Here is a 51553-nt window from a genome sequence, read left to right as displayed (position 1 = left end):
GATGATCAATCTACTTAGTGGGAAACCACCTGCTGTTCTGCCCCAGCTACGGACCCCAAAGAATGCAGCACACACAAAGTCTTTATAACCTTAGTTTTACTAAATTAAATAAGTTTTTTTTTCCAAACAAAGGCTGTTAATTAACTTTCTTAACAGCCTACAAGAATCCAAAGAATAACTAATCTTAATCTTACTTTGGTTGGCAGAAAGCCAGAAGCAATTTGCAAAGAACAATGATCGAGGCACGAAGGAGAGTGAACGAAGTTGTTCCCTGCAAAGTGCTTCAGTTGGTGTTCCTCCTTAAATAGGCTAAGCGAGTGGCCAATTAGTCCCAAGCCTTACTCTCGAGGAGACCTCCTCCTGAGGAGCCACTCCTGCCTTTTGGCAGCTCTGCGGCCCCATGTATTGAAAAGAGGCTCCTCCTCTTCGTCCTCTTCACTTAAGGGAGCTTCTGGAAGTTCTGAAGGCCCAGGCTGAATCCCTGCCTCTGGCACCACATCTTCTCCAGCCTCATTGTCCGACTCGAGTGCCAGCTGCACAGGCTGCTCGCGCAGCACCACACCAGCTTCCTCGCTGTCCGAATCAGCCACCAGCCGCACAGGCCACATACGGGCCACAACACCTGCCCAAGAAATGCTGTAAAACATCAGAGTACATGTAGTCCTCAGGTTACAACCATTGGTTTAGTAAATCAACGCAGCCCTAAGATTTGTAAGAGAGGGTCTCTGAAAGATACTACTTATTTTCAATGGTTCATTTGTTGAGGTGGCCGCACAATTTTTCATACTCCTCGGAGTCTTTTTGGAATTGGAAAGCCTATACAAATCTAATAAAACAAAAAAATACTATGTTAGTCCCATATGCTGATTCATTTGACACACAGGTGAAATTGAAATTTTTTTATTACTGGTTCTGTGGGCGTGGCTTGGTGGGCGTGGTCTGGTTTGGTGGGCGTGGCAGAAAGATACTGCAAAATCTCCATTCCTACCCCACTGCAAGGGAAGGATACGCAAATCTCCATTCCCACCCCACTCCAGGGGAAGGATACTGCAAAATCCCCATTCCCTCCTCACTCCTGGGGGAAGGATATTGCTAAATCTCCATTCCCACCCCACTCCAGGGGAAGGATACTGCAAAATCCCCATTCCCTCCTCACTCCTGGGGGAAGGATATTGCTAAATCTCCATTCCCACCCCACTCCAGGGGAAGGATACTGCAAAATCCCCATTCCCTCCTCACTCCTGGGGGAAGGATATTGCTAAATCTCCATTCCCACCCCACTCTGGGGCCAGCCAGAGGTGGCATTTTCCAGTTCTCCGAACTACTCAAAATTTCCGCTACCGGTTCTCCAGAACCTGTCAGAACCTGCTGGATTTCACCCCTGATTTGACAGATAAATTTGATCTCTCGTTGTCTATGATTTCAGAAATGGTTTAAAAAATACATTTTTCCATGAGAATCTGCAACTGCTTTTAAGAATTTTTTGTTTTGTTTTGTTTTGGATTTCATTTTTTAAAACTTTCACTTTGAGCAGCTAAACACAATGGTAAAATACTGTATGGAAAGTTTAATCAAATTCCTTTCCACAAGAGTAATGTATTTATGGAGCTCCAGAGATAGAATATATAGCAATATATTATCTGAATAGCAACTGTATAGCAAAGAGACAGTTTGATATTTTCGACCACACATTAGAGGGCTCGCCCATTGGGATCCATACTTAGGAAACATATTCCATGTGAGGTCAGAACCCAAATATTACAGATTTTTATCTGAATAAAACAGTACAATTGAGAACTGCTTTGGTCAATCTGGAATAAATTGTAGAGGACATTTAAATATTATATTATTTCTTACAAGGCACTATATTTGATGTGTAAATTACATAAGCTATACAACCATTAAAAATGTATAAAATATACTTTTTATGAGGGAGAAAAGCTAACCTATTGTATAATAATCAATATACTTAGGAAAAAGGAAGGGAAAAACTTTACATAAGCTACCAAAAATAAAATCTGAGAGAAAAAAGAATAAAAAATAATCAAACCTATTATTAGAAAACATTAAAAGGGAAAGAGAAGAAAAACAATTATAAAAATTAACAACTACCCCAAACTAAAAAGAATTACAATTGTGTAATTCTGTTTGTGTATAGGTAATCCTCAATTTACAACACAATTGAGTTGCTGAACAGGGCAGTTCAGGGGTGAAATGCTAACGGTTCACACCAGTTTGGGTGAACCAGTAGTGATAAAAGCTACCGGTACAGGCGAACTGGTAGTAAAAAAAAGCTACCAGTTTGTTGGAACAGGTATTTCTCACGATCAGCTGTGCTGCGTGATATATATTCGCTAGAAAGCAGGAAATTCTGCTTTCTAGCAAATCTAAATCTTGTGGCACAGCTGTTACCCCTCTCGCTGTTCTACTTACCTTCTTAAGCCTCCTTTTTCCGCATAAAGCACACATTTGGTGCTCACTGTGCATGTGTGTGTGCACAGCGTGCGTGTGATGTGCAATGTGCATGCGTGCGCGTGTTTGGTGTACACTGCGCATGCACATGTGCATTTGGCGCGCACCACACAGGCAGCAAACCGGTGGCAAACCAAGGAGCCTTGGTGGCGCAGTGGACTAATGTGCTGTTAAAGTAGCATTTAGTTGCCAGCTGCCTGCAATTACTGCGAGTTCAAATCTCACCAGGCTCAAGATTGACTCAGCCTTCCATCCTTCCGAGGGAGGTAAAATGAGGACCCGGATTGTGGGGGCAATAAGCTGACTTTGTATAAAAAAAGAACACCGCTTGGGGGGGCCCAAAAGCCCTACTAAGCAGGTATATACAAAAGTATGAAGGCTATTGCTTAACGCATTGTAAGCCGCCCTGAGTCTCCGGAGAAGGGCGGCATATAAATCGAAGCAATAAATAAATAAATAAATAAATTTCACCACTGGGGCACTTGTTAAGTGAGTTCCACTAGATTTTACAACCATTTCTGCCACAGCTGGTAAGCAAATCACTGCAATTAAGTGAATCATGAGGTTATTAAGCAAATTCAGCTTCCCCATTGACTTCGCTTGTCGGAAACTGGTTGGGAAGGTCACAAATGGTGATCATATGACCCTGGGACGCTGCAACCATTATAAATACATGCCAGTTGCCAAGTGCTTGGGTTTTGATCACGTGACATGGGGATTCTGGGATGGTCGTAAGTGCAAGGACCTGTCGTAAATCCCTTTTTTCAGTGCTGTTGTAGCTTTGAACAGTGGCTGAGCAAACGGTTGTCGGTCGAGGTCTTCTGACTAGCGAAGTCAATAGGGAAGCCAGATTCACTTTAACAACCATCTTACTAACTTAATAACTGCAGTGTTTCCCTTAACAACTGTGGCAAAGAAAGGTTGTAAAATGGAGCAAAAACTTACATAACATCCGTCTTGCCTAGCAAATTCTGGACTCAATTGTGGTCATAAATCAAGGACTACCTATGTCTGATCTGTTAGTACCCTAGTAACAGTGGCCCCCAACCTTTTGGGCACCAGGGACTGGTTCCGTGGAGAAAGTTTTTTTCGTGGACTGGAGTGGGCGTGGTTTCATGTACCACTTCTATCCCACGGATGGGGCTTCGCTTCTTTGTGTGCCCCAGTTTCTGGCATGCCTCGGCCTGATGCTGGTCCAGGGACTGGGGGTTGGGGACCCCTGCCCTAATATCTTCTAGTAATGGAGCCACTCCTCCAGTGGTGAAATCCAAATTTTTTTACTACCGGTTCTGTGGGCGTGGCTTGGTGGGCGTGGCAGGGGAAGGATACTGCAAAATCTCCATTCCCACCCCACTCCAAGGGAAGGATACTGCAAAATCTCCATTCCCACCCCACTCTGGGGCTAGCCAGAGGAGGTATTTGCCGGTTCTCCGAACTACTCAAAATTTCCGTTACCGGTTCTCCAGAACCTGCTGGATTTCACCCCTGCACCCCTACCTTTTTCTTTCATTTTCTATTAATTGAATAAATTGATTTTAGCTTCTCTTGCAAAAACCTAAGTTTCTGACTTGGTTTTTTGCAGAAAACAACCACTCGCTGGTAAACCAACTCAGGGATCATAGCCATCTGCCATTTCCGCTACCCCTTCCTTGTTTCAACATGTAGTTCAATTGAAATCTACCTGCGCACGGGACATTTCAAACCTTTCTGTGCTCCGTTTGACTTCATGATTTCCGTCCAGGTAATCCCGTCTAACACTGCTTTGAACGTGTTGAAATTAACTTTGCTGAATTCCTGCAAGCATCATCTAGAACTTTCCTTGTTTAATTGTTGGGAAACATGTCTGAATCCTGTCCTGTTCCTGAATCGTTAAGACATCCCTGGCTGTGGAAAACATTTGCAGAACACCAAGGTAAGGAAATACATTCATTTCTTAAGAATTCAGAAGCTGCGTAAAAACTTTTTCCCTCAGGCAACAGTGAGCGGTGTAAGAAGGCAACTCACCAGACAGCCCCCTCCATGCTGCACCCCATTACCTCATCCCATCAACCATGAGGCTTTGAATTCCTGACCCACATGATGTCACTGTTGTGGCATCTAAAGCAGGCAAATCACACAGGAGAAGAAGAAAGGTCTCGCAAAAGTGACTCAAATTAGGAATCGGCTCCCAGAGATTTCCCATGGAAGGACAAAGATACTGTAACCCAGCCTAAAAAATTGAGGAACGCATAATCATCTACACATACATGCGTATTCTTTCAAATATAATCTTTTATCTTTAAGTTGCAGGAATTTCCAAAAGGTGTTCACTTCTTGCAAGATTTATTTATAATAAAGGCGGGATATAAATAAATACATGTATTGTATTTGTACAGCCCGTCCATCTCGCATAGTGACTCTGGGTGGTGCACATAAAAAAAAAAACAAAATACAAAAAAGTAAACTACATAAAACCACAATTTAAGTTTAAAATACAATATTGTTTCCTCAAGAATTTTGCGAGCCGCACACTTCCCCGAAGAGATAAGGGCTATGTTTCCAAGCCAAGACCTGAAATAAATACAATTACATTAAATAGTTCACAGTACAAAGTTTTTAAAAAGGGTGTGTACAGTATGGGTGTATTTTATCTGACTTCCACTAACATTACTATTTAATCTTTACTAATATTAAGAATTATAATTATTTGATTGGTAGCTCTATATTGTTTTAAACTATAATGTGGTTTACTTAATTTTGGTTTATCAGATTGTAGAAATCTATAAATTGTGATTTGTAACTTATGGCTTATGTTTTAGCATACTGTATATATTTACAGTATATATATTTATATTTAAGCTTATTTGGTGTAGTACAGGTAGTCCTTGACTTATAACTATTCGTTCAAAGTTACAACAGTTCTGAAAAAAGTTACTTATTGAAGCATCCCCATGGTCACATGATCAAAATTCAGAAGCTTGGCAACTGGCATGTATTTATGACGGTTGCAGTGTCCCTGGGTCATGTGAACCCTTTTTACGACCTTTTGACAAGCAAAGTCAGTGCGGAAGCCAGAGTCACTCAACACCCCTGTTAGTAACTGCAGTAGTTTGTTTAACAACTGTGCAAAGAAGGTCATAACACTCATTTAAAAAGTGCCTTGCTTAGCAATGGAAAGTTTGGGTTCAATTGTGGTCATAAGTCAAGGACTACCTATAGTTAAAGGCACTGAGTTATAAACTAGAAGATCTTGGGTTTGAATCCTGGTTTAAGCAGGAACTCAGTTAAGCAGCTTTGGGCCATTTTTTTTCAGCCCTAGAAAGCAAGCAATGCAAACCACTTCTGTAATTTTGACCAAGAAAACCGCATGGCCATGTCCTTGTAGTCACTGGGAATCAATATTAATTTAAAGTGGTACATGGCGTGGGACTGGTTTAATTGAGGTCTACCTTTCTCTAGTTGCTTTTACCTGTCTCATCAGATCTGGCAGGAGGGTCAGGCTATGGGTCTCATTAATTAGAAAAGGCCATCTTGCAGGATCCAGGAAGTTTCTTGTCACAATATTTGTGTTTTGGAACACCATCCCGCCCGAGATGAATGAGCACAGTTCTGTTTTTAGAAAACATTTAGGACCTGGATATTTTCGTAGGCATATTGGTCAAATACTAGATGAGAGTTCTGGTGGTTGGTACCTTTCTCAGTGGCCACATTATGTTGGTTTTGTTTTTGGTTATTGCTTTCTTTGTTGGTCTGTAAATCTGCTTCAAATCTGTTGCCTTCCAGAGTTATGTTTGTGAGACAGTTGTGGTGAGATAAATTCATTTAAATAAATACAAGCCCAAACATTGGAAGATAGGTTCATGGGCACATCAACAGAAGAACAAGTGCAAACTTAAAAGTGTGATCTATGAGTTGTGGCTTAGTAGCTGGGTTTACATGGGAATCTTAACCATAACCCTTAGCCCTTTATGGTAGGGGTCTCCAACCTGGGTGGGTTCTACTTACCTTTACTACCCGTTTGCAATGGGAGCACGATCGCGAGCATGCGCTTCTGTGCATGCGCAGATTGTCAATTATGACGTCCAGGCGGGTGGGCGAAGCCTCCCACCACTTTTACTACTGGTTCCAAAGAACTGGACAGAACCGGGAGCAACCCACCACTGGTCTCCAAATTTGGCAACTTTAAAACTTGTGGACTTCAACTCCCAGAATTCCTCAGCCAGTCATGATTACCTGAGGAATCGCCTTTCTTCCATAGTCCCCTCTCTTAAAGATTGTCAACTGTGGCATAAGAAAGGAAAGATTGTACGGATAGTAATGTAAGAAGTTAGCACCCACCCCTTTCCTAGCGGAATGAAATATTTTGGGAAATATTAAAAAAGCAGAATATTATGTTTCCCTGGATGAGAAATGGAGAAGCATGTTTTAAAGAAGCAGCAGCTCCCATCTTCCTGCCCCCACCCTTTGTTAATGGGCTAGAGGCAGAAACTCAATCCTTTGTCAAAGGATCATCATCTGCAACACAATAGGGCCCATCTAGCAACAGAAACTCACCACATCGCACCTGGGAAGATTACATCAGCCAGCAAAGCTAGCTAAGACCCCCCACCCCCTGGAAATCTGACAACCAATCAGGATACTCTTTCGGGGCCCCAGGAAGTTCAAAACTTTCGGGGCCCCAGGAAGTTCAAAGTTCAAAGGGCATAAAACCCGGGGACTTGCTGTATCTCCCCCTTTTTCTCTTCAGGAACTCAAACCATGTAATCCTGTCCACCATTAAACCATCTTTCCAAGCAGTCTCCATGTTTCCAGTGTCTTTTTCCCCACTTGGAGCTGAACCCAGAAGGATATTTCTTCCTACAGTGCAATGACAAAAATCTTCTCGAGCACCACTTAAACACCATCAGCCTTGACAAAATCCCCATCCGTCAATTGCCAAGGGCAACTTTACTTGGAACAGCCTTCATCATGCAAGGATGTAACTTTTAACATTAGAAACAGCTGCTTATCACAGGTCCTTGAGAAAGACTCCACAGATGGATTAAAAATGACAAATGTAGCCTAAACATCTGGCTGGTTGTGCAACCAATGATAATACAATCACGTCTATTCAACACATTAAAGTTTCTGGATTTGCATAACCCACAGAACCACGCACTACTAGACCCAAGGGCTGGGTGTGCGCAACACACCCGATTAAAATGTAGATGCCAGCTGTAATGTCAGCGCATTGTGCAAATACAGCTAGTGCGCTGTGTTTGAGCCATTATACTTAGTTTCTGGTCCTCGGGGTTGGGTGAAGCCAGTCAATTGGACAGATTGAATAAATGATGTTTCAGTTACTCTTGCAATAACTTGTGTCAAGAGAGTTGCTTGTAGGGATGCAGGACAAGGAGATCGGGGGGAGGGGGGCGAAACGGGGAACGAGCTGCCCAAATCCTGCGTTTAGGATCCCAAAGAGCGCGGTTTTACTGAAAGAAACCTGTTGAATCTCTGCCTGTCGTCCCATCTGTTGAAAAAGCGGCCAAACCGGGGAACCGACGGGAGGGGAAGGAGAACTGCCTTGACCACTTGGATTTAATTGAGATTGGGAAGGGGGGATGCCCAGGACACTTGGGGTTTCTGGAAAAAAGACCCACACAGGAAACTCCCCATCCTTCAGGAATTCGGCTCTTTGTGCCCTTATAAGGCTATTTCAACTCCTGGCCAATCAGTAAGAGGGAGGCGGCGCTCTCTTGGCCCCAAAACTTCGGGTAAGAAGAAGGAGGCGCTGAAAGTGGCGGCCCGCTGAGACGGTCTTGAGCGCGTCTCGCCTTCGTTGGAGATTCCGTCCTGTTCCGGAAGAGGATGAGCAGCAACCAATTCAACAAGGGCCCCAGCTACGGCTTGTCTGCGGAAGTCAGAAATCGGGTGAGGAACTGGTGGCAGGGAGGGTGCCGCCGCGGCCAGGTGCGCCTTTTGAGCGCACGGCGACGGCTTTGGAGAGGCGCTTCTCCGTGCGCCCTGGCGGAGGTGTGGCGCCGCGCCCTGAGAGAAGGCGGGGGGGGGCGCGCTTCCCAGGAAAAAGGGGAAAAGGGGGGCTCAGGGGAATTAAGAAGCTGCCTCTGAGTTGAGCCGCCTCAGCCCTAAAGGAGCAAAAAAAAAAAAGGGGGGGTCCCTGGAATTCCCCTGGTGGTGCTTGAACGTACATTTTGGGGGCGTCGGCTACGGTTCAAAGTGAGCTAAAAGAGGCGCCTTCTTTCCACTTTCTAATTTGGAATCTTGAACGTGGGAACGTTCCGTCGGGGAACTTGGGAACGTTCTGTTTCAGAATGTTGGGACTCTTGTTCTTGGGTGGCTTCTGCCGACAACGAAAGCGGAGCGAAGTAGGGAGTGGAAAAGGAGGGGTAGCCACAAAATCGCTATCAGATGGACAGCCTTGAATTATTCTCGGTCAAACGACCTCACTGGGTTGTGGGGAGCCCCGAAAAACAACAACAACCCGGAATAAGAGCCTGGTTGGCAACCTTGTATTCTTCGAAGGATGGGTGGTGATTTCAGAAATCTGTGATTGAAGGGTAAAGGAGGCGACCTTCTGAGCTTTCTTTTGCTGGTGGAATGGAGATGATCGTGCAACAATTTATATCCTGTTTTTCTAGTGACTAAAACAGTATACTGGTATTATTGTTGCTATGCTGGTTTATTAGTTGGCTTCAAGGCCAAAATCATCATCTACAAAGCCTTACATTGTGTGTCACCTGGCTGGCAGCATCAGGACCACCTGTCCAGCATAAGGCTGCCCATCCAATTTGAACAGTGAATAGGACTTTTTCTAAATGCCTCCCAGCATCAGGTCTAGGAAGCTTGGAATGGCAGACAAACCTTTTTATACCTTTCCACTTATGCAACATGCTCTTCGCCCACCCCCACCATGATTGACCGTGTACTTTCCTTTCATTCAGGAAAGCCCTCCCCCCCAAAAAATTATTTCAGCATGCCTAAGAGAATAAATAAAGATACAAATCTGTTTCCTCTTGTTTTCTTCTATTATTTTGTTGCGATTGCATCCTTTATTGTTTGAGGCTTTTTAAATTGCTGAGATATTTGCTATTATTAATTTCTTTTTGCAAGCCGCACAGAGAAAATTTGTGAGGTGGCTATGAATCAAAAATGACTTGATGGCACATAATCAATTTTTGCATGCCTCCCAAAGTTGCTGGTTAGATTGGTTCTATAAGGACAGATGACTGACTGACTGACTGACTGACAGACAGACAGACAGATTTATATAGATACCGTAGATATATAGATGCCCCAAAATCCCAGGTTTTGTAATTTTCCCGAATTTTTCATCCTGAAATGTTTTGATCACATCTGACTTGGGATAATCCTTATTGAAAAGAACAATTTCTTTACAAAATTCAAGATGCTTAAGATCTGTTGATCTGCCAAAATTCAGCATTTAAACTAGTACTGGAGCCACATTACTTTCCCAAAGTACCTTCTCTTTTGTTGGTTTTTTTAATAGTACAGTATTATTTCATCTGTGCAAAAACCACAATATTCAGTGGGTTCAGCCACATTATTATTGTTGTAATTATAGTTATATTGCTGAAAGTCCCAAATAACAAAGTACATATATTATTAAAAAGTTTGATGTAAGATAACACAGTTTAACAAATAAAATACATAGAGAGATATTACATAAATCATTTCAAATATGCTAATTTATTAGCAAAGGTTTTTTATAGCTGTAGTTAAACATTTGGCTGTTATCCTTTTAATTTTAGGTTTTTTAACTCAGAGTAAAACATTCTTCAGCAATATCTTTCCTGGCCTTGAGTTTAAAATTAGGCCAGATAATACTCTGCCAAAAACTTTTGTAAACTTATGCAATAAAATATGATCCACAGTTTCAAGGTCAATGCCATTAGAGGGACAATATATTTGAGAAATGGAAATGTTTTGACATTTACTAATTAGCACATCTGATGGCAACGTATTTAATCTGGCTTTTGCAAAGGATAGATTTATGTACAGTAAACGGAAAATGCTAAGATAAATAGGAACCCACAATATTGAGGGAGTTCAAATTATTCTTGGAAGTAGCACCATTAGTTTGGTGGGTCATAACAAAGCCTTAATAGTTTTTGTGTGCTAGATTCAGAGTGTCTTTGTTCTTAGAGAGGTGATGGAAAGAGCCGAGCCTGAGACATAAGAGAGTATCAATTTGTAGAAATATCATTAACCAGGCAGCCTTAGCTAGGAGACTGAAACAGTAAATTCTCACAAATGAATAAGTTTCATCATCTTGAAACGATGAAAGTTATCACTGCATGAGCAAGATTTTACTACAAGTAGTCCTTGACTTAAAACAATTTGTTTAGTGACCGTTCGAAGTTACAACGGCACTGAAAAAAGCAATTTACGACCGGTTTTTACACTTACGACCGTTGTAACATCTCCATGGTCACGTGATCAAAATTCTTGGCGGTTGGCAACTGGCTCGTATTTATGAGGGTTTGCAGTGTCCTAATGCCGTGTTTTGCAACCTCCTGACAAGCAAAGTCAATGGGGAAGCCAGATTCAACTGACAACCGGGTTACTAATTTAACAGCTGCAGCGATTCACTTAACAAATGTGGCAAAGAAAGGTTGTACAATGGGGCACAGCTCACTTAACAACCATCTCACTTAGCAACAGAAATTTTGGGCTAAACCGTAAGTTGAAGACTACCTGTACTTTTAGTGATTTGGTAAGCACCTAAAAAGTATTTCCCAATTTATGTAGAGTAACTTTCTGGTGAGTTTCTTCTGTGAGGTTGGATGCAATCTCATGAGCATCCAAAAACTGGTCATTAGAATGTTAATGGCTGTATCTCTCGACTTATTTTTTTTTTCTCCTAGGGCTATGCCGAAAAGTTCTGCCTTTTTTCCCCAATAAAAGTTCTGAGTTAAGATCAACTCTTAGTGACTTCATGCCCATCCCTGTGCTGTTGTCTTGGCAGTAATATGGATGTGGCTCCCCATTTTTGCCTTCTGTGTTGTTTTTTTTCCACCTTTCCAGTCTAGCCTGCTGGACCTGGGATTTCATAGTGGACGGGGGGGGGGGGGAAGGGAAGAGTTTTTGCAGTTACTTATTTATTTGATAGCAAGAGATGTGTAGGCTTATGCTGTCTTCCCATACACATACAATGACTTTTACAGCGTCTCCCAATTTCTCATGCCTCAATTAAACCCCAGAAGAAGGAATATTTACCACTGTTGTTGTTGTTTTTTTAATGTGGGGAAGGGTCAATGAAATTTCAGGCTGTAAAAGACAGAAAACAAGGTCAGCCACAGGGATTCTAAATCTACAATTTGGAAGATGCCACCAAGAATGAATGCCACCTTTGCAGAGGGGAAAAATATCCAAATCAAATTTCAGCACAACATTTTTCTCTCTTGTGAATAGCACCTATCTTAAAAGGAATTACTGTAAATAGGCCAAGATCTTAGTAAAGTGTGGCATGACCAGGGGTGAAATACAGCAGGTTCTGACAGGTTATGGAGAACCAGTAGCAGAACGTTTGAGCAGTTTGGAGAACGGGTAGCGGAAATTTTGAGTAGTTTGGAGAACCAGCAAATACCACCTCTGGCTGGCCCCAGAGTGGAGTGGGGATGGAGATTTAGCAATATCCTTCCCCTGGAGTGGGGTGGGAATGGAGATTTTGCAGTATCCTTCCCCTGCCATGCCTACCAAGCTATGCCCACAGAACTGGTAGTAAAAAAATTTGGATTTCACCACTGGGCATGACCTTAGTCTCTGAAAAGAGGTGAGAAGGTTCTGAAATTTGAATCAACTTCACTTCTGGCTTATTTCTGAAATTTGCTCTGCATTTGTTGTGTTTCCTGTTCCTTCTCACCCACTGGATGCTTCCACTTGTTTTCCTCTGTTGATTCTTGGCATTAAACCAGGAGCAGCCACTCCTGGGAACATTCTGTAACCACCACTTCTTGGGTCTGTGAGATGTTGGGAGTTTTCCTCTGCTTGACCTCTAAGGGCAAGGAGCACATTTTTGATCCCCTCCTGGGATCACTAATCTTTTTTTCCCCCTCAGCTGTTGGAAGGCTTGAATGTGAAAGGAAAAGCCCAAATCATAAAAGAAGTTTTCAACTGGGTAAAAAGACATTTTGGCTGAGACCGAAGCAAGAATCTGATCCAAAAACTCTGTTTAATCCAGATAGCTCCAGTTTCTGCTAAGAGGTGATGCAAAGGAGGGAAGGAGAACAATTACCAATCCCACTTCCATCCTTTTATCCAAATGATACGGTAGCATCTCAAAGGAAGGTAGATCCCCGCAGGTTTAATTTTCTGTGCCTCAGCTCATTTGTATGGACATTGTGTTCCACTTGGTTAAACAGTTAACTGGGGAACTGTTAAAGATAGATGGGTAGAGCTGGTGACTTCTACCATAGGAGAAGCTAGAAGTTGTGAGCTGGAGACTCCATCATAATAATTTGTACATACCGTACTTTTCGGAGTATAAAACACACTTCATTTCATTTCATTTCATTTATTGGATTTGTATACCGCCCTACTCCCGAAGGACTCAGGGCGGTGAACAGCCACAGAATAAAACACATAAATACAAAATTTAAAAACAGAATAAAACCGAATTAAACAATTTGGCCGAGACAAATTAAAAACACCCAATAATTTTAAAAACAAATTAAAATTTACATTTTAAAGGGGAAAGATTTAAGCCAGGCCGGCTTGATGGAATAAAAAAGTCTTGAGAGCGCGACGGAAGGTGCGCAGATCCGGGATCCTCCGTATCTCCGGGGGAAGCTCATTCCAGATAGTAGGTGCCCCCACAGAGAAGGCTCTCCCCTTGGGGGCCGCCAGTCGACATTGTTTGGCCGACGGCACCCGGAGGAGCCCCTCTCTTCTTCCATCGCCCTCAAAAAGAGGGTGGAAATGTTGGTGCGTATTATACACCGAATACAGCCATTTTTGGCCTCCCGAAACCCCACCCTGAGCATCCTATTTTCACCAAAAACAGGTCCGTTTTTCGCAAAAACGGGATGCGCAGAGGGTTTGGGAGGCCTGCAGAGTGCTCCTGGGAGCTGGGGAGGGCAAAAATGTGACGCGTGGAGGGTTTGGGAGGCCAAAAACGGGCCTGTTTTTCCCAAAAACGGGATGCGCAGAGGGTTTGGGAGGCCTGTAGTGCTTCTGGGGGCCGGGAAGGACAAAAACCGGATGCATTTTTTTTTTTTCCTCTTTGAAATATTGGGGCGCCTTATAGTCCGAAAAATACTGTATATACAGATAGAACTTGCCTTACAGCATTTCGTTTAGTGACCGTTCAAAGTTACAACAGCATTCAAAATTTGGATGCTTGGCAACTGGCTTATATTTATGCAGTGTCATGTAATCACCTTTTGCGACCTTCTGACAAGCAAAGTCATTGGGGAAGCCAGACTCATTTAACCAACCGTGTTACTAATTGAACAACTGTAGTGGTTCACTTAACAACGGTGGCAAAGAAAAGTCTCAAAAATGGGGCAAAATTCACTTAACAACAGAAATTTTGGGCTCCGTGGTGGTCATAAGTCGAGGCCTACCTGTATACAAAACACACTTATTAGTGGTGTGTGTCTTCCTGAGTTTTGGGTCGTCTGCCAAAGGTTCAGTGAAAGATTTTAGCGGTTTGTAGCATTGCTATTTTCTGGAGAGAGAGCTCAGATGCCATTTTGGGGGTCTATTGGAGCCATTCTCCCAGCTTAGGGGTGAGAGCCCCAAGTACTCCTACCACCCCTGTGATCACTTTGGCCTATACTTTCCACTTCTTCTCGAGTTCCTCCGAATCTGTATGGATTGGCTTGCTGGGATAGGACAAAAAATATGGAATTACACAGTCAGAAGGAGCCCATACAGCAGTGTTTCTCAACCTTGGAAGCTTGAAGATGGGTGGACTTGAACTCCCAGAATCCCCCAGCCAGCGCTGCTGGCTGGGGGATTCTGGGAGTTCAAGTCCACCCATCTTCAAGCTACCAAGGTTGAGAAACACTGCCATACAGTCAATGTACACCAGAATCCAAACTAAATTGCCTTCTGTTTGAATGCATGCCAGTTGCCAAGCGTCCGAATTTTGATCACGTGACCATGGGAATGCTGCAATGTTTGCATGAAAAACGGTCATCAGTCATTTTTTTCCAATATCATTATACCTTCAAAGACTTACTAAATGAATGGTTATATGTTGAGATCTACCTGTATGGGAGCTAGAATTCAAAACATGGAGCATAAACTAAATTATTCTTCTCTATGTTTTGGTATATTCTATCTCTGTAAAAGACCAAAATCTTTTGGTTTCCTGTAATAGAAATTTGCTGTGCTCAAAATCTGTATTTTGTTTTAAAAAGTAGTAGCAAATCTATATATATAAAAGCGAAAACCACGTACGCATTAATCACGAAATCTCCAGAACCATAAAGCCTACAAACTTGAAATTTGGCACGTATGTTCCTCTTGGCTTCTAGGTGCTCGCTAAAAAAGGATTTTTCAAAATGACCATCAGATCATTAGTATTTCCTATATTATTATTAACATGCTCTGTAGTTAGATGTTCTACTCACCCTCCCAACCTGAAAATAACTCTGGAGAGAAGGGGATAGGATAGGGGAGGCTTCTGTGGGGCAAGCCTGAGAGAGAGAAGGGGATAGGACAGGAGAGGCTTCTGTGGGGCAAGACTGAGGGAGAGTAGGGGATAGGAGAGGAGAGGCTTCTGTGGGTCAAGACTGAGGGAGAGAAGGGAATAGGATAGGGGAGGCTTCTGTGGGGCAAGCCTGAGAGAGAGAAGGGGATAGGACAGGAGAGGCTTCTGTGGGGCAAGCCTGAGAGAGAGAAGGGGATAGGACAGGAGAGGCTTCTGTGGGGCAAGCCTGAGGGAGAGTAGGGGATAGGAGAGGAGAGGCTTCTGTGGGTCAAGACTGAGGGAGAGAAGGGAATAAAATAGGGGAGGCTTCTGTGGGGCAAGCCTGAGGGAGAGAAGGGGATAGGATAGGGGAGGCTTCTGTGGGGCAAGCCTGAGGGAGAGAAGGGAATAGGATAGGGGAGGCTTCTGTGGGGCAAGACTGAGGGAGAGAAGGGAATAGGATAGGGGAGGCTTCTGTGGGGCAAGCCTGAGAGAGAGAAGGGGATAGGACAGGAGAGGCTTCTGTGGGGCAAGCCTGAGGGAGAGAAGGGGATAGGATAGGGGAGGCTTCTGTGGGGCAAGCCTGAGGGAGAGAAGGGGATAGGATAGGGGAGGCTTCTGTGGGGCAAGCCCGAGAGAGAAGGGGATAGGAGAGGAGAGGCTTCTGTGGGTCAAGACTGAGGGAGAGAAGGGAATAGGATAGGGGAGGCTTCTGTGGGGCAAGCCTGAGAGAGAGAAGGGGATAGGACAGGAGAGGCTTCTGTGGGGCAAGCCTGAGAGAGAGAAGGGGATAGGACAGGAGAGGCTTCTGTGGGGCAAGCCTGAGAGAGAGAAGGGGATAGGATAGGGGAGGCTTCTGTGGGGCAAGCCTGAGAGAGAGAAGGGGATAGGACAGGAGAGGCTTCTGTGGGGCAAAACTGAGGGAGAGTAGGGGATAGGAGAGGAGAGGCTTCTGTGGGTCAAGACTGAGGGAGAGAAGGGAATAGGATAGGGGAGGCTTCTGTGGGGCAAGCCTGAGAGAGAGAAGGGGATAGGACAGGAGAGGCTTCTGTGGGGCAAGCCTGAGGGAGAGAAGGGGATAGGATAGGGGAGGCTTCTGTGGGGCAAGCCTGAGAGAGAGAAGGGAATAGGATAGGGGAGGCTTCTGTGGGGCAAGCCCGAGAGAGAAGGGGATAGGAGAGGAGAGGCTTCTGTGGGTCAAGACTGAGGGAGAGAAGGGAATAGGATAGGGGAGGCTTCTGTGGGGCAAGCCTGAGAGAGAGAAGGGGATAGGATAGGGGAGGCTTCTGTGGGGCAAGCCTGAGAGAGAGAAGGGGATAGGACAGGAGAGGCTTCTGTGGGTCAAGCCTGAGGGAGAGAAGGGGATAGGAGAGGAGGCTTCTGTGGGGCAAGCCTGAGGAAGAGAAGGAGATAGGACAGGAGAGGCTTCTGTGGGGCAAGCCTGAGGGAGAGAAGGGGAGAGGAGAGGCTTCTGTGAGTCAAGGCTGAGGGAGAGAAGGGGATAGGCTAGGGGAGGCTTCTGTGGGTCAAGACTGAGGGAGAGAAGGGAATAGGATAGGGGAGGCTTCTGTGGGGCAAGCCTGAGAGAGAGAAGGGGATAGGACAGGAGAGGCTTCTGTGGGGCAAGCCTGAGAGAGAGAAGGGGATAGGACAGGAGAGGCTTCTGTGGGGCAAGCCTGAGAGAGAGAAGGGGATAGGATAGGGGAGGCTTCTGTGGGGCAAGCCTGAGAGAGAGAAGGGGATAGGACAGGAGAGGCTTCTGTGGGGCAAAACTGAGGGAGAGTAGGGGATAGGAGAGGAGAGGCTTCTGTGGGTCAAGACTGAGGGAGAGAAGGGAATAGGATAGGGGAGGCTTCTGTGGGGCAAGCCTGAGAGAGAGAAGGGGATAGGACAGGAGAGGCTTCTGTGGGGCAAGCCTGAGGGAGAGAAGGGGATAGGATAGGGGAGGCTTCTGTGGGGCAAGCCTGAGGGAGAGAAGGGAATAGGATAGGGGAGGCTTCTGTGGGGCAAGCCCGAGAGAGAAGGGGATAGGAGAGGAGAGGCTTCTGTGGGTCAAGACTGAGGGAGAGAAGGGAATAGGATAGGGGAGGCTTCTGTGGGGCAAGCCTGAGAGAGAGAAGGGGATAGGATAGGGGAGGCTTCTGTGGGGCAAGCCTGAGAGAGAGAAGGGGATAGGACAGGAGAGGCTTCTGTGGGTCAAGCCTGAGGGAGAGAAGGAGATAGGACAGGAGAGGCTTCTGTGGGGCAAGCCTGAGGAAGAGAAGGAGATAGGACAGGAGAGGCTTCTGTGGGGCAAGCCTGAGGGAGAGAAGGGGAGAGGAGAGGCTTCTGTGGGTCAAGACTGAGGGAGAGAAGGGAATAGGATAGGGGAGGCTTCTGTGGGGCAAGCCTGAGAGAGAGAAGGGGATAGGACAGGAGAGGCTTCTGTGGGGCAAGCCTGAGGGAGAGAAGGGGATAGGATAGGGGAGGCTTCTGTGGGGCAAGCCTGAGGGAGAGAAGGGAATAGGATAGGGGAGGCTTCTGTGGGGCAAGCCCGAGAGAGAAGGGGATAGGAGAGGAGAGGCTTCTGTGGGTCAAGACTGAGGGAGAGAAGGGAATAGGATAGGGGAGGCTTCTGTGGGGCAAGCCTGAGAGAGAGAAGGGGATAGGATAGGGGAGGCTTCTGTGGGGCAAGCCTGAGAGAGAGAAGGGGATAGGACAGGAGAGGCTTCTGTGGGTCAAGCCTGAGGGAGAGAAGGGGATAGGACAGGAGAGGCTTCTGTGGGGCAAGCCTGAGGAAGAGAAGGAGATAGGACAGGAGAGGCTTCTGTGGGGCAAGCCTGAGGGAGAGAAGGGGAGAGGAGAGGCTTCTGTGAGTCAAGGCTGAGGGAGAGAAGGGGATAGGCTAGGGGAGGCTTCTGTGGGGCAAGGCTGAGGGAGAGAAGGGGAGAGGAGAGGCTGATCGTAACTACTCATTAATTTTCTAGCTGTAAGTGTCGATTTATCAAGCCCAATCATAGTTTCATAGGGGAGCACTGGTATTCAGCTAGTATATATATAAATAGGAAAAAAACTGGACAGCCTAGTACTGTATGTAAAATTGCACTTTCAAAAAGTGATATTTTTGTGGCTTGGGAGAAGGAGGGAAAATGCTGAATGCATTATAAAAAGATTTTTATTTCAAAAGTGACCAGCTGCTTGGAGAGGAGCATGCCAATTCGGAAGTTGAGATCTCTCTCTCTCTTTCAGATGTTCGTTTCCCCAAGAGAGAAACTGAAGAATGAAACTTGCATATGGTTTCCTATAACCCTGTTTCTTCATTCTGCGGTCTCTTCCCAGCAGAAAATCCCAATGAGCTCAGCTTCATACTTGTAATGCAGAAATAACATTTCATTGCTTGACGAGATAAGAAAGAAGTGAATCTTGGCTCCAGCTAATTCTATTAACTAATGATGAAAAGTAATACTTATTTAGCAGAAGCTCTCTGCCTTCCCTCTTTCAAAATCTATAAAGATTAGCTTGCTGGAATAGGACAAAAATTATGAAAGTTGGAAGGAGATAGTTTGGTCGATCAATGCAATCCTTTGTTCGATGCCAGAATCCAATTTAAAACATTGTCTGCTTGAATGCATCCACTGTCCAACTTAACTGTTAAAATTTGTTCTAATCAACCACAGCCTGCCTTCTTCTTACTTAATTCCATTTCCCCAAGTTTAAACATTCTCTTACTCAAAAGTAATAGATTCTTTCTCAGAGAAACAGTAGAAAACTTAGTTCTGTGTTTGTCTTTGGGCCAACTGGGTGGCAGGAAAGAGTGGTGTTTTTAATCTGCTCCAGTCTTTAATCACCAAAATTTCCAAGTTTTTCATATTTTAGTTTTTCAGATTAAAGGCAAAACATCTGTGAGTTTTCCTCCTGAACCTTAATGAGAATTAGGTGATGTATGGTTTGGTTGATTGCTGTTATGCTATGAAGTTTTAAAATGAGCTAGACAATGTCTAGAGACATTGTCTAGAACAGAAAGTCCTTGATTTACGACAGCTTGCTTAGTGACCATTTGAAGTTACAACAGCACTGAAAATAGTGACTGACCATTTTTCATACTTACGACCGTTGTAGCATTCCCTATGGTCACATGATCAAAATTCAAACACTTGGCAACTGACTTATCTTTATGACGATTGCGGTGTCAAGGGGTCACAGCTTTTGCAACCTTCCGACAAACAAAGTCAAGGGGAAGCCGGATTCACTTAATAACCGTGTTGGTAAATGAACAACTGCAATGATTCATTTAACGTCTATGGCAAGAAAGGTTGTTAAATGGGGCAAAACTCACCTAACTAATGTCTCATTTAGCAAGAGAAATTTTGGGCTGAATTATGGCTGTAAATTGAGGACTATGGCTCAGTGGCTAAGACACTGAGCTTGTCAATCAGAAAGTTCGGCAGTTTGGTGGTTCGAATCCCTAGTACAGGTCTCCTGCGTGAGTAGGGGGTTGGACTAGATGACCTCTAAAGTCCTTTCCAACTCTGTTACTGTTATTTTAATTAATATATAGGGCCATAAGTCACAATTCAATGCTGGTTGAGGAATTCTGGGAATTGAAGTCCACAAGTCTTAAAGTTGCTAAGTTTGGAGAGCCTTGGTATAGGGCAGTGCTGTTTCTAGAATTTCCATCAATAAGAACCTTTCTTGATCATTTTAAGATGCGCGGACTTCAACTTCCAGATTCCCCATGCCGGCTGGAGAATTCTGGGCATTGAAGTCCACTCACCTTAAAATTGGCAAGTTTGAAAAACACTGGTGTAAATGCTTTTTTTTTTTTTAACTTTGAGGGATAATTGCTGATAATTTTTTCAGAAGGTAAATGAGATGTGTGTCTTTAAAAATGGGTGAGAACAGTGCCAGTAGTTTAGTAAAACACAATAAGAGTGAATTCCTTCCTTATAGAGAAAGAAGAAAGACCCACATTCCAGGGATTGTGGACATGTTCTGAATTCTTGAAATCCAAGATTCAATTCTCAGCAGCCCCAATTAAATGGATCCTGGTTAGCTAGCAAATCTGGAAAAGTCTCTGGAAAGATGGTTTATCAAATTTGAGCTTCCACAATATCCCCTCGAAGTTCTGATGTCCTCAATTCTTTTAGCCTTTTGTAAGGCATTAAAAACTTGCTTGTTACCTAAAGCTTTGAGGCTGGGAAATTAAGTGAGCTCTTTTGGCTGATCTGTTGGATTCTAGTCCTGCAACTTGAAGTGGAACATGTTTAGGCCTTGCGTGTATGTTTATTTATTTAAATCAGATTTAGAGATTGCCCATCTTACTATCTAAGTGACTCTGGGCAGTTTACAAATGATAAAACCGTATAAAAGAGATATAATTAAAAAACATAATTGAAACTGGGTGAAAAATAAAATAACTTTAGTACATAAAACCACATATAGTGAATCTATTACGTTAATAGTTAATATAAATAATGTGTTTAGTTTTTTGTTTCTGCTTGTTATTTATAGCAAGTTTTATTTTGGGTTTCAATCCTTGTTCGCCCCTGGAGTCATAGTTTTGTGAGATGGGCAGCTGCATCAAATGTATACATGAATACATTTATACACATATACTGGATTGCTAGGGCTACACATATACTGCATCATCTAGATTCGCACCATGCACTGAGTAACAAATTAGCTAACGCCTTTGGTGGTGTTTGTTTAATATTTCTGGGCCATCTTTGCTTCTCACAGCTCAGGGCAGCCCCAGAAGAAAAGGAGATGTTTGCATTCGAAAAGTGACCTAAACTACCCATGTCTGTGTCTTTGCCCAAAAGTTGTCTGTCTGTCCGTCCATCCGTCTGTCCGTCCATCCTCCCTCCCTCCCATCCATCCAGTCAATCATCCAGTCATCAAGCTATATCGAGCGTATATACCTCACTCACAGATTCACTCTGGGCGACGTACAATTAAAATATAAAAAAATATTAATATTGTATTCTGGCGGAGGCAGTTAAAACAAGGATGAAATTAATAATACAGTGGTGGGAGGGGTGTTGTGATGGTGATGAAATATGCTAAGCTTGTCAGCTGGAAAGCTGCCAGCCCAGGTTTGAGACCTAAGCGCTGCGCGACGGGGTTGAGCTCCTGTCCTTGCCTCAGCTCCTGCCCTCCCAGCAGTTCGAAAGAATGCAAATAGGTAACACTTCTGGGAGAAGATAACAGCATTATGTGCGCCTTGCATTGTAGTCCTGCTAACCACATGACTACAGAAATGTCTTCGGAAAACGCTGCCTCCCTTGGCTAAGAAATGGAGATGAGCAGCACCCCCCCCCAAGTCGGACACAACTGGACACGGGAAACCTTTAGCTTTACCTAAAACGGGAGGTGGATGGCTCCAAGGTTGCATGCTCTGTGAGCCCCAAGCAAGTTGGCAAAGCTAGGTGAATTTCACAGCTTTGGGAAATGCAAGGGAGGTCAGAGTTCGCCTTGCCCCTTGGTAGAAGGGAGTTCATAATGGGCCTGCTACTAAGAAGATAGGGCTCTGAATCTCCCTTCTCTTAACTTCACTTGGGATGAGGACCTGGATCAGCTCTTTTGGAGAGGAATGCACACAGGGTGAGTTATTTCTGGTTGGGAGACACGATATTTGGGCTTTGAAGGTTAAAAACAGCACCTAGAATTACGGAAGCCTATTGTAAAAGCAGTGCAGCAGCCTCAATGCAGAGTCACAGTGTTGGAAGTGTTTTCCTCCTCAGCAGAGACTGCTATACTTTTGGACTACACTTCAGCTTCCACGTCTTCAAGGGCAGCCCTACTTAAACCACGGTGCAGTAATCTAGCAGGGTTGTGTCAAACTCACCGAAGTCAGTTGGGTAGAAAATATAAGGCAGTGTTGCATAGGAAGAGACATGACTTTTTTTTTTTTAAATGCCCTATAATTCAGGTGGGAGAAAAAGTTATTTCTTCTATAGTTTCAAGGACTATTTTTTAAAAAAGTTTTAGAACAACGGGAGAATTAACTCCCCCCCCTCCTCCTTGGATAAAAGCAACAGGGGTGGGTGAGGTAGGAAGAGAAATTTAAGAAAGTGAATATTGGGTTATTTATTTATTTATTTATTAAAATTTATATGCCGCCCTTCTCCCGAAGGACTCGGGGCGGCTCACAACCATCACGTAGAGTAAAAACAATAACAATAACAATAAATAAAGTTAAAAAAAATACAATTAAAATTATTAAACTTAATTGTACAGGGGTTGGACTAGATGACCTCCAAGGTCCCTTCCAACTCTGTTACTGTTAATCCTCACTTAGCAACTGCCCTTTTTAGCGATCGTTCAAAGTTACAACGGTGCTGAAAAAGTAACTTTGCAACCAATCCTCTCCCTCACGACTGTTAGCGCTGCATTGTCCCATGGTCACTATCTATCTGTGCCTTTCACTGCTGGATTCTGAAAAACGGAATCTGTGGAGAAGCCAGCGGTAAAATCACAAGTTGCAATCATGTGAAGTTTCACTTAACAACCACGGGTCATTCACTTAACAATAGTAGCAGAAGTGAGGCCATAAGTCCATCCTGCTACTATATAGATGGTAAACCATGATTCAGCATTTCATTGCGAATCCAGCCAGTTGGTTAAAATGGCAGCTTCACGTCTGTGAAGCGAACTGCAGTACTGTACAGTATTTAGCGATTAAAATATGGAGGGAGAAAGACTCCAAATAGGAGAGTAGCTATTTCAGACTGGCTTGTTTTGTGTTGTGGTTTCCTTTTAGTTGCTGACTGCTTGTGAAAGAATGCATACTTAGCAATGCGTACTTAGCAAGCACACTTTTGTCCTTTAAGGTTATACATAAAAGGTTGTTTTATTTAACCTTTTATCACATATAGCTCAAACACAATGAGCAAACAGCATTTCCTTTCATCATAACTCTGAACAATTTGTAGCAAAACGCTTAGTAGCACCACGTAAACAAATTTCCCTGAGATTTTGAGCTAAGATATACTGTATGCCAAAGGCTTTTTTTTTTTTTTTTGCTAAAGTCTCTTTAGCAAAAAGAGCTTGTTCTTCATTCTTGGCAGGCATGTTTGTCTCCTTTTTTCTTTTAGTCATTTGGAAATTTTTGGACATGTCACTAATGTTAAAAGATTTCGTGGGAACCAGAATTTCAAGAGAAATACTAGAAAGCCATGTCAATATATAGACCGAGATGTTGGTAATGGTTGCAGCCATGTGTGAATTGCATATCCTGCCATTGCCTCTTAGCTGCTGAATATATTTAACCTGGATGTGTAAGTTACTTAAACTGAACAGGAGGTCGAGTAAGATGCTTTCCAGCAGTTCTTCAACTCTAGATCTCTCTGGTACATTTGATTTAAGAAGGGAAAATTGAATAACTCTCTACATACTTGAGAGAAGAATCACTAAAGCTTTAACTTGAGGCTCATTAGATTGTAATAAGGGAATGTTTAGATAAGGTGGTTCTAGAGCCCTAAATCTAAATATTCTTAACTATGTAGAGTACTAATATTAGGAAATACTTAGTGCATGGAATTCAATGCTTTACTCAACAGAGGAATTCAAATAGAAATTCCCAGACAGATGTGCTTGAACACAATTCAGTGAAGGAGAACAGGATCATTGTACCTAATATCGGCTTGCCTTTAATAGTCCCTAACATTCATTTGGTATCTAGCTCCTTTCTACATATTTCAAGACACAAGTCAGAATTACATTTAATTGATAGTTAGACATTGGATTCTAGCAAAACACCCCGATTTTAGCACCCAAAAAGCTGGCTGTGTTATATACTTCCTAAATCTAATTAACTCTGGGAAAACACGTTAATTATCTTTGAAACTCTCCCTAGATTGATTTCACTCTGATTTGCAAAATCATTATTATTATTATTAGATCCTTATCCGCCTTTATTATTATTTCTCAAGGCATTGTACAGAATACTCCCTGTCTCCTATTTTCCCTACAACAGCAACCCTGTGAGATAGTTGGGCTGATCCAAAATCACCCAGCTGGCTTTTAGATCCAAAGCAGAACTTCATAGTCTCCCAGTTTCCACTGCATCAAACCAGCTCTTTATTTTTATGGAACAGGCTTTTTTTTTATAAGTGGTAAATTCTGAGAGGAGAAATAACAGTAGCAGAACCTATTCCAACTTGTGGAAGATCATTGGCTTTCTTGTTGCTAGGATAATACTTAAAAAGTGTCAGAAGCTGTGTGGTGCCCTCTGGATAAATACGGACTGTAGTTGTCATCTTGGACAGACACGATGCTGGTTGGGAATTCTAGGATCCTAACACATCTGGAAATTGCCATGTTTGGCAAGAGGCTGCAACAGAGAAAATGAATTGAATGATAATTGCTCTCCTGTGTCACTAAGAAGGTAATGGTAGTGCATTAATGGCAACTGATGTCATATTTGTATATAATTTGTAGGATATAAAAGATTGCATGCCTGGGATAAAAGAGTGACTGGGTTTATAGGTATATGTGTGTATATGTATATACATACACACATTTAAATAATGTATGTACACAGAGAGAGAGAGGGAGAGAGAGAGACTAATACTAAATGCTTTAGTCCAGTGCTTTGCAATCTTAACAACTTTAAGATGTGTGGATTTCACCTAGAACAGAGATTGCTAAACTTTTCTGGATCGAGTGCCCAAAGTGCGCGAATGCGCGTGTGTGCGCCCAAACCCCCAAAATACAATGCGCGTGCAGCCCCCGTGTATGCGGCCTGCCCCCCTCATGCGCACGCAGCCCCTGCATGTGCCCTGCCCTCACGAATGTGCATGCCCCCCCCACATCCCGCCCCCTGCGCATGCACGGCAGAGACCTGAAGACCAGCTGGCCAGCAGGAGGCATGCACATGGAACTGAACTGTGGCGACGGCTTGCGTGCCATCACAGAGGGTGCTGCATGCCACCTCTGGCACACATGCCACAGGTTTGCCATCACAGTCCTAGAACATGTTGGCTGAGGCATTTTGGAACTTAAAGTCCACACATCTTAAAAGTTGCCACGGTTGAGAAACTTTGGTTTATCTTACTGACTTGGTTCAAGTTATCAGGCTAAACTATCATTTGCTGAGAACTAATTTTCTTGATTGTTCTGTGATTTACAAACAGCCATGGCTAATATTCACCCAGTTAAGTCTCAAGCAAATCCTGTTAAGGCTAAAACCAGCATGGATCTGAGCCAGTGTATTTGATGCCATCCTCTTGAGAGCTATAAAACTAGAGATGGCCCAGTGCACGCCCAGTTGAGTCTGCACAAAATGCAAACCGATAATTAGTAGTTACTATTTCTTGCTTTGAACCAAGTTGGAAAGACTTTCTAAAGCCGGAGATAGTTCTGGTTAATCTTCGCGCCAAAGGCTGCACTTACAGCTTCTTCTTTCTGTCTCTGCGTCGGGAACCAGGAAGAAGGAGAAGCGGTATCGGACTAAGCCAATTGACACACCCCTGGTGTATTTGTCCTGTCAGCAGGAAATCAGCTTGGGTGTTGAAACCTGCCAGCCTTCTGGAGCGCCAGTCTGCCCTTGTTGCTCCAGGGGTTTGCGTTAGAACCAGTGGAGAATATTTGAGAGGTGATGATACTTTCCTGAGTTGAAGTCGGCTTTCTCACCGGATCCCAAGTCATTCTGTGATTGCAGCATTTTTGTTTTCCTCTTCAATTTTTCCAAAGACAGTTAACAATAGAGATGAAACTAAGGATATATAATAAGCATCTGCAGTAATTAAAGCAACGTGAGTGGAATGCCACTCACTTAGTATCTTGTTTAATAAAATAACTTGCTAAAATAACTAAAAGCTTGATTGTGTAGCTAAAGACCTACTGTGAACAGCGTGTAAACCCACAGTATGGCATGTTTGGTTTTGATTTAGTGTGCAGGGTGAATCCAGCTGTTAAAAGTTTGTAAACTGTGGTTTATGGCTTAATGTGATGTGTAAATCTAGTTCCTGTGTTGGATGTTGTTTTGAAAGGGATTGGTATGGAAATGTTTACGTTCAGTGCTTCAGTTTGAGCCTGGGGTATACAGTTTGTTCAAGAAACCACAATTTAAGAAGATGCTATCAATCATAGTTTACAAAGCACTGTGACAAGATTAGCTAGTTCACCTTCAGATTTGGGAGCTCAGAGAGTGTCAAGGGCCCAATAATAGAACATAGACTAGTAGGGTTTGAAGCAGTGGTGGGTTCCTCCCGGTTTGGCCCGGTTTGGCCGAGCCGGTAGCGGTGACGATATGATGTCACCGAACTGGTTCTCTTTGTTCGGGAGCTGGCCCCCCCGCCCTCCGCATTATTCTTACCTTTTATTTGGCCCCACCCCCAATCTATTGCTGCCTCCCGAGTCCCAGCTGATCGTGTAGAAGGAAAAAAACTGTTTAAACTCTTGCTGTGGGGCTTCAAAGGGCCGCCCTATAGCTGATCAGTGTTAAAAGACAGTGTGGTGGTAGACCGGTGCCTCCAAAAACAAATGAGTAGACTGGTGCCTCCAAAAACAAATGAGTAGACCAGTACAGCTCTGCAAGCAGTTAAAAGCCTGGTAGACCAGTACCTCTGCTAAATCCTAAAGAATTGCCACATGACCATCAAGCCACGCCCACAAAATAAGCCACGTCCACAGAACCAGTAGTAAAAATTTTTAGAACCTACCCCTGGTTTGAAGGGACCTTAGAGGGCCTTTTAGTCCAACTCCCTGATCAAACAGGAGACCCTATACCACTCCAGACAAATGGTTGTCCAATCTCTTCTTGAAAACTCCAATGTTGGAGCACCCACAAAAGTCCTTCCACTGATAAATTGTTCACGAACTGTTAGGAAATTTCTTCTTAATTCTAAGTTGGATCTCTCTTGAATCACTGTCTCGCAACTTAAATTCTCCCGCAGTATTGTTGTTGTTGTGAGGAATATTAAGAGTAAATGTTGGACATGATGTCTTCAGCCCCTGGCAGCAGAGAGATAAATCGGCTCAACGAATAAAATCCAAATAACCACACAATGGCTTTGGATATTGTATAAACCTGGCCATTAGGTTTATACAATACAGGTTCATTCTGTTTTATACTTAAAAGAGTGGAAAAGAATGAGAAGCCGAGAGTTAGAAGGCAATTTCATGGCCATAGAGTCTTACTCATTAGTCCAGGCATCCAGATTGAGGCATCTCCAACAGATGATTTTTCTTTAATTTTAAAATATTCCACTGCTGTTATTCTTAGGCAGGTTTTCTGAGATTCTATGACAGGTAGTCTTTGACTTAGGACCTAATTGAGTCCGGAATTATGATTGTTAAGTCATGGTGGTCATTAAGCAGGTCACCATTTGACCACACCCAATTTCCGACCTTTTTTAGCGCAGTTGTTAAGTGAACACTATGGTCATCAAACATACCCATTATACCCAATGGGCATTTTTTTCCCGGCAAAACCCACCGAAAACCATGGTTGCCAGACTGCAGGATGCTGCAAATGACCATGAATCAAGTCAGTTGCCAAGCACCCAGAATGTAATCCTCTCCCTCTCTCTCTCCCCCTCCCTCCCTCCCTCCCTCCCTCCCTCTCCGCACATGCATGTGGCTGTTGGAATTTTGAAAATGGGTCATAAAAAGCTCTGCAGAGGTCTGTCGTAGCTTTGAGTGGTTGCTAAGTGATGGGTCATTAAGTGAGGGCTACATGTAGACCCTGTCTTCCTGATTTTATTATTCTGTATTCTGCATTTAGAACTTTGGAGAATAGGCTTATTGTTATAGAAATGGGCTTGTACACATACTGTTGCGTAAAAGCAAAAAGTTGTGGGTATAATGTTGTTATCTTCTATTGTGCTAAAGAGAGTTGGAAATTGGTGCCTTTTGCTTTCCTTTTTTCCCTTTGCATTATATCTCTTTTCCCTCCCCCTTTTCTTAGTTTTCTACTACTTTTTTTTCTTTGTATTTTATACTTTGATAAACTAATAAAAATCTAATTAAAAAAAGAACTTTGGAGAATAAATCTTACCCTCCTTCTGTGTCTTCATTTCAGGAAACTGCCATATCCTCCTTTAGACTTTTCTCTTTAAGGCTAAACACTCCCAGTTCCTTTCAGTCTGTCTTCATATTTACAGCCGTTGCATCATAGAGCCTACTTCTAGTATCCTGATTATTCTTATTGCCCATCTCTTATCCTATTCCACTTTCTCTGAATTTCTTAAAGGATGGTGCTTAGAACTCAACACAATTCGGGTAGTCCTTGACTTATGACCACAATTGAGCTCAAAACCTCCGTTGCTAAGCATGACAGTTGTTAAGTACTCTTTTGCCCCATTTTAACAACCTTTCTTGTCACCGTTGTTATGTGAATTACTGCGGTTCTTAAGTTAGTAACACGGTTGTTAAGTGAATCTGGCTTTTCCCATTGACTTTGCTTGTCAAAAGATCGCAACAAGTCATCACATGATCCTGGGATACCACAGCCATCATAAATACATTTCAGTTGACAAGCCTCCAAATTTTGATCACGTGATCATGGAGATGCTGCAAGAGTTGTAAGTGTGAAAAATGGTCATAAATTACTTTTTTCAGTGCCGTTGTAACTTTGACAGTCACTAAATGAATGGTTTGTAAGTTGAGGACTATTTGTACTTCAATAGACTGGTGGAATTGAATTGAATTGCTATTCAGAGATTTTTATCCTATCCTACACTTTTGCTTTTGAGTTCTGTTTTCTGCATGAACAACCTTGAATTCATATCTGTTGTGGCCCGTCAGCGGCCTGTGCAGATTGTAGCTGATTCCGACAACGAGGAGGCTGGTGTGCTGCGCCAGCAGCTTGTGCAGCTGGCACTCGAGTCGGACAGTGAGGAGGCTGGAGAAGATGTGGTGCCAGAGGCAGGGATTCAGCCAGGGCCTTCAGAACCTCCAGAAGCTCCCATAAGTGAAGAGGACGAAGAGGAGGAGCCTCTTCTCAATGCACGGCCGCACAGAGCTGCCAAAAGGCAGGAGTGGCTCCTCAGGAGGAGGTCTTCTCGAGAGTAAGGCTTGGAGCTAATTGGCCACTCCATTAGCCTATTTAAGGAGGAATGCTGCTTGCAGCAAGCTGTAGGGAACAACTTTAGTTCAATCTCCTTCACGTCTGGATTCTCTGCAAAATTGTTTCTGGGCTTTCTGCCAACTCTAGTAAGACTGTGATTACCTTTTCTTAGAATTCTGGTATGCTGTTAAGACAGTTTATTAGCAGCTTTTGGTTGATAAAGACTTAAGTTATTTGAGTAAAATAAGCTTTGTATAGAGTTTGTGTGTGCTGCGTTCTTTGGGATCCGTAGCTGGGGCAGAACAATATCTTTAAAACTACATTCTGTTATTTTTGGCCCATGTTCATAGACGGTTATTGTTTTGGAATGGAATGGAATGGAATTTTTATTGATTTAATTATTTAACCATATCAAAACTAGAAAACTTATATCCTGTTTCCCCCCAAATAAGACATCCCCTGATAATAAGCCCAATCGGGCTTTGGAGGGCATGGCAACAAGGCCAAGCACTTATTTCAGGGTTCAAAAAAAAATATAAGACAGGTGCAAACAAATACAACATGTTCATAGTAAGTTGTCATCCCTACGATTAACCTCAATCTGTTCCAAATCCTCTTCAAAATGGTCTTTGATATAAAGAGTGCAGTCTTACTATATGCAGCTTCATTCCCTACAAAACGTAAGATTTCTCGCGTCTGCCCCAGTTTTTAATCTAATAATCCTTTTCTGTGGAGCAGAGTTTGCAGTCCAATGTCTTGAATAGCTGGTGCTTCACAAATACACAGTCTTTCGTCAAATGGGACTCCATGAAACCTCCTATGCAGGGGTGGGTTCTACTTACCTTTACTACCGGTTCGCAATGGGGCCGCGCACGCGCTGCTTCGCTTGCTCATGTGCTCTTCTGCGCATGAGCAGAAGCGTTCTAATGACGTCGAGGTCGGTGGGCGGAGCCTCCCACTGGTTTTACTACCGGTTCTATAGAACCGGTGCGAACCAGGGGCAACACAACACTGCGCCCCGTGTCTTACCGTGGAGTCTAGTTGTTTGAAAGGAGCTCTGGAGAAAGAACTTCTGAGATGTTGAGGCGTATCGGTTGTTAAATATTTTTCTAACCGGGAAGCTGCTTTCTCGGTCCAGTCAGACACTTCAAGGACTTGGCATAATTAAGTGCCGGACTATCATCTGAGCAGCCACATCAATGAGGCTTTGTTTGAAAGCTTCCTTGGCCTTTAGATCTGATTGGACCGTGAACTGGATGGAGAATCCACATTGTGAGATGACATTTGAAAGTTGGGCGGCCACCGTGCCAGGAAGCGTGTTATGCAACGGCTCTTCAAAGCACAGCTTGGGTAATCTATCTGGGTCCATAGATAGGATCTTCAGCCAGTAATTGAATAATTACTAAATTGCTTTGTGTACAAGGTATACTCAGCTCTGTCCTTAATGCTGCAGCTGGGGTAGGCTAATCCACCCCCAAGATACATTTCAGAAAAGTTCTATGAAGGAGGCATTTATATATCCCTACAGTTCTGTACCATATGTGATCATTTGGGCTCTTTTGCTTATATACCTTTATGATTGGAATTAGAGACCCCCAGTGGTGAAATGTAAAATTTGTTACTACCGGTTCTGTGGGTGTGGCTTGGTGGGGGGGGGGGGGTGTAATGTGATTGGGTGGGTATGGCCAACTTTTTTTTTTTTTTTACTTTTAAAAGCATTTTTTCTACAACCTCTTTGGGTGAAGAGGTTGTAGAAAAAATGCTTTTAAAAGGCTCTGATGATCCCAGCTGAGCCGCGCGATCATCAGAGGATTTTTTAAAAAAATTTTAAAAGCATTTTTTTAAAAAAAAGAAAAAATGCTTTTAAAAGTATATTTAAAAAAGCCTCTTGATGATCGCACGGCTCAGCTGGACATGGGGGTGGTGATGCAGGGATTTTTGCTACCTGATTTTTGCTACCGGTTCTCCGAACCACCCGCCTCCATCACTACCGGATCGGGCGATCTGGTCTGAACTGGGAGCATTTCACCCTTGGAGACTGAGTAATTTTGGTTGGTGAGCTGCCTTACTGTGTTGGCACTGGCTATATAGCCCTTAAATAACTCCTCTTGAAATGTGGGAGCCAGCAACCTGCTGCTTAAAAACAAGTCCTAAGTATACAGTAGATAAAACTTAACTTGATGTAGCTGTTCCCTATCCAGGCTCCAGTCTTCCCAAAAACAACTACAGCATCTTAGTTTTGAACCTACTATTGTTTTGTGGGGCCCTTGGTACTCTCTGAGCTTGGTTGTTTTACTTGCAGGTATTTCATTACCCAAACTAGGTAACATCAGTTATACAAACTAGGTAACTCTCTTTACATACTGAGCTGAATAAATGTATTGGTAAAGTGGCCACCACATTTTCCAGACTTACAAAGAGAGTATGGCTTAATAAGAAGTTGACGGAACATGCAACGATCCAGGTCTATAGAGCCTGCGTCCTGAGCACACTCTTGTACTGCAGTGAGTCATGGGCCCTCTACGCACGGCAGGAGAGAAAATTGAACACCTTTCATATTCAGACCCCCAGTGGGAGGGCCTTCTCTGTGGGGGCACCTACCCTCTGGAATCAGCTGCCCCCGGAGATAAGGAGGATCCAAGACCTCGGTGCCTTCCGCCGCACCCTTAAAACTTTCTTTTTTCAGCAAGCCGGGCTGGCTTAACATATTTTTTAATATTTTTTTAATTTTTTTTTTTTTTATTGAAAAGGTTTTCAAATACAAATTTTTCCCCCTTTTTCCCCCCCCTCCCCCCCCTCCCTAACCCCCCCTCCCCACCCTTCCCCCCCTGTGACTTCTTCGTAACAAAAAAAAACCCTAATTCATAACAGATTACTTACTCCCTCCTCAAAATACTGACCTTTACTTACTAAAAGTATTATAAATCCCCCTTTATCCATACATTTCAGAAAAGAAGAAGAGAAAAAAAAAAAACAAAAAAAAAACAAACACATTATACTATAACTATTATAAAATAACTCTAATTTAGCATAATAGTGTTTTATATCTATGCATTATTGCAACAATTCAAAACCACCTTCCACTTTAAAACTATGCGATAAGTCCTACTTTAATAACATTTCAAAGCGGGCTCCCCATAAAATCTAATTTAACATTTATTCCACTCTATCCATTTCCTCCACTCCCCTAAATGTATCACTTAAAAATCCCTTTTCTTAAACTAATCAGTCTGTAGCTAGCTTATTCACCCACTGTCTTACAAATTTACCATACACAACAATTCTTGATATCTTTAATTCACTGCCCACACTACTTAAAAATATATATATATATATATTCCATTATATCTAAATAAAAAAAGAAAAGACAATAACTTTAAATTTATAGTCCATATAATATCTTCTTGAAGTCTTTCCACTGGATTGTTAAAACCAACATCCATAATAGGGTGACATAGCTTGCGGATGCAACAGTTTATTCAAGATCTCCAATCATATCTGCCCCCATCAGTAGTAAACATCTTCTTATATATATAAAAGTAAAAACAACCACCCGAGTGACATTATAATTGTATTCCATATAATAATAATTGTGGGTTTCATCAGGATTATTAATTTCCATCATCGTATTGGGTAACAACCCGATCTTCTGCATGTCCCAATGTGATTCTCTTGCCTTATAATTCAAGATAATTATAATATATTTATCAACACAAAAAGAAGTTTCAAAGTAGATAATTCAAAACCATCAATTTGAGGCTCTTTCCATGTCCCAAAATTACGGCAATGCAGAGATCTGCCACTATCCTCAGGATGATATTGACCAATATGTCGCCTCCTCTATATTTTCACATAATCATTCATATTTTAAAATCACTGGCTTCACTGTTGCTTGGGTTAGAAATTTCTATTTTTGTACAACCTATTTCTTTTTTTGTTTTCTTTTTGTGGGTTTGACCTCCATCCTAATTTTTTGTGTCTCGCATTTCTTTTTTATCCCTTGTATATCCTCTAATTGGTTTCCATGCTTGTCCTTGCCTTGATAAGTCATCACATTAAAATCAGATGGCACTTCTCTCAAATTTGTAGATAATCCAGCTGGGGTATCCGATAAATCCAAAGGCAATTTATCTGGTACAGTCTCTGTCTTTAGTTCCAGCTCCTTCTGCTTATCCTGTATTATATCTGAAGACGTTAAATTCATTTTCAACCTATTTTGATAAAATTCTTCCGCCCTTTCAACAGTATTTAACTGGTATCTTTCTCCTTGATGTCTCAATATAATACCAACTGGGACGTCCCACCGGAATTGAATATTTCTCCTTTTTAACTCAGACACCAGAAAGCCAAATTTCTTCCTTTCCATTAGTATCTTAGGTGGGAGTTCCTTGTAAATCCAAATCTTTCTTCCATACAATTGCAAATTAGAATTGAAGGAATTTTGCACAATTTTATTCCTAATTTCTTTATCTGAAAAATAGATTACCACATCTCTAGGCAATTGCCTTTGCTTGGCAGTCCAGGAGTTTATTCGATAAGCTCTGTCAATCCTACAAAACACTTCCTCAGGTTGAATCTTTAAAATCCCAGCTAGAAATTCAGAAGATATTTTCCTTAAGTCATCTCTGTTATTTTCCTGCAAACCTCTAAGTCTTATTGCATATTCTGTGAAATTATATTGTATCTTTAGAACCTCTTTTTGAATCCTCTGTTCCAGATATTCTACATTACCAGACTTTTGGTCAGCATCCATTTTAAATTTTTCTTCTGAACTATAATCCTGAATATTTAACAAATCATTTTCAATTTTTTGAATTCTATTGTCCAATTTATCTTGAATTTCATCCATTTTTGACTCTAGTAAATTAGTATTTGTATCCAACCGAATCATGAATTCTGACAATTTTAAAATTTTTTGCTGCAAAAAGTCAAACTTGGATTTCACCAATTCCTTAGTTTCCTGCTTAAATTTTTCAAGTTGCTGATTCACAATCTCATCCCTTCTTTCAATCTCCTCTAAGAGAAATTCTATTATATTAAAATCAGGTTTCTGGGACTGAAGAGTTAAAACTTGTTCCTTTAAATTCTTAGTGGGGGAATCCCCCCCACCTATTTGTTTGTCTGACTTCACAAGCCTCAGTGCCATGTTTCCGCCTAAGCAGGCTTTGTTAGAAGAAGAAAAAAAAAAAAAACAAGACAAAAGACTTCCAGCCAGCAACACTCAAGCCTCCAGGGAAAAAAGAGAAAAACAAAAACAGGAGCGGAGTTTTGTCTACAAATGTAGCCAGTGGTATTTATTCCGCTACATTGTAATAATAAAAAACGGAAGAACTTTCCCTCTCAAACTCTTCTCCAGCCGCGGCAGACGCCATTTTAAAAAGAAACTTTTTTCCTCTTTCTCTTCCTCTATTCTCTTAAGTAATTTTTAAAAGATAAGTAAAATACTTGCGCTTCAGTATTACAGGTCCAGCTCACATTTTCTTTGAGTAATCTGTCAAATTCGCAGGCTTGCTTTTGACGCCTGGCTCTGCATTAGCAGAGGTCTCCCAAAGCCCGGAGCAGCGGCTGGGGATATGGGGCATCTCATCCGCTCCATCCCAAAAGTAAAAGAAAAACTTTTGGGACTCTGCAGAGAGTTCTACCCACCCCTGCCGGCTCTATCTCCGTTTCCTCATGGGAACGGAGTTTTTTCGAGCCGCCGTTCCGTTGTGAAGGCGGCTCTGACAGGCAGTGGAAGCTGACGATCCCAAAGGAACGTCTGGCGGCGGCCAGCAGCAAACAGGAAGTCCAATCTACGCACGGCAGGAGAGAAAATTGAACACCTTTCATATTCAGACCCCCAGTGGGAGGGCCTTCTCTGTGGGGGCACCTACCCTCTGGAATCAGCTGCCCCCGGAGATAAGGAGGATCCAAGACCTCGGTGCCTTCCGCCGCACCCTTAAAACTTTCTTTTTTCAGCAAGCCGGGCTGGCTTAACATATTTTTTAATATTTTTTTAATTTTTAATTGGTCTGTTATCTTAAATTGGGGCCAAATTAATATATATCCTTTTAACTGTTTTTAATGTTTATATTGTATGTTTTTATCTGGCTGTACACCGCCCTGAGTCCCTCGGGAGAAGGTGCGGTATATAAATTCGAGATAAAATAAATAAAATAAATAAAATATGCGCTGTCTCTGACAAATTCTTGGCATCACCTGGCAGGACAAAGTTCCAAATAGTGCAGTCTTGGAACGTGATGGAATTTCTAGCATGTATACACTATTGAAACAGCGATGTCTACGCTGGCTGGGGCATGTTGTGAGAATGGCTGAGGGTCGGATTCTGAAAGATCTCCTGTATGAGGAATTAGTGCAGGGAAAGCACCTCAGAGGGAGACCACAGCTGCGATATAAGGATATCTGCAAGAGGGACCTAAAGGCCCTGAGAATGGACATTAACAACTGGGAAACCTTGACCCCCGATCGTTCAGCTTGGAGGCTAAAGACGCAGCATGGCCTTCTCCAATTCGAAGAGACACTTGTTCGGCAGGCTGAGGCAAAGAGGCAGTCCCGTAACCAGCGAAATCTGGGGGCTGGGCAGGGGACAGAATGTATCTGCCCTCAGTGTGGAAGGGATCTCCACTCTCGAATTGGCCTTTTTAGTCACACTAGATGCTGTTTTAGGACCTCTTTCCAGAGCACGATACCATAGTCTGTTGAGACTGAAGGATGCCAATGAATGAATGAATGAAACATCATCATCCTAGCACTGATGATGTTACCTAGTTTTGGGTGATGAAACATCTGCAAGAAAACAGCCCAGTTCAGGGAGCATCAAGGGCTCCACAATTCAATCCTGAGCTACAAATATTCTCTTCCGTCGATACTTTTGAATTTTACTTTCAGCTTCTATTGATTCATTGATTGTATGCCTTCCAGTCTCTGTTGATTCTTAGTGACAACATAGATAGATTTTTCTCCTTGATTTAACTTCTAGGGCAGGGACCCCCAACCTTTTGGGTACCAGGAATTGATTCCCTGGATGAAGGTTTTTCCGTGGATCGGAGGGGGGGTGTTACATGCCTGCATCCCATGGTTAGGGCTTCGCTTGTTTGTGTGGCTGCTGGCATGCCATGGACCAGGGGTTGGGGACCTCTGTTTTAGGGTACTTGTTATGCCATCTAATTTTGTGTAACCTACAAATTTGACAAGACTTGAATTCCTTGACTTCTTCATCCAAGTACTGTAATTAATGAAAATTTTGAAGCATATAGGGTCCAGGTTGCACTCAGTTCCTCCTTCCAATTTGGTAAGGAATTATTGATTTGTACTCTTTGAATAGTGTATGAGTGAGCTATATATATCTAACCAGACCACATCTGGACTAATCAAAATATCATGGAATACTTTGTCAAATTAAGGTATATTATGTCTACAGCATTCCTACAGTCTACTAAGAGCATTCCAATTGCATGTTTGGGTTTAGCAGTTGCAATTGATGAATCCAATTTACACTGGAATAGTCTTCATATATAAATATAAATCTGCTTCTGAATTACTATAAATCAGGAACCCTTTCACCCTAATTGAATTGTGCACACTGTTTAGTACCTGACATTCATATATCCTCATGCAAATCATTTTTAAATCTTCTGATGTAAAGCCCCATCTACAAGTGTTCCTCGACTTAACGACCATAACTGAGCCCGGAATTACACTCAAAAGTTGTGCTGGTTGCTAAGACAGCAACCATATGACCAAGCCCAATTTTACAATCTTTTTTGCGGCAGTCATTAAGCAAACTCTGTGGTTGTTAAACAAAAAGCAGTTGTTAAACTAATCCATTGTCTGAAATAAATGCTGGTTTCTGGCAAAAAAACTCCGCATGAATTGCGGTCACTAGGATGCTGCAAACAACAGTAAATGTAGGCCAGTTGCCAACATCCAAAACTCAAATCACATGACTGCAAGGAGGGTAGTCATCGGAACTTTGAATCTGGGTCATAGATTCACCTGGGGAGGCATAACTTTGAATAGACGTTAAGTGACTGGTCATAAGCCAAGATGATTCTCATTCCTTCCTCTCAGGTGGTATGAATCTTCTCAGTTGATTCTTCTTCTTCCTAATCCCACTATCCTTGCCATCTAGTGGTGGGATTCTACCGGTTCAGACCGGTTTGGGCGAACCGTTAGCTCTGACTTTCAGCCATGAGCGAACCTGTTCTCTCTTTCTTTGAAGTGGGCCTGGCCACCCGCCCCTGTGTTATACTCGCCTCTATTACTGCTTCTGAAGCCCAGCTGATCTGGGCGGCAGAGTGGATTGCTGCTCCTCAGCTGTTTTCCTTGCTCTCAGCAAAATGGAACTTCAATGTTTTTACAAACTGCGCGTGCAGTGTGTGTCTGGCACATGCGCGCTCAGCAAACCAGTTGTTAAACCGGTAGGATCCCACCCCTGTTGCCATCCATAGCTCGACAAGTCATCAAGATGAATACAGGTAGTCCTTGACTTACAACAATTCGTATAGTGACCGTTCAAAGTTACAATCATGACAGTTTTTCATATTTAAGACCATTGCAGCAGCCACATGGTCACATGATCAAAATTCAAATTCTTGGCAACTGGCTCATATTTAAGATGGATGCCATGTCCTGGGGTCACGTGATCACCTTTTGTGACCATCTGACGAGCAAAGTCAGTGGGGAAGCCAGATTCGTTTTAACAGTTGTGTGGTTGACTTAACAATTGTAGTGAATCTTTTAGCAACGGCGGCAAGAGAAGTCGTAAAATGGGGGCAAAACTCATTTAACAACTGTCTTGCTTAACAACAGAAATATTGGCGCTCCATTGTGGTCGTAAGTTGAGGATTACCTGTAACATATTCCCAGCTTCATGCATAAAGCTTTCTTTTCAAACTGGATCTGTTTCTCTTTTCAGCTTGCCCAGAAATATGATCCACAGAAGGAAGCAGAGTTACGGGTATGGATAGAAAACCTCACCGGGAGGCAGATTGGCCCTGATTTCCAGAAAGGGCTGAAAGACGGCGTCATACTTTGCGAGTAAGTAGGCTGATGAAGAGAAGCTTGTACCTTGAAGCATCGTTCCTGCTCTTATTCCATAATCTCTTCCAGGATCAGGGGTGAAATGCTTCTGGTTCGGACCGGATCAGGCAATCCGGTAGCGATTGTGGCAGATGGTTTGGAGAACCGGTAGCAATGGCGGCGTGAGGCTCCGCCCACCGCCTGGGTGTCGTTACTTCCTGGCTTTAACCAGGAAGTAATGTGTTTTTTACCCTCTGCGCATGTGCAGAAGATTTTGCGCATGCGCAGAGGGTCTGCGTGCGCATGTGACATGAGTGACGTGGCATGTGCACTTCCAAACTGGTAAGGTGTCAGGTTTCGATATCGTCCCAAATAAAATAAATTGCATTTCCAAACAGATAGTCTTTGAAGAAATCTTTCATTTTATTAAGCATGACAACCTGTCCCCGATCGTGGCGTAGCCAACTCTGACTTCCTGACCCCAAACCTTCCCTTTCCGTTCCCCAATTCTCTGCGTCTCATTGGCCTTCTTCCAAATCACTCTCCCCATATCTACTATTTAAACTCCCAGGAATGTCCCCCCTCCCATCTCATCTCCTAGGGATATTATCTTCAGGGAAAATAAGTAGGTGAGAAGTCAAGCGTCCTCTTGCCAGCTGCCCCCTCTTCTCCTTCTTATGTCAGCACTAGAGTAAATGCAGGTTGAAGTGCTGACATAAGGAAGGTAAGTAGATTTCACCCCTGTCCAGGATGTGTTATAAGAAGTTACATTCTTTTTAGGAAGAGACAGTGAGCTCCAGAAATGATTTATGGAGACAGGGTGAGGCCTGGAATGCTTAAAGGGTTGTGTGGCATTTGGTTATGAGATGGTGAAAGACATAATGTTTCGTATGATGCAAAAATAATTTACAGAGCCTAATGATTTTGTTTTGTTTTTGTTTCTGGTGTTGCTTCGTTTCTTTCTTTTTTTTTTTCCACTCTCATCTGCTTTCGCTTGGCTTCGTCCCATCGCTGCACCAATTTGCTTATTTATTTTTTGTACAGAAGCACATTCTGCAAATGTGCACATTTTTCTCTTACTTTTTCTTATCTGTCCTTTTTTTAAAAAAAATAAGTAGTTGGCCTATACAATGTCACTTTTGTGCATTTCATTTCTTCATTCTTGCTTGTAAAATTTGGGAGCGAAATGGATTTTGGAACATAAATTGCCTTCTCTAAGTTTGTGCATACATTGGAAAGAATTCATTCTACGGATGTTAGCGCAAACAGGGTTTTCATTCCCACTGTGATAACAGCAGGTGGGTTTAAAAACTGCATTAAATCTAACTGAAGCTGTGTGTTTTTACTCTCCAGATTAATAAACAAACTACAGCCTGGTTCAATTAAGAAAATCAACACCTCCTCTCTCAACTGGCATCAGGTAAATAAATACCTGTCCTTGCAGTGACAGGAAATTAAATTGCAATGATGGTTTTTTTTTTAAAAAAAATGGGATGCAAGCCATGATTAAGCAACCATGTGCGGAGTCAGAACATGTTTTCCGTGTTTGCACATGTAATGTAATGTAATGCTAACTTAACATTAAAGAGTCCTGGGATGTAATAGACCAGTAATGGCTAACCTTTTTGCTGTCATGTGCCAAAAGCAGGGGGAGCACAGTGCACCCAAAATTCAATGCGCGTGTGACACACACACCCACTCACCCTGCTTTTGGCACATGGTGGGCCCGGTAGGCCTGTTTTTCACCCTCGTGAGGCTCCAGAGGCTTTCTTGGAGCCTGGGGAGGGCAAAAACAGCCTTCCCCAGGCTGGAGGGCTTTCGGAGGTTGGAAACAACCCGTTTCCCGACTTCCGGTCGGACCGGAAGGCCCGAAAATCAGCTGGCTGGAACGCAGATGCGCGCTGGAGCTGAGCTAGGGCAACGCTCGCGTGCCCACAGATATGGCTCCACGTGCCACCTGTGGCACCCGTGCCATAGGTTCGCCATCATGGTAATAGACCCTGCCTGATAAAGCTGGCTTCCAAGGAGATTCCAGTTTCTCAGGGTTTGAGTTGCCTATTATAGGAAGTCCTCAACTTATGACCAGAATTGGGACCAGAATTTCCATCATTAAGCAAAGCGATGGTTAAGTTAGTGGCACTAACTTAATTTTACAACGACTGGTAAGCAAATCACTGCAATTGTTAAGTGAACCATGCGGTTATTAAACGAACCCAGCTTCTCCCATTGACTTTTCTTGTGGGAAGGATGTGCAAATAGTGATTTTCTCATGATCCTGGGACGCTTCAACCATCATTAAATTCAAGCTAAGTTTCCAAGTGCCCAAATTTAAATCCTGTGAACCTTGGCGACGCTGCAACGGTTGTAAGTGCGAGGACTGGTCATAAGTCATCTTTTTCAGTGCCGTTGTAATTTTGAACGGTCCCTAAACAAATGGGTGTAAGTCAAGGACTACCTATAGTTAATTTTAAATGGAACTTGCAAGAGTAAGCACAATCTATCATTGAATAACCAAAATCCTGGAAACCAGGAATGGGGAAGGAGCCAATTCAGCCTTCATGCTGTGCTTGAAAATTTGCAGGGAACTGGACTAGGAACAGAACTCTGAACTGGATGTATCTATAGATTGCTCAGCCAAGTTGCTTACATTCTTGAATTTGGCACGTCAGAGAAGGAAAGTTGTATTTTGGGAAGCAGTGTCCCTGCCAAATCTTTTAAGATTACTGTGTGTGTCTCTGTGGTTCCTTGTGCTATTTTGTAAGCAAGAGCCGAAACAGAATGCCTGGGCGTGGGCTGAACCGGTCTGCCCAGCTGGTTTTGCTGGTCATGGAGGGACCAGGATTAGCCGCCTGAGGATGCTTTTGAAAATCCCACTTTTGAAAACCTTGTTCAATGGTCAGGCAGCCTTCTGGGTTTTTTTTTTAATGGGCATTTCCGCCGAGCTAGACATTTGTTTTTGACTATTTGTTTTGTTGAGTGAGATCAGCTTTAGTGGAAGGTGATACAGCGGCTTTCTCCAAACAGGTGTACTGTTTTGTTTTGGGACTGCAGAACCGCTAAGGGAATGTTGCTGTTGGGAATGCTTTCAACAATTCTGGGGGTGCCAGGTCAGAGAAGGTTGCAATAACAACCACTGAACTCTAAACCTCGTTTTACCCAGTGGTTAATCCTTATTTGTTTCCTTTGGGGTAGTTGCCTGAAAAAAAAGGTAGGCAGGGTTCACCCTGCATATTCAGAAGTAGCAAATTGACACAGCCAAGGTTTTTAACTTGCCCTAATTTGGAAACTCTACGGCAGAGATCTTCAAACTTGGCAGCTTTAAGACTTGTGGACTTCAACTCCCAGAATTCTCCAGCCAGCATAGCTAGCTGGAGAATTCTGGGAGTTGAAGTCCAGAAGTCTTAAAGCTGCCAAGTTTGAGGACCCCTGCTCTATGGTGTAATTCAAACCATTACCCCTGGCGGCTGACATGTTGCACACCTTACATTATGCTGGGCTGAAGAGATGACCCCATCAGGATCCATGCATCCGGATTCTGCTTGCAGACAGAAGTTCTCCCTGTCATCTGGACCATTTCCCATATTTTTAGAGGATTCTTTCCTACTTTGTTACAGCTACCAAGAGTTGCCTGAGCAATTCTGCATATATAGCATTAGCACTTAGACTTATATACTGCTTCACAATGCTTTACAGCCCTCTCTAAGCAGTTCGCAGAGTCAGCATATTGCCCCCAACAAACTGGGTCCTCATTTTACCCACCTTGGAAGGATGGAAGACTGAGCCAACCTTGAGCCTGGTGAAATTTGAACTGCCAAATTGCAGGCAGCCGGCAGTCAGAGGAAGTAGACTGCAGTACTCTACTCTAACCACTGCGCCACTGTGGCTCATATAAAGAGCAACTGCATTGTGGTTTTGGGGGGAAACTTGGGAGGGGGGGTGTTACGCACATTGGTTGCACATTAGGAGCCCTAGTGGCACAGTGGTTAAAATACACTATTGCGGGCAAACTCTATCCACAGCCTGGAGCTCAATCCTGATGGGACTTAAGGTTGACTCAGCCTTCCATCTTTCCGAGGTTGGTAAAAATGAGGCCCCAGATTGTTGGAGCCAATGTGCAAACAATGCTTACATTGTAGTGCTGTGCAGTATATAAGTCTAAATGCTGTTGCTATTGCAACTGACCACAAAGCTATGGACGAACCAATTTCAAACAACATAAGGACTAGTCCAGCAGTCTGTTTTCACAGTGAACCATCAACTATCCAAGGAAATCCATTATCTCCCAGCAAATGGCCTTCAGAGGCAGTTCTTCTATCGTCAAGGCTAATAGCCATTATCTCTTATGATTTTCTTGAATTTTTGTGGTGTAGCTAATTCCAAAGTTGAATTACATGTTATGCAAACAAGTATTTTCGTTTGTCTGTGCCAAGGACCTGCAACCTTAAAACACTCAAAGACCATTTGGACCCGTTACCCACAGAAAAGAAAACACTGGGAGCCACAAAACCTGGGTGGGCGTTGCCAACTCAATGTCACTCACTTTTACCAGTCACATGACCCACCCACCCCCTAGCCACGCCTACCCAGCCGATCATTAAGGCAGAGAACCGGTTAAAAAACATCGGGAACCACAAATCCCTTTTGACATCTCTCTCTTTCCCTCCCCCCACCCCCGTATCTCTCTATCTCTCTCCCCCTCTCTCTGTATCTCTCTTTCTCTGCCCCGGCCGCTTCTCCATCCCCCGTCATCGCCCTTATCTTCTCAGTCCAGGCGAGGAGTGACTGGGAAGGGAGGGCAAGGGGCGGGGCCAGCCAGTGGTGGGATCACCCGACAGAGCCACAGCAGAGGGCCCAAAGAGCCACATGTGGCTCCGGAGCTGCAGGTTGCTGACACCCGGTCTGTGCTGTCCCGAAAGTGCTTTTTCCGAAAAGCAACTAAACTTTCTTGGTTTTTTGGAAATGTTCCGCTTCTCATCCAAGAAAACTGTCCCCTCTCTTTTCTTCCAACAGCTGGAGAACCTCTCCAACTTCATCAAGTCCCTACTTAGTTATGGTTTGAAGCCTGTCGATCTGTTTGAGGCCAACGATCTCTACGAGAGTGGAAATATGACTCAAGTGCAGGTGTCGCTCCTTGCTCTGGCGGGCATGGTGAGTGAAAAGATCCTCTTGCCTCTGTGGAGGACAAACTGCCAGTTCTCCATCTTAACTCTGCAGGTGTACATAAAGTGACTGGCCTACCTGTTGAGGCTGATGCTGTCATTATCAGTGATGGAATTTGAATACCGTGTGGGCAGAACACCAAGTATGTAATAGTAATTGTGTGGATGCATCAAGACAAGGGCATGTCAAGAGGAGAGGAGGCTTAATGAGCCATGGTGGCGCAGTGGTTAGAATGCAGTACTGCAGGCTACTTCTGCTGACTGCCGGCTGTCTACAATTTGGCAGTTCGACTCTCACCGGGCTCAAGGTTGACTCAGCCTTTCGTCCTTCCGAGGTGGGTAAAATGAGGACCCAGATTGTTGGGGGCAATATCAGTGGTGAAATACAATTTTTTTTACTACCGGTTCTGTGGGCGTGGCTTGGTGGGCATGGCAGGGGAAGGATATTGCAAAATCCCCATTCCCTCCCCACTCCTGGGGGAAGGATGTTGCAAAATCTCCATTCACTCCCCACTCTGGGGCCAGCCAGAGGTGGCATTTGCCGGTTCTCCGAACTACTCAAAATTTCTGCTACCGGTTCTCTAGAACCTATCAGAACCTGCTGGATTTCACCCCTGGGCAATATGCTGACTCTGTAAACCGCTTAGAGACGGCTGTAAAGCACTATGAAGCAGTATATAAGTCTAAGTGCTATTGCTATTAACTCCTTCTATATTCCAATTCATTTTTCCAAATGTAGCCCATTGTTTTCTCCCCCCCCCCCTGCAGCCACCTGAGACTAAATTTAGGAGACAGAGAAGGTGTATGCCGAACCTCAACCCCAAATGAGCCATTGTAAGGGGTAACATTTTTTTTTTTAAAGGGCTCTATTCTGGGTCACATGACCAGGAAAATTGGTATACTGCTTCTCTCCTAGGAATACATTGGGGAATTCTTTTAATGGATGTCTTCTCCACAGCCATTGGCTGCGCCTGCCCTATTTTCAGACTCGTTCTTTCTTTTGCCACATTCTCTCACACCAAATTTGGTTTCCAGTTCTTCTTTTTGGAAAGTTATTATGGAGGGCAGGGGTGAAATGCTCCCGGTTCGGACCGGATCGCCTGATCCGGTAGCGATGGAGGCGGGTGGTTCGGAGAACCGGTAGCAAAAATCCCTGCCCTCCCCCCCCAATGCCTAGAGCTGCACAATCATCAGAGGCTTCTTTTAAAAAAACTTTTAAAAGCATTTTTTCTACAACCTCTTCGGCTTTTAAAAGTAAAAAAAAAGCCTTTGATGATTGCGTGGCTCAGCTGGGATTATCAAAGGCTTTTAAAAGCATTTTTTCTACAACCTCTGAAGAGGTTGTAGAAAAAATGCTTTCAAAAGGCTCTGACGATCCCAGCTGAGTTGCCTGATCGGCAGAGGCTTTTTTTCTTTTAAATGCCTCTGACGATCAGGCAACTCAGCTTGGATCGTCAAAGGCATTTAAAAGAAAAAAAGCCTCTGCCGATCAGGCAACTCAGCTGGGATCGTCAGAGCCTTTTGAAAGCATTTTTTTACAACCTCTTCGCCGAAGAGGTTGTAGAAAAAATGGTTTTAAAAGTAAAAAAAAAATAAATTGGCCACGCCCACCCAGTCACATTACCGCCACCATCACCAAGCCACACCCACAGAACCGGTAGTAACAAATTTTAGATTTCACCACTGATGGAGGGTAAGAAAGATGACTTTGTCAGAGATGGGCCAAATTCATTACCAAAGTGATAAAGGGAAAACCTTTATCTTGTTTTAAGTCCAAAACAAATAGAAAGCATGCATAAATAGCTCAGACAGACACCTCCCTTATTTGTATGTGTATAAGGGGTGGGGGTGAGGGGGTGGAATACAACACAATAAGACTGACAAGATTCAGTCATTAAAGCCACTTCCAATAAAAGTAGACTTCCTGTATCGTTGGCTCTTTGATGTAGCCATCTTGTCTTTATGACCTCCCTCCCTTTCAGATATCCCTGAGTGTGGGGATCTCCCCTGAAGAACGCTAGTTTTACAACGACTATCAACGATTTATCCAGAGTTGTGTTTCTGTTCTCCAGCATTCTGTGCTATTTACAAAGCAGTTTAGTAAAGAGTTGACAGGAACAGTCACCAGAGTATGGAATTCAATCTGCTTTATGTACCGGTAGCTGAAATTTAGGATTGTTCTTAATCATGAGAACTATGGAATTATTGGGAAGGACCTGAAACTTTTGTGCAGGAATAATTCGGGTTTCTTACCTTTTCTTGCAGGCAAAAACAAAAGGCATTGAAAGTGGGATGGATATTGGAGTGAAATATTCGGAGAAACAGGAGAGAGCCTTTAATGATGAAAAACTCAAGGCTGGACACTGTGTCATTGGTCTACAGGTAAGTTTGGTGACTTTGTGGCTCTTGATCTTGAAACCATGGGAGATCTAAGAGGGTGCAGCACATGGCCAAAAGACTAAGCTGTGCAATCAGGAAATCCTGGTTTTGGGAACTTCTTCTATGGTAAAAATGCTTTCTTTGTCAATTTTTTCCCATTGTTTAGTAAGGCTGTGAAGCACCTCAGTTTTGAAGGCAAAACAGTCCTTTGAAGAGCATGCGAAATGTAGCGCCCATTTGCAATTCCTTAAAACCAAGTGCATCCTTGTTTATTTAATACTACCCTGTTTCCCCGAAAATAGGACCCAACAAGAAAATATGTCCTAGCATGATTTTTCAGGATGCTCGTAATATAAGTCCTACCTCCCCGCCCCCCAAATAAGCCCCAGTTAAGATTGTCAGCTAGATGGGTGTATTTAGTACCGTATTTCCCCCAAAATAAAACCTAACCAGAAAATAAGCTGTAATGCATCTTTTGGAGCAAAAATTAATATAAGACCCGGTCTTATTTTCGGGGAAACACAGAGTATACGTGTCCAAAGATTTGCTGAGCACTAATGAAGAAGAAGGAACAGGTTGTAGAAGAAGAGAAACAGTTTTAGCAACTTGAAAAACTGGTCATAGATGTCCATTCCTAAGCTAGATGACACCAGAATGAAGAAACATGTGTCATGGCATCATTGCACAAGCTCTGCTCTTTCACACGCAAGAATATAAGGGGCAGAAGAGTTTGCAGGATGATGCACATTTCAACCCTTGTCTTCCTCATGTAGATATCTATGAGCCAAGTGGATCATAGACATCCTGACATCTACTGTAGATGTAGTGTATCAGGCATAGTAAGCTTTGTTGCCAAAAAAAGCCAACACAGTTCTAGGCTGCATAAACAGAGGGGTAGAATCAAGATCACGTGAAGTCTTAATACCACTTTATAATGCCTTGGTAAGGCCACACTTGGAATACTGCATTCAGTTTTGGTTGCTATGATGTAAAAAGATGTTGAAACTCTAGGACAGGGGTGTCAAATTCACGTCGTCATGGTGGCATCACATGACATATCGGAACTTTTTTCTCCTTTCCTAAACTGGGCATGGGCGTGGCCAGCGTGTGACGCATCCAGCCTGCGGTCTGGGAGTTTGACAGCCCTGCTTTAGAAAGAGTGCAGAGAAGAGAAACAAAGATGATTAGGGGTCTGGAGGCTAAAATATATAAAGAATGGTTGGTGGAATTGGATATGTCTAGTTTAATGAAAAGAAGGACTAGGGGAGACATGATAGCAGTGTTCCAATATCTCAGGGGCTGCCACAAAGAAGAGGGCGTCAAATTATTCTCCAAAGCACCTGAAGGCAGGATAAGAAACAATGGGTGGAAACTAATCAAGGAGAGAAGCAACCTGGAACTAAGGAGAAATTTCCTGACAGTTAGAACAGTGAATCAGTGGAACAACTTGCCTTCAGAAGTTGTGACTGTTCCAACACTGGAACTTTTTAAGAAGAGATTGGACAACCATTTTTCTGAAATGATATAGGGTTTGCTGCCTGAGTAGAGGGTTGGACTAGAAGACCTCCAAGGTCCCATCCAACTCTGTTATTCTGTTAAGGCTTAATCAAGCTGCTATTTCTCTTTAGATGGGAACCAACAAGTGCGCTAGCCAGTCAGGAATGACCGCCTATGGAACCAGGAGGCATCTCTATGATCCCAAGAACCAGATACTACCTCCAATGGACCATTCCACCATCAGTTTGCAGATGGGTACCAATAAGTGTGCTAGCCAGGTAAGAACTCTTACAAAGTGTTTAAATCTTTGTTTAAACTTTTTGTTTTGCTTTAGCTTTTTAAAACTCTTATAGTTTCAGTCTTCCAAGCCAAAAGAGGTTTTCTCCAAGATATACTGGTTTATTTACAGGATCCATGCTTACCGCAGAGATACAGCATCAGTAAATTACCCCCTTTTGGTAATCCTCGACAAGAATATCTCAGCTTGGTCATTTCATGCAATAGGCCATGATTTAATTATGGTTTGTTGGATGAGCCAGTCAGGTAAACTCACACATTTGCAATGAGTCCTAATCCAAGGTTTAGAGACCATGTTTTGGCTTGGTTCAATATACAAACTCAATGTTTCTTTTTCAAATTAGCAAACTATTTACAATTTATTGGGTCAATTCTTCGTTTTCTTCATTTCTGCTGACACTAACTAGGACAATTGGGGAAGACATGAAAACCTGCCAGAAATAAGCATGGTATCTGACTCCAAACATCAATCAGGCAAGAATTTATAGACTAATCAGCCATGTTTCCAATCACTAATGACAAACCGCAGTCTTTTCCCTCAGATAGTTCACTTGTAAGCCAAAAGTGAACCATATTATGGCTTTGCACTACAGATAAGCCAGCCATTTCTGTTCCAAATAAAATACAATCCAGGTTTCTGTCCCCTTGATAAAAGATCTCCCATAGCTGTGACATATTTTTTGTGTCAACCATTACAATTAGCTATATTAGATACTTTTATTTAATTGTTTTAGTTATTTCCAGTTACACCTTTTACCTTTATTGTGATAAACATTCCGTTAATTTCATTAATCCACCCCATTGATTGATTGATTGATGTGTTGGGGGGGTGCACTGAGGGAGCTCAACCAATCTCATTGTGTGCACTGACAATAAAGATTTGAATTTGAACAATTAGATTCTGTAATAGCTTTATACCATATAGCAGGGGTCTCTCCAACCTTGGCAACTTTAAGACTTGTGGACTTCAACTTCCAGAATTCTGGGAGTTGAAGTCCACAAATCTTAAAGTTGCCAAGGTTGGAGACCCCTGCCATATGGTATCTATCTTGTTAACTCTCAAGGCTCTTTTTACCTCTATGTACTCAAAATGGACTGTGATTAATATTTACATATATAGATTTTGGTATAACTTGGCATTTTTGGATTCTGCTGCTATTATATTATTATACTATAGTTATCCGTGGGACGGTGACATTGTTTGGTGGGGGGCGTTCCTTCTTTTGAGAGTGGTGCATCGGAATTTCATTTCAATGTGTGCCATGAACCACGGTGGCGCAGTGGTTAGAGTGCAGTACTGCAGGGTACTTCTGCTGACTACCGGCTGCCTGCAATTTGGCAGTTCAAATCTCACCAGGCTGAAGGTTGACTCAGCCTTCCATCCTTCCGTGGTGGGTAAAATGAGGACCCAAATTGTTGGGGGAAATACGCTGACTCTGTAAATCGCTTAGAGAGGGCTGTAAAAGAACTGTAAAGCGGTATATAAATCTTAAGTGCTATTGCTATTGCGAAAATAGGAAAACAACAATAAACATTATCTATTTTCTCTTCCCATTCAGGTGGGCATGACGGCTCCAGGAACCCGCCGGCACATCTATGATTCCAAGCTGGGCACAGACAAATGCGATGACAGCTCCATGTCCCTCCAAATGGGCTCCAATCAGGGTGCCAACCAGAGCGGGCAGGTGTTCGGTTTGGGCCGCCAAATCTACGACCCCAAGTATTGCCCCCAAGGCAACGCTGGGGTGGCGAGCAACGCAGCCCCCATTGAGGATCAGAACTCAGCCAACTATTATTATTATCAGGAGGACCAGTGAACTGGATGTATTCTTTCCCTTGCCCTGTTTTCTGTTCTTTTCCCAAACCATCGCTGGGCAATTCCTGGCAAAGTCCAGCAATTCTGCAACGTATGTATTTTTAATTTTTTTCAAAAGAAAAAAAAAAAAGAGTTGTCCAAGCTGCATTTCCCTTCTACCCCTCAAGGATAGGAACACACAAAAGTGTTAATCCTTTTTTTTTTTTTAAAGAGAGTAAAGCTGATCTTTAATGTTACAAGGGTTAGACAAAGAACGTGCGAACTTTCCCTGATGCCCAAACTTACCTCTAGAAACTGGAAAGAATAAAGATTGCTGTATTGATTTCACACTTCCAAAAAAAGAAAAATCCACACTATCCTGAACGATTTATTTAAATTATACGGCAGATGATATTGGCAGATGAAGAGGGTTGCCAAATTGAACCTGGTATATCCAGAAAAAGGAAGCCATTTCCAAAACCTGAAAATCATACTTTACAACTGTAGTTGGTCGCAGTGCCGAGCTAGAATTTTTTTAAAACTATGGTTTGTCGAACAAGCCAGAGATCACGAGAATCTTCCCAATGCTCCTACATCTGGCTTGTATAGCTTGCATTACCCTAGTGAAATTTGGTGGGGTTGGAATTGGTGGGGTTTGTATACCGGTATTCCTCGACTTATGACCATAACTGAGCCCATTTCTGTTGCTAAACGAGATTATTATTTACTGAATTTTGCCCCGTTTCACGACCTTTCTGGCCACCGTTGTTAAGTAAATCACCACAGTTGTTAAGTTAGTAACACAATTGTAAAGTGAATCGGGCTTCCGCGTTGACTTCGCTTGTCAGTAAAAGGTGACCACGTGACCCTGAGACATTGCAACCTTCATAAATATGAGCCAATTGCCAAGCGTGCAAATTTTGATCACTGTGGTGATAAAGGTGAAAAACGGGCATAAAACACATTTTTCAGTGCTGCTGTGACTTTGAACGGTCACTAAATGAACCGTTGTAAGTCGAGGACTACCTGTAATGCCCCACCTCACCTGGAGCCTTAGCCTGCTTCTTCCAAATAACATCAGGAGGCGTTGAAGGAAAAATAAAACCACCTTCCCAACAACCAGATGTTTTCCTCACTTCCCATTTACCTCTGCACAGAATTTTTCCTGTTTTAATTTCCAACCAATCAGAATGGGTTGATACCAGGCTGGATGGACCAATAACAAGAGCTGAGATAAGGTACTTTCATTTCCCCACCTCCATAGTAGCAATAGCACTTAGAATTATATACCGCTTCACAGGGCTTTTACAGTCCTCTAAGCCACCCGTGTCAAACTCAATTTCATTGAGGGCCGCATCAGGGTTGTATTTGACCCCGGGGGGCTGGGGTGGGTGTGGCCAGTTTGACATCACTCGTGTCGGGGGCGCCTGTGGCCGTAACAGAATCATGTAATGGATATTGATAGGTTTTTAATTCAAGCACCGAAATCTTCTTTGATAAACTTTTCTATGCTATTAAAGAGAAATGGATTTGCTACCTTCACCAGCTTGATCACTATTGGGGATATGATACCCCTCAGTTCTCAGCCAGCTCAACTGAAAAATCCTGTGCTACTTGGGAAATCCATAAATTGCAGCCTAATAATCTAGACTGGAGGGAAATGGCGTGAAAGGTATAAAACTGGAATATTCTTTTGGGAGGGAGGATTGATAATTTGCCCAACAGAGTAGAAGCTTCATTACCTTTAAAGGTGTCCAACCTTGGCCACTTTAAGATTCATGGACTTCAACTCCCAGGATTCTCCAGTCTACATGAGGAATTCCATGACTGGGGAATTCTGGGAGTTGAAGTCCACAAGTCTTAAAATGGCCAAGGTTGGATAACCCTGATTACCTTAAACTAGTTTAGTGAGCAAACTAATGCTTTTCTTTCCAGAATATTTCCATAATTCTGTCTAGACCCTTGGCATGTTTTCATTCTCACCTTCATTCCCTCCCTCTTTGGAATCTGTATCAGATTTTTAATCCAAGGTGATGAAGTGTAGAAAGTAGATGCTAGTTAGGATCATCTTTTTTTTTTACTTATGGCACTTAAGTTTCAAAGAATTTTGTGATTTAATTCACCGTTTCTCAACCGTGGCAACTTTAAGATGTCTGGACTTCAACTCCTAGAATTCCCCAGCCAGCCAAGTTGCTAAACTGGCTGTGGAATTCTGGGAGTTGAAGTCCAGACATCTTAAAGTTGCTAAACTGGCTGTGGAATTCTGGGAGTTGAAGTCCAGACATCTTAAAGTTGCTATGCTT

At 43.0% G+C, this 51553-nt stretch overlaps 1 protein-coding gene across 1 annotated transcript; it reads left to right on the top strand.

Annotated features, from left to right (window-relative positions):
- Positions 1-8163: 8163 nt before the first annotated feature.
- On the top strand, positions 8164-49618 carry CNN2 (calponin 2). The gene is made up of 7 exons (XM_034437668.3): positions 8164-8361; positions 38020-38141; positions 39477-39543; positions 43134-43271; positions 45548-45664; positions 47290-47436; positions 49015-49618. Exons 1-7 carry the CDS (start codon positions 8299-8301, stop codon positions 49270-49272), a joined length of 912 nt encoding a protein of 303 aa, XP_034293559.1. The 5' UTR covers positions 8164-8298; the 3' UTR covers positions 49273-49618.
- The last annotated feature ends 1935 nt before the right edge of the window (positions 49619-51553 follow it).

Source organism: Pantherophis guttatus, chromosome 1 (genome assembly GCF_059756535.1).
Source record: "Pantherophis guttatus breed Tessera chromosome 1, ASM5975653v1, whole genome shotgun sequence".
NCBI classification, from domain to species: Eukaryota; Metazoa; Chordata; class Lepidosauria; order Squamata; family Colubridae; genus Pantherophis; species Pantherophis guttatus.
The sequence above is the reverse complement of the archived record's forward strand: the minus strand, read 5'-3'. Positions and strand labels throughout refer to the sequence as shown.

Coding starts and splice junctions, on each gene's coding strand:
- CNN2 (XM_034437668.3), top strand. CDS start 8,299: ATGAGCAGCAACCAATTCAACAAGGGCCCCAGCTACGGCTTGTCTGCG. Junction 8,362..38,019: donor CTGCGGAAGTCAGAAATCGG/GTGAGGAACTGG, acceptor TTCTCTTTTCAG/CTTGCCCAGAAATATGATCC. Junction 39,544..43,133: donor CCTCTCTCAACTGGCATCAG/GTAAATAAATAC, acceptor TTCTTCCAACAG/CTGGAGAACCTCTCCAACTT.